The 60,948-nt window shown below is 47.7% G+C and overlaps 1 protein-coding gene and 1 pseudogene across 1 annotated transcript; one reads left to right on the forward strand and one right to left on the reverse strand.

Annotated features, from left to right (window-relative positions):
• The first annotated feature begins 9,224 nt into the window (after nucleotides 1–9,224).
• On the forward strand, nucleotides 9,225–49,192 carry LOC129516896 (putative tetratricopeptide repeat protein 41). Its single transcript, XM_055336451.1, is given in 11 exon segments — nucleotides 9,225–10,023; nucleotides 14,631–14,812; nucleotides 18,334–18,556; nucleotides 27,789–27,949; nucleotides 30,376–30,817; nucleotides 35,340–35,498; nucleotides 35,501–35,537; nucleotides 36,342–36,523; nucleotides 42,972–43,111; nucleotides 48,284–48,462; nucleotides 49,165–49,192. Coding segments are annotated over 11 exon segments (2,532 nt in total).
• A 6,334-nt stretch (nucleotides 49,193–55,526) lies between these two features.
• On the reverse strand, nucleotides 55,527–57,059 carry LOC129516839 (creatine kinase B-type-like; annotated as a pseudogene).
• Between the last annotated feature and the right edge of the window lie 3,889 nt (nucleotides 57,060–60,948).

Consider the following 60,948-nt stretch of genomic DNA (forward strand, 5'->3'; position numbering starts at 1 on the left):
AGTATAGGTCAGAGGTAAAAGTTATAGGTTCTTCCCACCTCACCACTCCTATTCTCTAGAAGTCAATACTCATAGAGCTTCCTTCTAGAGATTTGTTTATATGTGTGCAAAGTATGCATGTGTGGTAAAATTAAAGATGAAATTTTTTTATTTTTTTGGGGGGCGCTTGGGTGGCTCAGATGGTTAAGTGTCTGCCTTCTGCTCAGGTCATGACCTCCAGGTTCTGGGATTGAGCCCCACATCGGGCTCCCTGCTCAGCGTGGAGTCTGCTTCTCCTTCTCCCTCTGCTTCTGCCCCTGCTTGTGCTATCTCTCAAATCACTAAAAAAATCTTAAAACAAGAATTTTTTTATTTTTTAAAAGATAAATGGAACAATACACCTTAGCTAATTCCATTCAATACATCTCTGATGTCTCATTCTTTTTAACTTACTCTCCTATTTCATAGGCATTTGTATTGTCTCCAGTTACTATTCAGCCAGTGCTGCAGAGAATGCTTTAATATGCACGGATTTTTGTATTTGTGCAGGTTTATCTGGAAGATAAATATTTCATTTTGGAATAGATCAAAATGTATGTGCACTCAAAATCCTATGGGTATTTACCAATTCCTCTGAAAAAAAGGCTATACCAGTTTGTCTCCCGTACCAAGCCTCCCCTTCACACACACCCTTTTTAAAAAACAGCTTTGGAAATTTGACGTCATGAGAAATTAAATGATGTTGCAGATCAAAGTAGAACTCCTACTTTAAAAATTTCTTACATTGTCCTAGCCACCACATACCTCTTGACAACTTTAGAGTTTGAAACACTTTAAAAAAAAAAAAAAGAAATTTGATGTTTTTATAATTTCAAAAGTCATGAATGTGTATTATGAAAAAATTTGAAAATTAAAAAAAAAGGTTAAGGAAGGAAATTAAAATAACCTAGAGCCTTAATGAAATATGTCATTATTAGCATCTTGGAGTCTACATTAAAATTTCACATATATATATATTAAAGATTTTATATATTTATTCATGAGAGACACAGAGAGAGAGGCAGAGACACAGGCAGAGGGAGAAGCAGGCTCCATGCACCGGGAGCCTGACGCGGGATTCGATCCCGGGTCTCCAGGATCGCGCCCTGGGCCAAAGGCAGGCTCCAAACCGCTGTGCCACCCAGAGATCCCCCAACACATAAATTTTTAAATTAACATTGGGATCACACAATAATACTGTTTCAAAACTTTTTTTTTCTCTTGTAAACAATGGTAAACATTTTCCCATGTGAATATTTTTACAAGATATCTTTGGTTATGTACTATTTCATGTCATGACTATGCTGTAATTGTACAACGTATTATTGTTAGGCTTTAGGTTATAACCAGTTTTTAAGCCATCATAAATATTTCTGCAGTGAAAATCCTTATAGATAAATCCTTATATACAAAATGAATTTTTAAAATTGGAATTCTTGGTAAAAAATGTGCCTTGATTTAAAAGAGTTTGGGTACCAAAAATTGCCCTCTAGAATAGTTGTACCAATTTACATTCCCACCTATTGACATTTTAAAAAATGCATTAGAAGCTTAAAATCTGGGGCTGTCAGGGGTAAAATTACCAAAGTCAGAACCTGCCTCATTATGGATGGGGAGCAGGGAGTGTGGCATTTGAATATAGACATTTTTTTTTAAAGACCTCATTTATTTATTCATGAGAGACACAGATAGAGGCAGAGACACAGAGGAGAAGCAGGCTCCATCCAGGAAGCCCGACGTGGGACTCGATGCCGGGACTTCAGGATCACGCCCTGGGCCGAAGGCAGGTGCCAAACTGCTGAGCCACCCAGGGATCCCCTGAAAATAGACATTTTTAAAAAAGATTTTATTTATTTGAGAGAGAAACAGAGCAAGCACACAAGCCCGCAGTAGGGGCAGAGGGAGAGGAAGAAGCGGAGTACTTGCTGGGGCTCAGGGAGCCTGATGCGGGGCTCAGTCCAGGACCCTGGGATCATGATCTGAGCTGAAGGTAGACACTTAAGCGACTGAGCCACCCAGACATCCCTGATTCTAAAAATTTCTAAGCCTTAAAATATTAAGAGATGTTTCTGTAAAAGGTCAGAGGAAATTTTGAGCAGTTTATAGATATTCTCAAAACTTATAAAGTACAGTGGTGCATGGAGTAATACTGTTGAGGCTGCTTTATCACAAAATATGAAGGCAAACATTTATAGTAAAGAATATTAACACAACAACAATAGGAATAGCAAACATTGAGGGCCTAGTATGGACTTTGTAGTTTATAAATAAATTAAACAGTGATAACTTGCTTAAGAAATCTTTTGGGAAGGATATTTCCTTATGAGAAGTCCATTTTAGCAGTGTTGAAACAAATTTTTGTTTAAAAAAAGCTTATGAGGTGCTTATTATGCAAAGTCTCATTTAATCGTGTCGCAAGGGTGTGGTGGTCATATCCAGATTTCCAGGTGCAGGAACTAGTATCAGTCAGTTTGAGGCAGGGGGCTCCACCTGTGGGAGTGTACCCACTCTGATGCCCCTTGCTGCTATCAGATGGGCCAGGGGCAGAAGTTAAGTAACTTTGATTCTCTGCTATAAATGTTGCACACTATTTCGGTCTTTTTGGTTAGGCCAAGAGAAAGTTTGGTACAAGTTTGTCTTAAATGTCTCTCTAATAAGTACATGTTAATCTATTCAGTAAAAAGAGAAATGTATTTAGAGATTTTTTTTTCACACTGTTTCCTTTTTAATGCATTTATTTTTATGGCTACTATCTATTTGTGACATATGATAAGGGTTTTCCACTTATGGTAGTTTCCACTTATGGAAGTTTTCTGGTTAAATTTTTTTTTTGCCTTAAATTGTTTTGAAAATTAAATATCATGTCTTTTCTATATTTTGTTTCCACTAAAAAAATAACTCCTTCTATTTAGGTCCCTCTTGCACTCCCTACCTCTTAATCCCCTATTTCTGCAAAAACTGGGAAGGCTCATTATTAGCAGTTATGGAGCAAGCTGTTGAGATTATTACTTTCTATTTTTTAGAAATAGAACCTCTGAGCCACCTGGGCTACCCTGTATTGTTTCTTTTTATCTTTTTTAAAAATATTTTTAAAAAAGATTTTTATTTATTTGAGAGAGAGGAAAATGAATGGAGGGGGGAGGGGCAGAAGGAGAAGGACAAGCAGACTCCCCAATGAGCATGGAACCCCACACAGGGCTTGATCCCAGGACCCTGAGACCTGAGCTGAAGATGGATGTGTAACTGACTGAACCACCAGGCACCCCTAAGATTGTATTTTTATTTTATTTTTAACCCAGCATGGAGCTTGAACCACAACCCCAAGACCAAGAGTCACAACTGAACCATCCAGGCATCTGTGAAAATGATTATTTTTTAATTAAAATTTTTAATTATAAAATAAAGCTAGAATTGTTTTGATTAGAGAAATAGATATGCCTCAATCAGCCATTCTTTTTTTTTTCTTTTTTAAGATTTTACTTATTTATTCATGAGAGACACAGAGAGAGAAGAGGCAGAGAAACAGGCAGAGGGAGAAACAGGCTCCGTGCAGGAAGCCCACTGTGGGACTCCATCCCTGGTCTTCAAAATCACGCCCAGGGCCAAAGGCGGCGCTAAACTGCTGAGCCACCCAGGCTGCCCATCATTAGCCACTCTAACATAGCTACCATATCATTTTTGTTTCCTGTTTTTTTCTCATGTGCATTTTTTCTGATAATGATATATATTTTTGAAGGTTTTATGTATTTGAGAGAGAGAGAGAGATGGTGAGAGAGCTTGAAGTGTGGGGAGAGGGAGAAGCCGGTTCCCCTGCTGAGCAGGGAGCCTGATACAGGGCTTGATCTCAGGACCCTGGGATCATGACTGAGCCAAAGGCAGGTGCTTAATGGACTGGACCACTCAGATGCCCTCTAATAATGATAGTAACATTCACTGAGTATTTGTTATAGGTACTGTTCTTAGCATTTTGCATCTAACAACTTGTTTGATCTTCTCAACTATTTTATGATGTAGTTACTATTATCACTATTTTGCAGGTGAGGAAACTGAAGCATGGTGAAACTAAACTTACTGTAAGAACTTGAATCCAGAGAGTTGGTCTTCTGAGCTTGGGCCTTTCACCTCTATACTGTGCTGTTTCCAATACTTAGCTGTATTTCGTTGACACTGTTGTTATTATATGGCCTTTCCTTTTTTTTTTTTTTTCTTTTCACCTAGCACTTATAAATATTTTCTTCTTGCTAGTTCTCAGACTTTTTAAGAAATAACTTTGTGACAGTATAATTTACATAAAATTTAAATTTATTTTAAATGTTCAGTTGATAAATTTTGATGAATGCCTATACCTAACCACCCCTATAATTAAAATTCCCAAGGCACCTGGGTGGCTCAGTCATTTAAGCATCTGCCTTTAGCTTAGGTCATGATCTCAGGGTCCTGGGATCGAGCCCCGCTTTGGCCTCTCAGTGGGGAATCTCCTTCTTCCTCTGCTTTTGTACCCTGCTTGTGCTCTCTCTCTCTCTTTCAAATAAATAAAAGCTTTAAAAAAAAAATTCTCTTCTCCTAGAGTTCCGTGGTAACCCTTGCAAGTTATTTTCTTCCCCATCCTCCACCAGGCAAGCAGTGATCTACTGTCTATCACTGTTCTAATTTTCCTTTTTTACTTTCTCTTCCACCCATGATTTTAGAAATTTAGAAATGTAATGTTTAATTCCCCCAATTTGTGAAATTTTCAGGTATCTTTCTATTACCAGTTTCTAATTTAATTCCATTATGGTTAGAGAGTATACTTTATATAATTTCACTTCTTTCAGCTTTGCCTAGTTTTCGTTTGTGGCCTAGAATGGAGGTCAGCAAAACATCATCTAAAGAGCCAGATAGAAAATATTTCAGGCTTTGTACTTAAAGCCTGCTCCTAGACTCAACTGCTCAACTCTGCTGTTGTAGCATAAAATACATAATATATGAATGGGAATGTTGAAATCTCTAACTATATTAAGGTTTTGTCTATCTCTCCTTTCATTTCTGCCAGTTTTTGCTTTGTGTATTTTGGAGCTCTCTTGTTAGGTACACACACTCTTAGGGTTGTTATGCCTTCTTGGTGTACTGCTTTATTATTATGTAACATCACTCTGTTTTCCTAGTAATACTCTTTGTTCTGAAATCTTTTTCTGATATACTTCTCTAGTTTACTTTTCTCAGGATTCACACTCCCATACTGCCTGATGTCTAATATCTGATAAAAAAGCTATTTAAAAGATTTTGTCCAGTTTTCCAATTTTCTGAAGAGGATAAGTAAGTCTAGTCCCTATTATTCTACCATGGCTACAGGGAGAAGTCCATAGCTGTCTTTTTTTTTTTCCCTAGCATAGTTATATTTATTTTTTTTTAATTTTTAAATTTTTTATTGGAGTTCAATTTTCCAACATATAGCATAACACTCAGTGCTCATCCCACCAAGTGCCCCCCTCAGTGCCCATCACCCAGTCATCCCCACCCCCCAACCACCTCCCTTCTCACCTCCTCTTGTTTGTTTCCCAGAGTTAGGAATCTCTCATGTTCTGTCTCCCTTTCTGATATTTCCCACTCATTTTTTCTCCTTTCCTCTTTATTCCCTTTCACTATTTTTTATATTCCCCAAATGAATGAGACCATATAATGTTTCTCCTTCTCTGATTGACTTATTTCACTCAGCATAATACCCTCCAATTCCATCCACGTTGAAGCATATGGTGGGTATTTGTCGTTTTTAATGGCTGAGTAATATTCCATTGTATACATAAACCACATCTTCTTTATCCATTCATCTTTCGATGGACACCGAGGCTCCTTCCACAGTTTGGCTATTGTGGACATTGCTGCTATAAACATCGGGGTGCAGGTGTCCTGGTGTTTCACTGCATCTGTATCTTTGGGGTAAATCCCCAGCAGTGCAATTGCTGGGTCGTAGGGCAGGTCTATTTTTAACTCTTTGAGGAACCTCCACACAGTTTTCCAGAGTGGCTGCACCAGTTCACATTCCCACCAACAGTGCAAGAGGGTTCCCCTTTCTCCACATCCTCTCCAACATTTGTGGTTTCCTGCCTTGTTAATTTTCCCCATTCTCACTGGTGTGAGGTGGTATCTCATTGGTTTTTTTTTTTAATTTTTATTTATTTATGATAGTCACACACACACACAGAGAGAGAGAGAGGCAGAGACACAGGCAGAGGGAGAAGCAGGCTCCATGCACCGGGAGCCTGACGTGGGATTCAATCCCGGGTCTCCAGGATCGCGCCCTGGGCCAAAGGCAGGCGCCAAACCGCTGCACCACTCAGGGATCCCTCATTGGGGTTTTGATTTGTATTTCCCTGATGGCAAGTGATGCAGAGCATTTTCTCATGTGCGTGTTGGCCATGTCTATGTCTTCCTCTGTGAGATTTCTGTTCTTGTCTTTTGCCCATTTCATGATTGGATTGTTTGTTTCTTTGCAGTTGAGTTTATAAGTTCTTTATAGATCTTGGATACTAGTCCTTTATCTGATAGATCATTTGCAAATATCTTCTCCCATTCTGTAGGTTGTCTTTGAGTTTTGTTGACTGTTTCTTTTGCTGTGCAAAAGCTTCTTAGCTTGATGAAGTCCCAGTAGTTCATTTTTCATAGCTGTCTTTTTAACAGACATACAGCCTGCCATCTGTGGTTATACTTTTATCCTTTTAGTTATTCCCTTAGCAATGGAAAGACCACATAGTTTGCTTTCTTTCTACCATTTCTGTCATAAACAATGTAATGACTTCTTAATGGCTATCATTTTTTGCTCTTTTGATTAGTTCCTTGGAGTCCCAGAAAGTAGAATCACTGAGTCAAAAGTTATAAACACTTTAATATATCTTGAAATATATTGTCATTTATTTTCTAAATATACCTTCAAAGCCTCACAAAGTTACCAGTTTATAGTTCCGTAGCTATATATGAGTTTCACCAATGTTACATGCTTAAAAATCTATATATCATTGCTTTAAAATATTTTTTGAATTCTAGAAATGTTGTGTGTGCTTTTATATATATTCTTGTATTTTTTTAAGATTTTATTTATTTATTCATGAGAGACACACACAGAGAGAGAGAGAGAGAGAGAGAGAGAGAGGCAGAGACACAGGCAGAGGGAGAAGCAGGCTCCAAGCAGGGAGCCTGACGTGGGACTGGGTCTCCAGGATCACGCCCTGGGCTGAAGGCGGTGGGCTACCCTGTATTGTTTCTTTTTATCTGTTTGTATCTTTTGCTTGTATGTCTTCTAGGATGACACGGTTGTTTTTTAGAATAAAGATAAATTTATTTGTGGCAAATATTTTTTACAGTCTGTTGATTGCCTTTTACAGTCTTTTAAAAATGTAACCATAGCTGCCCATCTTTTATGGTTTCTTCTACAGCTCCTAAGTTTTGGAAGTCCTTGCCAGGTTTGATAAATATTTAATTATATTTTCTTTTCATTTGATAATTAATTTTTTTCATTCAACAAATATTTACCTCTCACTTACTCTTAGCCAGCCAGTCATACCATGTTGAGGACATGGTAGAGACGAAAATAGAAATGACCTCTCTAGGAGAAAGTGGATATTTGCAAGAGCTGATAATCTAATTCTAGGCTCTTACACAGCAGGGAAGAAGTCAACATGTTAATAAAGCAGCTATTCTGTCATTTTTTAGTTGTGTGGGGTTTTTTTATTTTTATTTTTTTGGTGCAGTAGTGTGAGAGTACAGCTTAAACTAATTTCAAATTGCCACCTATTTATTACAATATAGTTTATTGGATAGTTATTTCCCACCATTGATTTATGGTATTTCATTATCTCTGTAATTTGGAGACACTATAATGTATTTGTTCTGGAGTCAGGGTAACCTGTGGTTAGATCCTAGCTCTCCATTCCCTAGCCAAGTGACTTTGGACATGTTGCTTATCCTGTTTGGACTTTTATTTCTTCATCTGTAAGTAGGGTGGCAATATTATCTATTATTGAACGATTGTGACAATTAAAAGCAAAAGGCTTAAAACATTTTTTAAAAGGTATTGAATTATTCTTGTCAGGTGATCTGTATGAAAAATTGCCCTGTACCCAAAAACATGATGTTTCTCTTTAGGTGAAGGCAAAAACATAACCAAAAATTCAATGCTTGGTATGAAAATGAGTTGCATTAAGAAAAAGCTCATAGGGATCCCTGGGTGGTGCAGCGGTTTGGTGCCTGCCTTTGGCCCAGGGCACGATCCTGGAGACCTGGGATCAAATCCCACATAGGGCTCCCAGTGCATGGAGCCTGCTTCTCCCTCTGCCTGTGTCTCTCCCTCTCTCTCTCTCTCTCTCTCTCTCTCTCTCTGACTATCATAAATAAATAAGTTGAAAAAAAAATTAAAAATATTTTTTAAAAAAGAAAAAGCTCATAAAAAGAGATAGTTTTCATTTAATTTTTTGCCTCTGAGCAAGGTGCAAGGATATCTACATGAGTGTTGGAGGGCATGTGTTTTATCATTAGCTCAGTGGAATTGAATTCCCAGTTCATGCAGGTGGATGGAATTTGTATGAGCCTGCTCAACTTAAGATTTAAAAAAAAATCACAGAACTCTATTAAGGCCTTAGATCCCAACTTCTTTGTGTCTCTCAGATGTCAGGAGCAGTACTGGTCTTGGGCCTTGTGACACCTTGATATCTTCTTCTTGTCCTGACCTCAACCTCATCTCTGTTTTCGTTCTTGCCTCTGGTCTTGATCATGAGTCTTGGATAATTCTACTCCTAGAGACATGAGGATCCTTTTCTGGATTTGTCTCCCTTTTCATACTCTCAGGAATTCTTCTTGAATAATTTCCAAATTCATTGGGGGCAGAAGTAGCAGTGGGTGAAAGGAATACTGGGAAGATAGAATGGAGGCTGGGGAAAAGGGGAAGGGCCCTGTGTCCAGTGCCTGCTCACCTTGTGGTTCTCGGCTTTTCAGCAAAGCTTTGGGGAAAACAGAGGAAATATGAACTTCCTTTAATCCTAAAATGATTTTTTTTTCTTTTTCAGTCCTAACTTAAACTAGATTTTCAGCTCTAATCTGTCCGTTGGTTGACACTTCTCCCCTTCATGTGTCAATAAGAAAGAAACCATCTTGGGAAAAGCTTTCAAAGTGGAAGTTTTAGAAGCAGTGGAGATCGGCAGCTATGCCAGGATGAAAATTGTTATGTTTTAAACATGATGTCATCCCCTGAGCAAAGTGAAATAAGCCCAAAGGCAAATGTAGACAGGCATACCCAATTTGTCTTAAAGTGCCGGAAACCCATTCAGCCTTACATCTGCTCAACTCTGAAGGATTTTCAAGAAGAGAGAGACTTTTTGGCCAACTACATCTTCCCTCAACTTAATGAACTCTGCAGTGTCCGGGGCACTTATTTCAAAGCTGGAGACCTCAGGTGGTCAGGGTTAAAGGCCTCACCACCCTTGCCCTCCAGCCTGTTTAGACAGCATTCTTGTCTCCACTCCCAGAACCTGAAGCTCTGTCTTGACTATGTGAATAGCTGCTTCCCCTTTTTCATCGGCATGTTGGGTCAGACATACGGGGACTTTGTCCCTGACCACGTGCTTTTAATGATCTCCAAAGTGACAGACTTGTCCAGTTTATCCACCGTAGAGCAGAATCTCTATGTTGCTGCAAAAAATGGTTACTCTTGGGTCCTGGAGAATCCCAACTACAGTTTGACAGAGTTTGAGATCATCCAAGCAGCATTTCGGAATGAATCTCAGTTTCAGTATTTTTACTTTAGGAGTGGAAGCACGCTGCTGAAGATTTTAGATGAGGAAAAGGAGAGGCTGTCCTCAGGCTCTCTGAATGACGAAGAAAAATTAAAGATTGAAAAGCTGAAGGCCAAGATTATTAGTAAAGGCTTCCCTGTTCGATTTTATAAAGATCTCCATGAGTTGGGTGAGCTGGTTTTTAAGGACTGGTCAGTTGTGATAGCACAACTTTACCCAGACACATTAATGATTGAAAATATAGGTAAGTAACTGTGGAGATAGTCTGTATCAACATAAAGTCAATATGTTTTCCATGTCTTCCTTGTAAGAGGGCTTTTTAAACGATTGAGAATATTCTCTAAGCATTTAAAATTGTTAGCATACATCTGTAATGTGCATTTCTTCATTTGAAAATTTCTGAAACTGGAAATACAAGTAAAAATAAGGGTTATGGAAGATTATTTAGGAAGTTCAGGAGCTGAGAAAAGGCCTAAAATATCCAGCAGTTAATGTGGTAGCTCTAGCGTAGAGCTTCTCAACCAGGGCCAGTTGTCCCCCCACCGGGCATTGGGCCTACTCTGAAGACATTTTTTTTAAAAGGTTTTCATTTATTTATTCGTAGAGACACAGAGAGAGAGAGAGGCAGAGACACAGGCAGAGGGAGAAGCAGGCACCATGCAGAGAGCCCGACGTGGGACTCGATCCAGGGTCTCCAGGATCACGCCCTGGGCTGCAGGCGGTGCTAAACCGCTGCACCACCATGGCTGCCCTGAAGACATTTTTTTTTTTTAAAGGTTTGTTTGTTTATTCATGAGAGACACACAGAGAGGCAGAGACATAGGCAGAGGGAGAAGCAGGCTCCCTGTGGGGAGCCTGATGTGGGACTCGATCTCAGGATCCTGAGGTCACAACCTGAGCCAAAGGCAGACACTCAACTACTGAGCCATCCAGCCATCCTGTCTGAAGATGTTTTGGTGTCAGAATTAGGGTAGTGCTCCTGGCATCTTAATGGGTGGAGGTCAGGAATACTGCTTGACATCTTGCAGAGCAAAAGACAGCCCCCATAATAAGGAGTTTCCAACCAAAATGTCAATAATGCCAAGGTTGAGAAACCCTGATCTAAGGGATCCCTGGGTGGCGCAGTGGTTTGGCGCCTGCCTTTGGCCCAGGGCACGATCCTGGAGACCCGGGATCGAATCCCACGTCGGGCTCCCGGTGCATGGAGCCTGCTTCTCCCTCTGCCTGTGTCTCTGCCTCTCTCTCTCTCTCTCTGACTATCATAAATAAATAAATAAATAAAATATTTAAAAAAAAAAAAAAAGAAAAAAAAGAAACCCTGATCTAAAGGAAAGGGAATTTTTATTAATTTTTGAGTGATTTTTGCATGTTTTTACATTTAATCTTCAAGGTTTATCCCTGCAGGGTTGGTACTATAATTCTGTTTTACAGATGAGCAAATGAAAACTGCTGTATAGCAGTTAAGTGACTTATCTAATGTCACATCATTAGTGAGGGATCATTCCAGATTTTGAATCCAGGTCATTTGGACTCCAAAATCCATGCTTATGTTCTTTCACCCTTACTACTCAGTAATCTGTGGACCAGTCACCTCAACATTATCTAGGACCTTGTTAGAAAGGCATTCCAGATCTACTGAATAAGAGTTTACATTTGAATAAGATGACCAGGTGGGTTGCATACACATTAAAGTCTGAGAAGCACAGCTTGCCATTCTGCCTCTAAATGTCTAAAGACATTAGACTTCTAAATGATTACATTTATTTTTGAGAATAGCATCTCATAGACACATATAGAATAAAAGGGCAGAACAATATTAGAGTATGGCAGAGATTTTTCACCTAGACAGACTTTGGGAGAGATCCTTGATGCCCTTAAAATTATATAAAAAATAGAATGTTTACATGCATATCAGTGTTGGGGGCAGTAGGAAGATGGCCTGTGTCTTTGATCATATTCTCAAAAGGTTCAATGACCCAAAAAAGGTTATGAATTATTCTTGTAAGGGCCCAATTAATGTGAGATTGCAAAGTGATGGCAGGTGGTGCATTCCCACCTGCTTTCAGGGGTCAGGCAAGCAATAGTCCTTATCAAGGGAGTGGATGGATCTATGTGGAACTGAACGAGAAAGAGTTGACTCACCTAAACTCATTTGAATGCAGTGTTGGTGGGGAGGGAGGTGGGTGATAAAATCCTACTAGTGCTGCTCAACTCTCCCTACAAGCCAAATCATTTTGGAGTCCTAGAAAAGACTATTGTGTCAATCATAATTCTTTGGGTTGGGAGGTGACTCAACCTGGCTTTAACAAAAAGGGCATTTATTAGCTTCTATAACTTTAAAGCTCAGGATTAGGTCTGGTTCAGCTCAGGCTTCAACCAGTGGCTCAGTTGACGTTATCTGCCCTGGTTTCTTACTATTTCTCAGCATGGATCTGCTGTCTTGATATTGATTCAATTCCTTGGCTCCTCCATCATGGAAGGTAGGTGGCTGTAGTAGCTCCAAGTTCAAGTCAAGCAGAAGTGGCTCAAAATCCTAGCACTGAGTCTTTCTGTCTCTGATTAGCCTGACTGGAACCATAAGCTTATATCTGACTTAATCACTGGTGCCACTGGGTGTTATGCTACATGTTGGCAAATTGAACTCCAAAAAATAAATAATTAAAAAAAAATCACTGGTGCCAAAAGAATGTGATGCTCTGATTGGCTAATCCTGGGTCATATGCCATGTTTGGAGCTGGAGGTGGAGTCAGACCCACTGGAATAACATGAACTGAGTGTTGAGACAGGGTGGGATATTGGGTGATAATCTGGGGCTGTTACTGAAACCAGAGTAGGGTGATGGGTGTTGAGTGCCCAAAAATATCCTGAATATTTACTACAAGGTTGGAGTTTTAGGTTGTCTAAGAACACGCATGTTCTCAGATCTCAGATTTACAGTTGCCAGCTGGGTGTGACCTTGAGCAAATGATGATCCTGGTAAGCCTTAGTTTCTTCTTCTATATAACAGGTTAACATTAACCATCTTGAGAATAATTGTGTAGAATACCTAAAAACAAAGCTTGTCACATGTTAGGCACAGAGTAAATAGCTGATGAGAATGAATAACAACAAATTAGTCCTGGAAGAACATATGCATTTGGCTAAAGCTTGAAATATGGTTAATAGTGATATTCTGTGATATTCAATCCAAATTGCATATATAGATTAATATTTCCTACTGTGTTCAAGAACCTAGCCTATTTGTATATTTGGACTAGAGACAGGATGCTTCTCCATAATATTCTCCTTAGCCTTTGATTTTAGTTATTATTGAAAAATAGACTTTAGTTTTGAATGTATGATATGTAGATCAAATGTGTGGATTAGAAGTTACAGTATGGATGAATTATAAAAAAGGCTTTAATACCCTCCAGAACTGGAGGGTATTATGCTGAGTGAAGTAAGTCAATCGGAGAAGGACAAACATTATATGGTCTCATTCATTTGGGGAATATAAAAAATAGTGAAAGGGATTATAGGGGAAAGGAGAGAAAATTAGTGGGAAATATCAGAGAGGGTGACAAAACATGAGAGACTCCTAACTCTGGGAAACGAACAAGGGGTAGTAGAAGGGGAGGTGGGGTGGGCAGGGGGATGGGGTGACTGGGTGACGGGCAATGAGGGGGGCACTTGACAGGATGAGCACTGGGTGTTATACTATATGTTGGCAAATTGAACTCCAATAAAAAATATACAAAAATAAAAAAGGCTTTAGAAAGACTTGCTATATTATTTTTTTTTGTATCTTTGATACCCTTTAATCACTCAGGTGGTTCCAAAATCTGATGGGGGTTGGGGGTGGGTAGCAAAAGGCCATTTGGGAAGCCAGTGGGTGTTGTAAGGTGATGTAGAGCTATTGGTTCATACTCTTAACTCTTAGAAACACTTCTGAGGTCCTTGGAGATCCTTGAGATTAGTGGGTGAGGTTCAGGTTTACCTCAAGCGACTCATTAGACTGTGGGGTCATTCCCAATTCTATCTAAGATCTTGAAATTTGAAGCTGACTTTGGCCAGACTGTAGGTCATCCAGGTCTGCTTGGCTCTAACCGGAACCACAGGGCAGCCCAGTTAATATGGAAGTACAAGGTAAGTATTCGGTGAATCTACTAGGTTAATCTACCTGGCATTCATTTTCATGCCTCCATCCTTTAAAACAAAAGCAAAAGCCAAACCTTGGGGGATCTAAGTGTCTTTAGGGACAGAAGGACCTTTTGGCAGTCCAGAACTCCTTGACTTCAATTAAACTATGAGTTTAGAATTAAAGTAAATTGAAACTAGGAGGAATTGCTCAAAGATCCAAGTGTCTGGTTCTGCCCCTTATTTTACCAGAGAGTTTAAGGGGCTTGCCCAGTGGCAGAGCTACATCTGTACCCACCATTGTCATTGTATTAGGGCATCTTGTCCAAAAATATACCCTGTTCTCCCAGCCTCAGCTATGGATAGACATATACACATTTGCCACAAGATTGAATTAGGTCACTTAATACTTAGATAACAACATAAAAAGATGCGTGGATGTATGTAGCAAATTCAGTTTTTAAATTTTATTTTTTTTGCCCTTGTTATTCTGAGGTCAGGATATAACTTGCAATCCTAAGTAGGATCTCATATACAAAGAGCTTTAGAAAGATTAAATGGCTTGTCTGTTGTCTGCTTTCATTATGCAATGGGCTATGAAATATGGTGCCAACATAGAAAGAAGAGGATATGGTTACAGAAGGGGAGATACTTCCTGGGCATTTATAATAACCATATGTAATGGAAAATGTGAAACCAATCTAAGGTACTAAAACTTACTTTTTGTGCACAAAGACTATAAGCACAACTTTGAATGTTACCATCATGAAGACTTTACTGAGAAGTGGAAGCAAGTGTTTGTTATTTCCAAGGAATCAAACAGAACCTTCGAAGTCTTGGAAAGATTTGCCTTAGAGGATGTGGAAGTTGAATTTAGCAATTCTGTGGCAGGTTCCAGTTTAGATTCTATTCTCAGGTAAGATGTCAAGAAATCTCAAGCCTTTCCATTAGGCTTGAGCAAAACAGCCTGACTTTAGTGACTATGATCCCTCAAATTTCAGCTGTTGTCCCCCACCCCCCCTTTCCTGTGCCCATCCTTTCTTGCACTAGAGAGGCCCCATAGAAGCACCCTTAGGTTGGAATTTCCTTATGGGTATCACTCTGCATTTGCAAAGTTTTCCTGGCAAGTTCACTTCCTTTCTTCCAGTCTCCTCAAGAAGATGATAAACTCCCCTGCCACTATAGGTCTAAGTCGATCCAAGTAATTCCTGACAGTGATGGAATGACTTTAAGGAGAAGAAATTAGATCAGGAACTATGAATAATGCATCTGTACAGTGTTGTGTATTTTTATAAGGAGCTTCCACATACATCATCAGTTCATTATTAATGACATTAAGATGTTCAGCTAACACTCATTGAATGTCTACTCCATGGAAATGAGATCGCCAAGGCAAGTGAGGGTCCAAGAACAGATTTTATTGCAGGCACCCTCGGGCGAGGTTCCACGACTCATGGGGGAAAGAGTGAGTCGGGGAAGTCGCGCCAAGACAAGGTGCTAGGGGGTTTACATAACGTTGTAAGGTAGAACGGTTTCCTATTGGTTGGCTCATATGCAAAGGAAGGATTGCAATCCAACCAGTCAGAGTGACCCTCACTATGCAAAGGAAGGATTGTAGTTCGGCCAAAGGTGACTTCCTCCTCTGGGGTTTGAAGGGCATTGGGTTCAGTTGGGGAAGTCCAAAGGGGAGGTGTAAGGGTCTGCGTCAAGCTGTCAGCAGGTCATTAGTCCATTGGCGTCCTAAGTGGAGGAGGTGACAGGAACCTCAGCCATTTTGGGGTATCCGCCATCTTGAGGAGTTTCCTTTCCCGCCTGGCCCCAACACTCCAGGCCACATTATTATTTGTGTTTATGTAGGGCACTGAATTATCTTACCCAACATATGCACTCCCTCTTTGTTTTATCCATTGTCCTCCCCTTAAAATCCCTTTCTCCCTCCCCAAGGGGCATGGTGGTGGCACACTCTGTTCACCAGCCACAGGCAGGAAAAGGCTGGGACATGAAGTGTGACCAGGGTTGTCTACAGTGTCCTTCTCAGTCTCATCTTTAGACATTGGGAGATTTTGGAGATAGTTTCCCTTCTTCCAGCATTGTCGTCCTCTTCTTACCACTGATCTCATTTGTTCCGTGAGTTTCATATTTTGAAAAGAAACCCACCACGTGGCTGGGATGCCCAGCTCCTCCACCCCACCTCACCATCCCCCACCCCAGGCTCTGCACCCACCATCTTAGCCTTGTGAGGTACAGGCAGCACCAACATTTTTGTGGTTCCAGGAACTCGTGCCAAGAGGAAGACAAGTGACTTGGTTAATACAACATGGAGCTCAGGCAAGGTTTTAAAAACTTAACAGGGGTTTGAATATGTAGCTCATGTGTTAAAAACATCTTCGACTTGAATACCCAAATCCATAGAGATGAAAAGCAGGTTAGTGGCTGCCAGGGTAAGAGAAGAGGAGAAACAGGAGATGATTCCCAGTGGGTCTGGGGGTTCTTTTTGGGGTGCTGAAAATTTAGCGGTGATAACTCATACAACCGTGTGAATACAGTGAAAACCGCTGAATTGTACACCGTGAGACGGTGAGGTTCTGGTCCATGAACTATTTCTCACTTAGGTTATCATTTTGAGTATTTCAGAGTAGATGAGAAATCTGATAATTTTTGTTGCAATGAAAGGAGCCCACTGTGCCCGATTAGATACAATGGTGAAACAAGTCCTTTGAAAGTAGCTGTGTGGAAGCAGGACTTTGCATTTGGAAACAATGCTTTGTACTGTAAGTTCCCGAATCACACATACGGTAACAGAAAGGTAACAGAAAGGGATGTTCGGTTGGAGTTTCAAAGTGTTGTCTTAACTGACCGTGTAGAGCAGTTGTAGAGCAGTTGCGCCAGGTTGCTTTGCCAGGTTTTCGTTTTGTTTGTTCCTAAGAAGCAAGCATTCAGACCCTGGCCTCATTGTGGGGATGCATTCTGTTTGTATTTTTCCTTCATTGGTTTTGTCTGCTCAGTGCCAAGGAGTGTTCTGGAACCAGGGGCCATAGCAGCCAAACCAGCAGACAGAGCCCTGTGCGTCCACGGCGCTTACTTCACCCACGTGGTAGACACGCAAAGTACATGACAGCTTGGATGCCTTAGTGCTTTGGGCAGATAGGAGACCTTGAGAGGAATACAAGGTGCGAGGTGGCGCACGGCTGACTAGTGGCAGCCCTTGGGGAGCAGGCTACGCAGACGGGGAGCGGACGAGCATTCCTGATGGAAGGAACAGCAAACTCGGAGGTCCTGGGCTGGAGCAATGTGGGGCGGTTAGACAGCCCGCACCCAGGGAGACAGGACCGCAGGGAGGATAGGGGGCGTGAGGTGGACCTGTCACAGATTGGGGGGTCTTGTCTGTTTTCACGGGTCATTGTCAGGACTGGGGCTTTGCCTCTGTTTAGCACAGAGTCTGCCCTTCAGATGTGACGACCAAGTAACGAGAACACTAGCACACTGACTCCTGAGTCCTGATAATGCAGGCGGAATACTTAGGGAACAATTTCTATTTAATGATCCTAACCTGTTTTAGGTCCTGTTTTAAAGGCTCTGCAGACTGATCCTCTTGCTCCGCTGAACCCAGCTGTCAGGCTTATTTATCTGATTTCGTTCAGTCAGTCAGCAGTTAATGACTGGCACTGTGCCAGTCACGAGTTCCCCAGACACGAGCTGGATAGGCCCGGTGACCTGCATCCATAAACGGTCACCGGATGCGGACTTGTTACATCATCAACATGTAAGGAACAGGGCAGGAGCCTACATGTTCTGATATGGGGGGACCTGGGAATCCTCTGCATCCGGGGAAGTTCTGCAGCATGAGAGTTGAACAGTGGGACCAGTCACACTGTGCTCATGTCGGTCACAGAGGCGCTGCGGGAGCCTGGGCCGAAACACCTGGTAGAGGAGCAGGCTTCCTCGTTCGGAGGCACCAACCATCCTGGCAGTTTCCAGAGTCATGGTAACCGGGACCATGGGAGTCCTTGGCATATGAATGCTCCTATGTTTCAGCCTCTCCTGATACGATGCTGTCCGGAGGACTCACGTGGTGCTGGTGGCTGTGGCCCTGGGAGGGACAAACAGCAGATTCAAGGGCAGTGGATGGATGTGTTTGGGTCTCCCTCCCTAGGCCTCTGGGCAGGGTGGGCCCTGGGTGTACCCCAGGTTGGTACCAACAACCCTAGGGTCTGTGTAACTGGGAGGGCCTTCTAAGGCTACCATCTCTTGACTGTTTTAATTCTACATAGGACAGAGCTAAAGCCCAGAGGGCAGATAACTTACTTGGAGCCAAATAAGGCCAAAGTTGAGACTAGAATTTCCTATCTCTTGGTGAGAGTTGCAGGAAAATTTCTTCTCCCCTGCTCCCTCCTTCCCTTCCTTTGTATATATTCTTGGCTATATTTTACCCCTTTATTATTTCAGAATAAATCCTGTTCCAGTTTACAAGTCCATTTTGCTCTTGTCTGGAGAACGTGGTTGTGGGAAGTCTACTCTGATCGCCAACTGGGTGAATTATTTCAAAAAGAAATATCCCAGCATCTTGATGATCCCTCATTTTGTGGGCAATACTTGTGAAAGCAGTGACATCATGTCTGTGATACATTATTTCATCACAGAGTTACGGTACAAAAACTATGGTACTGGAATCAAGCTTTAACTTTGGAAAATTTGTGTTAGAGATTATATATCCTGTCTTGCTGTTTCTGTGGCTGTTTTCCTCCTGTTGCACTGTAAACCCTGTCCTGTCTCACCAACATGATCTACCCACTGCTTCCCCTCACGGAATTAAATTTCCTTCCTTCTTTTCTTACTTTCTTCTTTCACCGAATATTAATTGAGTGCCTTTATGTGCCAGGGCACTAGCAGTGAGGGTACAAGCATGAACAAAGTGGACAAAAGTCCTTACCCTTACCGTGTGTTTATGTTACTGGAGTGAGGGAAACAAAGAGTTAACCAACTAAAAACGTTGGATGGTAAGTTCTATGAAGAAAAATAAAACAGAACATGAAGGGAGGCAGGGTGTAGTGTATGTCAGAGCTGTTAGGATCTGCAAAGTGGTCTGGGAAAGCCTCGCTGTGAAAGGGACATTTGAATACCTATCTGAAGGAGGGAGCCGAGCTGGTATTGCAGGGACAGCATTCCAGTCAAAGGAAAGAAGGGCCAGGCCTCCAACTGTTGCTCCTATTTGATCCTGTAACTATTTACTGAGCGTGTTCATTTGCTCACTTGCTCATTCATTCACTCATTATTGAATATTTATTGGTTGCTTATCGTGCCCTAGGCACTTCCTTGGGTTCTAGGGATGTACACGTCAGGCAAATAGGGTCATGGCTCTCACAGATGTGATGTTCTAGTTGAGAATGGCAGACAACAAATAAATGAGAAACAAACAGTGATAAATGCCATGCAGAGTGCTGTGATAAGGTGACAGGGTGCTAGTTAGGTTGAGTGGCCAGGGGCCGTGTCTCTGTGCAAGAGGAACTCTAGCTGTGGTGACAAATAAGTCTCATATCAGTGGCTTCTCACATGAAGTCTATTTCTCACTCATGGACCAGCCCAGTAAGGGGTTCCTCATCAGTCACAAGTGGCTTTCTTCCATGTGGTGATGTGGGGACACAGGCCTTTTGCATCTTGAGGCTTAAAGCCCTGGGGCTCCAGAGTCCTCCGCCTTTGGCTGGAGGAAGAGGAAAAAGAGTGGAAGAGGCACAGCTGTTCCTTTGACGCCTAGGCCTGGCAGTGATCCAGATCGTTCCCACTGCCATTCTTTTGGCGAGGACTTGGCCACCCTGGGCCCACATGGCCACCCTTGGAGTCGAGGGAGGACAGAACGCCACAGCCCGGGACAGGGAGGATGGACTTCTGCAGGACAGGCAGCTATCTCTGCTGTACGCTGTGGAGATGGCACAGGCAGTGAGGGGTTAGAACCTTCCAGGCAGAAGGAATAGTTAAGGTAATGTGGGTCCTATGGAGATAAAGTTGAGTTAGAAAGGGAAAGCAGGCCCGTATGGCCAGACGGGGGTCGGGGTGGGGGGGATGTGGGGGCATCAGACCTGATGGGAGGAGGGGAAGGTCGGTACCAGCACCGCAGGTCTGGGTCTTGTTTCAGAGTGTTAGGTTCACACTCTATTGAATGCAGAGGGAGGCTGTGGAGGGGCATCACCAGGGGAGTGGCGTGCTTCCATTGATACTCTGGAAAGATTAAGATCAGCCTAATGGATGTGGGGGAGCAAGGACGGAGGCAGGACGCTGGTTGGAGGACACTGCTGTGGTCCAGGCAGTCACGATGCGGGGGAAACAGAGCGCAGAAGGAGGAGGGCCGGTGGGCCGAGCACCTCCTGGGGAGCTGAATGTGGGGCTCAAAACACGGAGGAGCTGGGCACAGCCTGGGTGGTGAGGGGCCCCATGAGATGCAGTGGAGTACACGGGGAGAGGGCAGCAGGTTGTGAGCGGACCGGAAGGCTGCCGCTTTGGGTGAAGGATCTTCAGGGTACAAGGTGTACATGGGGACAAGGGCCGCTGTGTGGGCTCCGCCTCTGTGCTAGGAGCCACCAGGAGCCTGGCTCTACTTATTAGCTGTGGAGCTTCCTTGAGTTGTTTGAGTTCTGCAGCTCAGTGTGCCTGCTTTGCAAATGTGGATAAGAAAGGAAATGTCTTCAGGCAGTGCAGGAGATGATCACTAAGGTGAGGTATGAATAAATAAAGACCTGTTGCAGTGCTTGGCGTATAGTAAGCCCTAATTAATATCAGCTGTTATTATAATTGGGAGTGTGTTGTGTATTTGCATGTCTGGCTGCTTTTGGGAACTTGTCCCTTCTCATGTGGGCTTGGGCCCAAGCATGCTTTTGGGTATTGAGTGGGGATATGAGACCCCGAATGAGTTTTGATGGACGTGCATCATCTTTATAGGATGGTACAGATATTTGAGCTCCTGTGTGTATGTGTGCGCGCGCTCCTGTGCATGTCTGTAACCAGGGTGAACACGTGGGCATGAGTTCTCTGCGGTACCATTTCTCAGGTGCATAAAGTGGTAAAATCAAAATCAGGAGCAGCAGGTGTGACTGGTTCTGAAGAACAACCACGGATCTGACTCAGCCACAGCCAAGGGACTTGGGTCTGGCTGGGCTGAGGAAAGGAACTCAACCCGAACGTGCCCAATTATGACTTTATTCCCAAAGTGAATTGTGATTTTTATTTATTTATTAAAGATTTTATTTGTTTATTCATGAGAGACAGAGAAAGGCAGAGACACAGGCAGAGGGAGAAGCAGGCTCCATGCAGGGAGCCCGATGCGGAACTCGATCCCAAGACCCCAGGATCACCACCTGAGCTGAAGGCGGCATAAACCGCTGAGCCACCCAGGCTGCCCATGAATTGTGATTTTAATGACTGTTTTTAGGTGCTGAAAGCTCCTAATCAAAACAGCTGCTGTCTTTGAAACACATCTTGAGATTGGCAAAGTAGAATAAAATCAGGGACAGCCTGTCCATAGCAGACAGCTTGTGTCCCTGAAGGAAGACCCCAAGGGAAAAGGCTGTGGTTCAGCTCTCAGCCCACCTGCACGGTCCAGTCCCGCCCTGCTGCTTGCTAGCTGTGTGCTCTGGGCCCTTGGCTGTCAGCAGGGGTGAGCCTATCGGCCTGGACATAAAGTTGCGAGGGGATGAGCAGAAACTACAGGGAAAAGGACTTACAAGAGTTCCTGGCCACAGTTGTTAGTGTTACTGTTGTCCCGATTATTATTAGGATTATTCCTTACTGAGCTAGAGAAACAGGCAGAGAGCGGGGACTGCTGAGGGAAACCAGAGGCTCTATTCATTCACTAGACTAAAGGAGGAGGTGGCAAAGCCGCAGCCTGGGAGGAAGCGGAGGGGAGCCGGCCCCGCGCGGCCTGGGGGAGGGAGCTGGGTACCCCTCACCCCGGTTGGGGTGGGGGTGAGCGAAGGAGGGGCTGCAGCGGCGGTGGGGGCGCAGCCGGGCGGGAGGTCAGGGCGCGGAGCACGTGCAGCTCGGTTGGTGACAGGGGTAGGGGGGGCTCCCTGCCTCCCTCCCTGCGCGCTCAGCCTTGCGCAGCCCCGGCTCCTGCGGGTCCCCCCGCCCAGGGACAGCAAGACGCGCCCCCGTCGGCGTCGGCGCCCCTGCTGCCAGGTTAAGGGGCCGCCGCAGGTGCCCGCGGGTTCAGCGCCCCGGCCGCTGGTGCTGGTGCCCGTCGGTGACCTGCCGCCGACCACGCATCCCGGTGCTCCCCCGGCCCGTGGCCCCGGCAGGACAAGGTGCGGCTGCCGGCCTGCGGGGCTTGCTCAGCACTGCCGCGGGCGCCGTGGACAGAGGGCGCGGGACGCTGGCTCGCACCGCCGCGCGTGCAGAGCAGGGCTCGGCCTCAGGTGTCCGCGGAGCTCCCGGCCCGGCCTACTGTGGCCGGGTCTTGTGTCCTCGAACCCACAGAGGGACGTCCTGCTCTTTAGGATATCTATTAGGGTCCCCTCCTGGCACCAGCCACCAGGAGAGTCTGCGCCCCAGTCTGTGATGTGGAATGGGCGAAAGTGCCCGCGGGACTCCCTGGCAGGCTGCAGGGCTTGGGGAGCCCCGCGCCCGCCGTGGGCTTGGCTGACTGCTCAGGGGTCTCCACCCCGACCCGACCCGCCGCACCACGGGTTGTCCCCCCCCCCCCCCCCCCCCCCGCCCCGTACCACTCCCATCCCGACCCGCGCTCCGTCCCCCAACAGCCAGTCACTTCTGTCCTTGTCTGTCTGCTCCTGTCCCCTTCTACTGGAATGCCCCTCCCTTTCCTCAGGTCAGTGAATACCTTCTCATCCCCCCCCCCAACCTTTTTTATTTAAGATTTTATTTATTATTCATGAGAGACAGAGAAGCAGAGACAGAAGCAGGCTCCCTGTGGGGAGCTCCATGCGGGACTCGATCCCAGGACCCCCGGGGTCACGCCCTGAACCGAAGGCAGGCGTTCCACCACTGAGCCACCCAGGGACCCCTCCTATCCCTCCTTAAGGCCCTATTTAAAGAGCACCTGTTCTGGGGCACCTGGCTGCCTCAGCCAGTGGAACATGCGATTCTTGATCTAGGGGTCATGGGTTCGAGCCCTACATTGGGTGTAGAGATTACTTACTTACTATAAAATCTTTTTTAAAAGTAGTAAAGAGCACCCTCTCAATAAGAGAGCCTATAGGGTGCCTCTCTCCCTCACCTCCAACTTTGACTAAGTGATGAGGATAGCCCCAGTCTCATTGTTTTCTAGTTTATGTGAGTGTCTCCCTGCAAACACTGTGAGCTTGATGTCCTGGTCCCCCATGACTTATACGTGGTGCTGCCACGATGTTTTACTGTATCCCCCTATAGTCTTGAGAGTGCAGGGAGCCGTGTCAATTCTTTCTTTTTTTCCACTGTGGCACAGAGAGGTTTATTTTTCCAAACAAGACCAAAAGCTTAGCTTAAAAATAATAAACCCAATTATACTCACACACATAAACAACATCAGAAATAACATGTGTTTGAGCCATGTCTATTTTGTTAGTGTCACACTCAGTGCCCGATGCAGAGCCTAATATAGAGGGTTCTAAACAAATCCTTATTGAATAATGAGGTAACACTATGCAAAACTGAAAAAAAAAATTGGTCAATCACTAAATCATTTTGTTACAAAGTGTTTTGAAATTGTATCCATTGACCTTTTTCCTTCTACCCCATTAAATTTACCTATCCTGATTGGATCTTTGAACACTTGGGATGTTACCATTTAAATTAGGCAATGGGGGATCCCTGGGTGGCACAGCGGTTTAGCGCCTGCCTTTGGCCCAGGGCGCGATCCTGGAGACCCGGAATCGAATCCCACGTCAAGCTCCCGGTGCATGGAGCCTGCTTCTCCCTCTGCCTGTGTCTCTGCCTCTCTCTCTCTCTCTGTGACTATCATAACTATCATAAATAAAAATAAAATAAAATAAAATAAAATAAAATAAAATAAAATAAAATAAATAAAATAATAAAATAAAATAAAAAAATAAATTAGGCAATGGGCGGCTGTCATTGAGTAGAGACTGTTTGGCTCTAACACAATAAAGAGACATGTTTAGAATCATTTTCCACTGCTCATGATTCTATCTTCAATATTATTTTGAGGAAAAATAATTCTAATCACCCCAAAGGGAATATTAAAAACACTGAACTAATGCTTTCCTTTGCGTATGCAGATAAAAATCCATTAAATATCTTCCTTGAGGTTTCTTTTTCCCTTTCTTTGCCTGGGATTATTTTTTTGCTGATTTTTATGAGTGACGTTATGCTTTACAATGGTCAGGCTGTGTATATTTTCTGAGGTTCCTTCGCCTTCATTTTGTCAATTAGCCTCTTTTTTTTTTTTTTTTTAAAGATTTTATTTATTCATGTGAGACACACAGAGAGGCAGAGACACAGGCAGAGGGAGAAGCAGGCTCCCTACGGGGAGCCCGATGTGGCACTCGATCCCAGGACCCAGGGATCACGCCCTGAGCCAGGCCTTCCTGTCACTTAGCTTCTATATCAGCTTCATGCAAGAGGTGAGTGGTGCATGTCTTCCACATAGGACTGCTGGTGAACCGTACACATGGGTGGTGACCCACACAGCTTGAAACCTCAAATGGAGTAATCTTTAACTGATGACGTGTTGTTTGCAAAATCAGTGTTTCAAAGCTCCCAATGATCCGTGTTCAAGTTTCTTCACCTTCCTAGGTCTGTTTCCTCACCTACTAAATGAGGGTTTGGCTAGACTATGTGATTTCCAGAATTCTTTCTGCTCTCAACTTCAGTTACTTAGGGCCTGAAGTCTCGATATCGCCTGTACTTTAAAGATTTGAAAAAAAAAAAATGCTCCAAAACCTGAAAGGATGAAGCATTGAGATTAATTGTTCTCTTCCCGTTTTTGAAAAATATTTTTTATTGTGTGACACAAGCACAAACTATCTCTAAGATTTTAATTTTTTAAAAGATTTTATTTATTTATTCATCAGAGATAGAGAGAGACAGGCAGAGACATGGGCAGAGGGAGAAGCAAGCTTCCTGTGGGGAGCCTGATGCGGGACTTGATCCCAGGGTCCCGGGATCACGACCTGAGCCAAAGGCAGATGCTCAACCACTGAGCCACCCAGCGCCCCAAGATTTTAATTTTTTAAAGTAATCTCTATACCCAATGTGGGGCTTGAACTCATGACCCTGAGACCAAGAATTGCACAGTCCATCGCAGAGCCAGCTGGATACCCCTATCTTTTTTGATTCCTTCTCCTTTATTCCTCACATTCATATATAACCTTCAAGTCATTGATTTTATGGTCGTTTGCTGATATAAAAATATCTTTAAAAATCAATATGTCGAATTTTATGATAAATAAATCCTGGGGATGTCTTGTATAGGATGGTGACCTTAGTTAACAATACTGTATTGTATATTTGAAAGTGGCTAAGAGTACATCTTAAGAGTTCTTATCACAAGAAAAAAAATTGTTTGATTCTTTTAAAAAATATTTTAAGTAAGCTCCATGCCCAACATTGGGTTTGAACTCACAATCCTGAAATTAAGAGTTGCATGCTCTACGACTGAGCCAGCCAGGCACCCCGAAAAAAATGTTTCTGTATCTGTGTGGTGATGGATGCTAACTAGACTTACAGTGGTGATCATTTAGTAGTGTGTACAAATATCAAATCATTATGTTGTATGCCTGAAACTAATTTATAACTCAATAAAAAGAAAACCAGTGCTACCCTCTACTATAATGTAAAAGAGAAAGATAAAGTAATTTATTATAAAATAATATGTATTTCAATATATAAATGCTCAAACATAATTCCAATAGAGGCCCCAGAAGAGTAGACAGGTGCCTGCCTCTATACAGAAAATGACCACAAAAGCAGTAGCTGTCCATGCAGACTGGCGTGGCCATATATTCAAGGTTCAAACATCACGAACAATATTCCTGCCAGGGTTGTGATTTCCCGAAGTGGTGAACAAATCTTGGTCTCATTTCAGACGAAGCAACATATAATCTTCCATCACTTTATATGGTAGCTGTATTCCTAGGAAATTTAATGTGTTTTAAATCTGTGCAAATTACTTTGTGTTTGCATGAAAATGGAGTTGGTTCCTAGGTAACGTAATTAGTAAGATTCCCTCCTTCATGAGTGTCAGACAGACCTTTGAGTCTGGTAGATCCCAGGATGCAGCTTCATTGATTGCCTCCTGTGTTGTAGGACGTCTAGAAACCCTGGACCTCCTCTGTTGAGTTCACTGCTCTAATCAACTTCCTGTTTTTTGAATGTTCATACACTTTCCTACCTCCATACCTTCACCTGTGCCTTGTCCTGGATGGTAACCCTTGCCCTCATCTCTACCTGTGCACGGACATTTCTTTACCGTGATGGCTCTGCATCAAACTCCAGTAAACTTCAGACTCATATTCTGCCTTCAAAGGTGGTTATTTGTGTCTAGAACCCATTTCACTTCCCTTAATTCCTACACTTTATAATATAGACCATTTTATCTCCTCTTGGCTTCTAGCACGGAGCCTTGTATATAACAGGTAACCAGTAAGTAGCTGTTAAGCAGAGTTACTCTCAAAGCTTCTAACAGAATCTAAATGCATCTGAGAGACTAAATCCATTAAAACTTCTTTTCATGACTTGATTTTCTAGATTCTAATGTGCCTAAATTTCTTTTTTTTTATAATTAATTAATTAATTTATTTATGATAGTCACAGCGAGAGAGAGAGAGGCAGAGACACAGGCAGAGGGAGAAGCAGGCTCCATGCATCGGGAGCCCGACGTGGGATTCGATCCCGGGTCGCCAGGATCGCGCCCTGGGCCAAAGGCAGGCGCCAAACCGCTGCACCACCCAGGAATCCCTGTGCCTAAATTTCTATGGGAAACATTGCTTTTGAAAAATAAAAGCAAGGTCAAGGTTGTATGTAGTAAAATGTCCTTAGAATATTAGGTAGTTGAGGGGCACCTGGGTGGCTCAGTCTGTTGAATGTCAGACTCCTGGTTTCTGCTCAGGTTGTGATCTCAGGGTCATGAGATCAAGCCCAGAGTCAGGCTCTGCACTGTGCATGGAGCATGCTTAAGATTCTCTCTCTCTCTCTCTCTCTCTCTCTCTCTCTCTCTCTCTCTCTCACTGCCCCTCCCCCCTGCACACATGTTCTCTCTCTCTCTTGCTCTAAAATTAATAAGTCTTAGGAAGAGTATTAGGTAGCTGATTATAATTTTGGGTTGCTGCTACTATGTCACTTAATGGGAGTTTGAAAGTTGGTCCTTTTATTATATCCTATATATAGCCTTTACTGGCTCTTTACCTAATTCTCCCTGATAATTTCCAGAATCTAAGGTCTTGGGTCCGATATTGTGAGTAGAGTAACTCAGTATTGGTTATGTCAGGTTTAATGTGGGTGAGGAATGAAGAGCCTGGGGGGAGATGATGCATGTGTGCACTGCTGGACCACCCAGGGTGGTAACTGTGGTCCTGAGACAGCTACTTGGTGTAACAGAGCTGCCGAAACTTCACAGACCATGTAGATTGGCTTCTCCTTCTCCCCAACCAACTCTTTGTAACATGATCTATCTTTGCATTTTGGAGAAAGAGAGTAATGCTTTGGATCATACAAAATGTTTTCTATATAAAATCCTGAAAATGTATAGGAGACATCTGGTGGTAAATATCATTATCCCTTTTGGGTTGAATATTTTTAGGCTGCTAATCACACATATACCTATATGTGTCAGCTGTACAGCTGTGAATAGCACTCATTGTTCCCAACCCCTTCCACCTCCCCATCCCATTAACATATTCTAGCAACGATGGAAACATTTTTGCCTAATCTGAGCAAATTCCTATGCTCTAGGTACTCAGCTTGAAACTGATATTCTTAACGAAGACTCAAATGTCTTGGTCTTTTCGCTTCTTGTGGAAGTGTTCATTGCTTCCATCAGTTTAAAGCCATGTATACTTGTCCTAGATGGAATCGAAGAACTGATTGGCATTTATGGGATTTCAGGACAGAAGGTAATCTCTTTTTAAAATAATACCTATTTTACTGCTGTTTTATAAAAAAAACCCATAATTTAGAATGTATGTAACATCTTTCCATTATGATGCATATCTGTAGCCATAGCCAGCATGGCTTATAGTCACTGCTCTATGTTTTATTGAACAAATCCTTCTGTGGGGACACCTACAGCGGGTCGGGTGCCCTTCTAGGAAGTTGGGGAATATTGATGCATGTAATTCTCTGAAGAACCCTATGAAAGAGAGACCGTGATCATCATCCCTGTTTACACAGAGGGGGCTGAGTGTGGAGATGTTAGGCGACTTACAGAACATCTGAAGATGATGATAGACTTGACATTCAGATGTGGGTAGTCTGGTTCTAGACACTATGGCCTTTACTCCAGCCTGGTTCTGCTTCCCTCCCTATTTTATGCTTTGCTCAAGCATTTATTGAGCCCCTAGTATTTTCTTACTTTGTATATTTTGATTTGCCTCATCTACACTGATTTTGCACCTACCAAACTAGTTGCTCTTTGATCCTGCTTGAGGCTATATTGGATCAATGGAACCTCCAATACAACTTAGTATCAGTCATTACTTTGTGAAGCATTCCCTCTAAAACTTAAAAGCACATGTAATTATAAATTATGTAAGTCATCTATGTTTCTCATAAAGAAAATGATAAAGAAGAAGGAAAAAAATTTGGTATACTCATAGTCTCACCACTGTTCACCATTTTAGAGTCTAGCCTTTTTTCTATGGATATTTATATATGCTCATTGATGCTTATGTAAGTAAGTCACATGCCGTATTGTTTTATAACCTGCTTTTTAACTTAATACACAGCAAGCACCATAAATTCAACAATTGTTGACCACTCATTATGGGAAAAGCATGTAAGCAAAGTCAGACATGGTCCGGCAAACAGAGCTTTCACTCTAGCAGGGGATGGCAGCTGTTAATGAGGCTATTACACAATAAGCATAAAATTGCAGCTGTGACAAGTGCTACCAAGGATCAGTATGTAGTTTGGTGAGAGCCTCTAATGAAGAGATTTGGACTTTGGAGGAGGCTCCCTGGAAGAAGGACTCCAGGCAGAGCACTGCATGGGGAGGAGGGACTGTCCAGGCTGTTACCTACACCCGTAGAGTGCAGTGGTTCAGAGCCTGCCTGGGGAGCCAGACCCTTGGTGTCAATCCAGGCTCCGCTGCTTGCTATCAGAATGGATTAGATATGATGATTAGCCCCTCCTCTGCCTTTCTAGAGTATGTATGAAGTAGAGAATGTAGAATCTAGAGGGTTGTGCAGAGGACTGAGTGACGATATGGAGAAGCCAGTACCATTGAAAGAATACATTATAACTTACATTTCCCAAGAGAAGGAGACATGCCATGTCATACAGGGCCCCAGGGGGAAGTATTGGATAGCCAAGAGGCAGGAGACAAGAGCCAAGAGAAGGCCAAGGCCAAAGCCTTCATGGGGTCTCCCATGGGAAAGGCAGAGTAAACCATTCAGGATTGACTCGTTTGTATAATTCTGGCAGCTGTAGTGGCAGAGGGGCTGTCCCTGGTTGTCTGGTCACCCAGCCCTGGCCTGATATGGGTCGGAGTGGATGAGAGTCAGGTGGGAGTGTGGCCTTGGATTGGCTGCTCTGCACGGGACAGGCACGTTCCAATAAGCTGTCCACCGCCCCCAGGAATTAACGTGTCTCAGGAAGAGCAATGTCTCCGGGGTCTGTAAGGCTCCTGAGAGATGTCAAACTATCAGAAGACACACAAAATAGAAATCTCTAACTAGAACAGCTAGTACCTGAAGGCATACCCAACACAGGGCCTGGCTCGGAGTAAGCAGTAAGCATTTGATAGTTGCTCTTTTGATTATTATAATAGTTGATATTATTAATCAAAGAGGGGTGGGAAAGGCTGTTAAAGGAATGTAGAAAGATCTGATTAGGTGTTTATTTCATTCCTAAATAAAGCCATATAACTTATGATAGCATTGCTATGTAGAGCAACTCCTCAGCATAAAACAATATTCTCTTTATCAACCAAATGGTTCAGTTTGCACTCTTAGGTTTCCTTTGGTCATCACTGTAGGTCCTAAGTGATGGGATTTGTCCCATCATTCTTAGGAATTGGGACAAATTCTGATTTGGATTACAAATCAGATTGTATTTGGGATTTGTCTGATTACTTGCTTGCAAGAACCTCTTTTTGGAGGTTGCACATGTACTATCAAATTCATAACAGATGGGTGATGCAGTCAAATATAGTTACGTGGAACGTGCATGGTATTTTCTTATCACTGTATTGCTTATTACCCTTAACCCCAGCCTAGCCCTCACCCTCTACTTACTCCCTATATTCCAGCTTCTCTAAGTTTAAAAACCATCAGAAAAATAGTCTTTAATGATTTCAAATGTTGTTGACTTTCTCCATCAGGCACAGAATTTTTCTTGGCTGCCAGGCTCACTGCCTCCTCATTGCAAATTTATCATGAGCACCGTCTCCTCCAGCCTGTCCTACAAGTCGCTGTGTGCCCGCCTGGATGTGAAGACAGTGGAGCTCCTTAGTGTAGGAGATGAAGAAGTGAAACTAAACATCTTTAGACAGCATCTCTTTGTTCCCAACAAAGACCCCCTCTGACAGAGCAAATACACTTTGAGGAAGAAACCAAACCTGAATCCTTTAAAACTCACAATCCTGGCAAACGAACTGAGAGAATGTAGAATCTACTGAAATGAGTATCAGTGTCTGAAGGAGTACTTGGAGGTGGTCTCCATTCAGGAGCTCTGGGAATTGATTCTGAAACGCTGGATTGAAGACTATAGCTGGACTTTTACGCCAAAAAGGGCCAATTCAGACATGGCGGCTTCAGGAGAAGGTAAGCCTTGGCCAGTATTGACAGCCTGCTGGAGTCCACAGGGAGAAAGATGTATGGTAGACCACCCAGAGGAGGGGGGGGCTTAAGGGTAAGGTTATCAGAGAAAATACAGGATATCCAGCTAAGCTGTGATTTCAGATAAAGAACAAATAATCTTTTAGTGAAAGTATGCCTCAGTTATTGCATGGGAGATACTTATACTAAAAATTAGTTGATAAATAATTTTATTAGAAGTGTATCCCAAATTCTTGCATGGGCTATACTTATACCAAAAATTAATTTGTTGTTTACCTGAAATTCAAATTTAACTGCATACTCTGTGTTTTTATTTGCTAAATCCAACAACCCTGTCTAGGGAGCTCTGTGTTGACTGTAAAGAGAACAGTATGAGGCACATTTTTCAGGGGCCAAGAGATGGACCTTCATTACTTCTTCTTTTTTAAAGTTTTTTTTTTAAAAAGATTTTATTTAAAAAAAAGATTTTATTTATTCATGAGAGATACAGAGAGAGAGGCACAGGCACAGGCGGAGGGAGAAGCAGGCTCCCTGTGGGGAGCCCAATGTGGGACTCGATCCCAGGACCCCAGGATTACGCCCTGAGCCAAAGGCGGACGCTCAACCATTGAGTCCCCCAGGTGCCCCTTTTTAAAAGATTTTATTTATTTATGAGCAAGACAGAGAACGAGAGAGGGGGAGGAACAGAAGGAGAGGGGCCAGCAGACTCTGCACTGGGCCCAGATCCCCACACAGGGCTAGATCTCAAGGCTGAGATCATGACTTGCGCAGGAACCAAGAGTTGGACGCCTAACTGACTGAGCCACCCAGGCGCCCCTGCTTTTATTATTTCTATAACTCAATTCTTTTGAGCCTATAGTTCAAGTGATGGCAGAAGCTAATTCAGTTAATCTAGGTTTATTTCATCAATTTAGCTTGTTTTCAGACAACTCAGGGTGTTTTTCAGGCAAGGGAGGACTTGTGTCCTTCTTGTGTCTCTTCTGGGTTGAGCTCAAATCTAAGGGCCTTGATGTTGGGTGTCCTTGGTTGTCACTGTCCCTGCTGTCTTCCGCCGAGGTGATTATGGCCCCAGATGGTCCACAAATACGATATGCCTCCCTCCAGTTTTGGCATCCACTAGGACGCCCCCGTGTTCCCATCTGGTCCTGGGTTGTTCTGTCTCTGCTGCCACCTGCCGCCACTTTCCCTCATCCTAGTGAGGAGGCTCTCCTCTGCTAACGTTTGTACCCTCTGGAGCCTACAGTCTCGGGGGCACACAGTGTTCCTGACAGAGAGCATCGGTTGCCCACTGCACCCTTGGAGATCCTGGCCCTTGGGGCTCCCCACAGCGATTTCTACTGCCTGGTCCTGGGGGCCTCAGGAGAGCTGCAGAGCTGCTAGCTTCCAGGCTCCCAATGGAAGCAGAGTGAAGGCCTCTGTCTGTTTGGTGCCAGGTGCATCCGTGCGGTGGGTGCTCTGTGCCCACTCACAGCCGGGGTTCAGGGACGGGCATGGCCCCTCCATAGAAACCCTTCTGAGCAGCTTTGTTGCTCTCTCGCCTCCCTGTCCCTCCCTCCTCTCTTGCTTCTGTCTTCCTCAGCTCATCCTCTGTCTGAGTCTGTTGTTTGTGGTTAAGAGATTTATTCCACTGGTGGTGAGGAGTCCATCCTTTGATATTCAAAAGCCCATCTTTTGAGAAGGAAAGTTTGTTCTCAAAGCCATTGTCTCTGCAATGAGCTTCAAAAGGCTTGTATGCCCAGGGTCACTTCATGTTCCTGACTGCTGGAAGCAGCATGGCTGCCAGAGCTCCAGCCATTGCATTTCAGGCAAGAGGAAGGATGAAGAGAAAAAGAAGGGCTTGCATTTTCTTTTAAGGAGCTTCCCCAGGTTTCCACCAACGTCTCCACTATGTCCCCATAACTTTGTCATTTGGCCACAGCTAGACACAAAGGAAGCTGACAAATAGAGGTTTCAACAGGTGTGTTGCTACCATATGGGCATGAATGAAACGCATGGCTACCCCTGGCAGTTGGTTTTTTGGCCCTGCCATTTCTAGAAGCCTCCATCTTCATTGTTTTGAGAGCCAGTGCCGAATGAATCTCAGTGTCTCGTGTTTGCCTGCAGTGGAATCGGGATCTGGAGGGCACAGCACAGGGCAGGAGGTCTGAGATGCCCACAGGTGAACTGAGGTCATGGTAGGAGAGTGACCTCACCGCATCCTGTCCTTACCTCACTCCCAGGCCTGTGTGCTGTTTGACGGAGTCTACCTTTCCCTCTGGCCATCGCCATGACTTCTGTTAAAAACAGTTTCTCATTCAGAGCAAGGACTTTAGAATCTGACAGAACTGGCATGACCTTGTCAAAGGGGCTTAACTTTCTAAGACTCAAGTTTCTTACCTGCAAGCTGGTGATGGTCACAAGTGCTGACCTCGAGGGTATTAGGAATGCTAAGTGTGCCTGATGGAGGGTGCTTCATAAGCACTGTGGTGTGTGGTGGCCATGACAGCCCTGTGCCACAATTTCCAGCCTATTCAGCTCCATGGGAAGCATATGCTGTCCCTTTGGTGGTGGTACCCTGTGAGCCATTGTCTGTGGCTCTGGCAGGGTTCAAGATGGTGGCCGGCCTGTCAGTCCCATAGTGAGTGGCCTGGACCGGAAGGTCCGGCCAACCTGTGACAGCATCAGAACCCTTGCTACTTTAAGCCACTGAAACTTTGGGGTCACCTGTCCATGCAGCATAATCTGTCCTGTCCTTACAGAGACTAGCACTGTAGAATGTCAGCCAGTAAGTCTGCCTGTAAGAACTGTGTGCACAGAGGAGGCTGCAGTCCAGCCCTTCCTCACGTTCTCACAATTGGAGGACCAGTGGGACTGAGTCAGAAGGTTTGAGTCCTGCTTTCTCAATCACATGCTAGCCAGAGGCCAGCCACTGGGTCGCTCTGGTTTTAAATCATTTTGTTTGTCACTTGGGGATTGTATCAAGTATGGTCTACAGACAACAGGACCAACAGGATTATATCTCTGTGCATCTGTGTGTGTGTGTTTATATCTCTCTAAAGATCTCTGGGAAAAGGTCATGAGGGCTTTGCTTACATGATTATGAAGATTGGGAAGTCCCAGGATCTTTCTAGAAGCTGGAGACCCAGGAAAACTATTGGTAGAGTTCTGGTCCAAGTCCAAAGACCTGAGAGCTGGGGGGGGGGGGGGGGCGGCAGGGGCGATGCTCCAAGTTCTAGTATGAGTCTGAGGGTCTGAGACTCAGAAGTGCTGAGAAGTCAGGGACTCAGCTCCAGCACAGAGAAAATTCACCTTCTCTGCCTTTTCTCTGTTCTGGTCCTGGGCAGATTGGGTGATGTCCATGTGCATCGGTGAGGGTGATCGTTACTCAGTCCACCCATTCAAATGCTAGTCTCTTCAGAGATACCCTCACAGACACACCCTGAAATACTACTTAACCAGCTCTCTGGGCATCCCTCAGCCCAGTACAGCTGACCTGTAAAATCACGTGGGAAAAATCACAGATCTTCATATCTCACGAGGTTATTTTGTAAAAAGATAAACTCTGTTTTCCATGACAATTTTTTATGTACTTTAAGCTTTGTGTTTAATACTCTAAATCTTGGAGGCAGGATAATATTTGTTCCAGTTCTTTTCTCTCCCATTCCCCAACCCCCTTCCCTATTTATGGCCTACAAAAATGCCCTCACTGTACCCGGTGGAAGAGGGGAGTCTCCTCCTTCCGTGGGTTTTCAAAGTGCTCCACTGCCACCTGCATGAGGCTGCACATTGTAGGTCAGCTAGCACGAAGTCTCTACAGCCTGGAAAGCATTTCAGTGGAAATACAGGATGGTTATGTGAACAACAGGCTCCCATTTTATTACAGCTCCTGTGACCAGCTGGGCTTGGTGGGGCATCCCACAGAGCGTACCATTCATCTTGCAAGAAAAAGCATCAAGCAGAAATTTAAGAATACTTCTATTTTACCTTTCAAGAGCAGGTATCTCTAAGCATTTAATGCAATAAAACCCCTTTGCTTTTAAGAAGCTCATTTCTGGTGGTATGATCTGTTGGAATCACTTCTCTGGCAGTGAAAACATAGTAATCTTGACCATAGCATTCAATTTGTCATTAGTCTGCTCAGCTTCCCCTTGGCCTATGTGAGACCCAAGTGCAAACTAACTTCTCCCAAATGTGTTCCCTCAAATATTTGAAAGTGCTTATTTAAGTGGTAACCACGAGGCGTATTTAAAATAGAAAAAAAGTAGGTTACAAATACTTCTTTGGGGGCTGGGGAGATGGCAAGAAAAATGAGTGGGCTCCCTAGCTTTTCAAAATCTGGGCCAGTGGTCGTAACTGTAACAAATTCTTTGGTAAACTCCAAGGACTTACAAGAAGATACATTTTTAATATTCCAGGGTCTTTTCCAAGCTGCCTTTTTATCGTGTCTAATTATGGCCACAGATATGATCTGCTATCATGTTTTCATCCTAAAGTCAGACGCATTCCACTGTCCTTGATTATTCAATAGGTGTGATCACTCCTGTCAGAGAAAGTAGTCCATACATCTTTGAGAATCCAACAAACCACAGGAAAACACATTTCCACCGAATCTTAGTCCGATACTTTCAACGGCAAACCACTTTCTGGAGAGTGTACGAGGAACTGCCCTGGCATATGAAGATGAGCGGCTCCTGGGGGACTTGTGCAGCTTTCTCTCAAGTCCTAGGTAAGGCTCGTCCTTCTTATGTGGAGTTGGGGCCAATTTTGTTCTTCCCCTCCTAAGCGCTGTGTTTATACCCACGAATCCCTTAAGCCATGAGTATTCGTTCCTTTACTCCTTCCACCACCTGCCAGTTTGTAGGCAGGGGCCCCTTATGTGGCTCCACTCCTGTGGCTCATGGGTTCTCAGTATTGTCCCATTTGACCTTCCGACTGCAGTGTTCTTTTCCTTCTTGACTTTGCATGGATTCCTTTCAAAGTGAGGAGGATTCCAGAGACAGGAGGACTCGTAGCTGGGGAGGATAAAGAACAGCTCCATGTTCTCCGGCTAGACCCTCTCAATTTCCTTCCTTCCTTTTTTTTCTTCTCCTCTCCGTACCCACCCCTGCTTCCTTCCTGTCCTCTTGTGCCTGCTCAGCGAATGTGTGTCATCGACTCACCCTGAATCCCAGCTCGTGTGGGCTCCGGGGGTGCAAGAGTGAATGAGGTACAGCTGGCTCTAGCAGGGAGCGCAGGTGGAGCCAGAGACAGCTGCACACGGGGTCAGGGCTTCCCCAGAGTAGAGATGTGCAGCTGCCAAGCCTGGCAGGTTTGGGGATCCTGCCAGAGGAGGGGGACTCCTGGCAGAGGAGTGGCAATGGCTTTGATGGCTTAACAGTGACAGTCTGACATTTGCCTGGTGACCTACCAAAGAAAGATGTGGTGGTTAAGGTGTTTCTGAATAGGCTGATGGAATGGGGTGAATAGAAGAATAGCTTCCTTCAAGGCACAAAACTCTGAAATGACTCACGTTAATACATTGCATTGCAAGCATCACAGACTTCATATCAAAGATCCAAAACTCAAGCTTCTGGACAAGGCTGCACCTCATCCACTACTGGAACATGTTATCAGAAGTTGGCTATGATGCTGCTGGGGCTTATGTGTTCACAGTGTCTAAGATTAAAGCCGACAGGTGCCATAAGGCGAGGAGGAGGAGATGTTCGCTCTCAGGTACAGTGAATCACTATGCGTTGATGGTCCACTTTGCTGGGATGTACTGTGGCTAAGAGTCCCTGTTCTCCTGTTTCCCCACGGGGTTCTGGTCTTTCCCTTAGACCTCCCCGAGGTCCCCTCCCACAGCTTAGGGCCATAATTTCTGAAGATAAGGAAGGAGAATAAGTGTTAGTTTTGAGGTGGCTCCTCTTTCTCTCCTGCTGCATCTGTTGCCTGAGGCCCTGTCCTTAGCCACACTCCCGACATCATTCTCCTTGATCTGTATGTCTGGCCTTGACCTCCTTTTGGAGCATCGGAGCACGTGCTCCGCACTTCAGTACCAGCAGGACTGTCACTCCATCAGCGACTTTCCCGAGTGACCAGTTGACACTTCAAATGAAATAGATGCAAAACCTGAATTATTTCAGATATTCCCTCCAAATGAGTTTCCTTCTGTGTTCCCTCTATCCTAAGACCCCCCCCCCCCCTGGGGCCCCTCACTCAGTCCTGGAAACATGCACTTACTGTCAAGGGTGGCCCCCATCTGAACTGCCACATCTGCTTGCTGGCTTGGGTTTGGACAGCACTTTGGTCAGTACTTCTCCTCTGAGTTCTCCATAGCAGGCCTCCTTGCTGTCTATCCTGCTCCCCATATTTCCTGGCTTATTAGGCAGTAATAACATTCATTAATTCTTTCAGCAAATAGTAACTGTGCACCTTCCCGGGCCTATGGACTCACTGGTTGCTGCCCACATACCAGTGAACTAAGCAAACTAATTCAAAACCAGTTCAAGGGGATCCCTGGGTGGCGCAGCGGTTTAGCACCTGCCTTTGGCCCAGGGCACGATCCTGGAGACCCGGGATCGAATCCCACGTCGGGATCCTGGTGCATGGAGCCTGCTTCTCCCTCTGCCTGTGTCTCTGCCTCTCTCTCTCTGTGTGTGACTATCATAAATAAATAAAAATAAAAAAATTAAAAAAAAACAGTTCAAAAATGAATCCCTGCCCTCACATTTTACCATGTAATGATCATAATAACAGATTCTGAGCATTTGGCATGTGCCAGGCTCTAACTTCAGAACTTTATATGTATGTATTTTGTTTAATTCTAATAAAATCTCTATAAGATGACTAATATCTTCGTTGAAATGAGGGAAACTGAGTGTTGGAAAGGTGAAGTAAGTTGCCCAAGATCTCCCACATAGTTAGGAATGGATTTGGGCTATGTCAGTCCTGTATCCCTTTTGGTCCTTAACCATGTAGTCTTTACCTGTATTGTGTGTTTGTTTGTTTTTAAAAGATTTTATTTATTTGAGAGAGAAAAAGGGAGTGCACACAGGAGAAGAGGGCAGGGCAGAGGGAGAGGGAGAAAGAATCTCCAGCAGACTCCACGCTGAGCGCAGAGCCCGATGTGGGCCTCAGTTTCCCGAGCCAAGATCAGGAGTCGGACACTTAGCTGACTGAACCCCCCAGGCACCCGCTTTTACCTGTATCCTTCTTGCCATGTATGAATTATGTAATTTTGGAGTTTCCCTGATCCACTCATCAACCAATGTAGGAGGACCCAGTGCATCCTTAATTGTATCAGCGCTTAGGGACGTGGGGTGTGGGCAGGTGCGGGGGAGGCGTGGGGTCTACCCCCAGGGATTGGGGTGTGGGCAGGTGGGGGAGGCGTGGGGTCTGTTCTTAGGGACGCAAGACATGGGCAGGTGGGGGGAGGCGTGGGGTCTGTGTTTAGGGACATGGGGCGTGGGCAGGTTGGGGGAGGCATGAGGTCTACGCTTAGGGACATGGGTTCTGCGCTTAGGGATGTGGGGTGTGGGCAGGTGGGGGGAGGTGTGGGGTCCATGCTTAGGGACTGGGGCTTGGGCAGGTTGTGGGGGGGCTGGGGGAAGCACCATTTGTCATAGGAAGGGGGAAGCCAACCACAGATGAGCCTTCTAGGGTGGGGCGAATGTCCCTCCTGGTGATGTGTGCTGCTTGTCATACGTGGTTGTTGTGGCGATGAAAGGGGCTGGGGGCTGGGGTGGGCAGGGGGAAAGCACCTAACAACACAGCGTGTGAGGGTTTTTTGGCTGCAAGTGAGCCTAGTCAGAATGTGGCCCCTTGAATGGGCCGGAGACATGTGTAGACCTCTGTGCTGACTTGCAAGCCTGCTGCGGTCTGAGTGTCTGCGGGCTGGTCGCTGCCCACTCTGGGCCCTGGGGGCTCCTCATCAGGGAGTCCTGGCCCCCAGCCGTGGTTTGACAGCTTCCATCCTCCTCACGTCCAGTCATGGGCACGTCCTGCAGATCTTATTTCCATGCAGCCTCGCACATCATCTCCATCAGAGCCAGCAGGCTCTTGTGGCCTGTTGTCTTATCTCTACCTTGGCTGGCAGAGTCACCCTATGGCCATCTGGGGGTGGGGGCTCCCTGGAGTCCTCCCGGGGGCTGTGTAGGTTCACTGCCCCCGCCCCCCCCCCCGCCTTAGGGTTGCTGAAACGTAGAAGTCACAAAGTCACAAGACAGACTGCTTGTCACCAAAGCAATAGAAGATTCATTGGAACAGGTTTGATTTCGGCAGGATCCTGTGTGACAATCCTGGGAGGCATCCCAGTGGCCTGGCTGGCTGTTAGGCCAAGTGTGTGGTCACATTGTCACGAGACAGGCTGTGCTCCTAGGGTGCTGCCCCAGGGCAAGGCCCACAGACTGGAACGTGCTTTCATAGGAATTGTTTTTTTTTTTTTATAAATTAATTTTTATTGGTGTTCAATTTACCAACATACAGAATAACACCCAGTGCTCATCCCGTCAAGTGTCCCCCTCAGTGCCCGTCACCCATTCACCCCCACCCCCCGCCCTCCTCCCCTTCCACCACCCCAAGTTCGTTTCCCAGAGTTAGGAGTCTTTATGTTCTGTCTCCCTTTCTGATATTTCCCACACATTTCTTCTCCCTTCCCTTCTATTCCCTTTCACTATTATTCATATTCCCCAAATGAATGAGAACATACACTGCCTGTCCTTCTCCGATTGACTTACTTCCCTCAGCATAGTACCCTCCAGTTCCATCCACATTGAAGCAAATGGTGGGTATTTGTCGTTTCTAATGGCTTAGTAATATTCCATTGTATACATAAACCACATCTTCTTTATCCATTCATCCTTCGATGGACACCGAGGCTCCCTCCACAGTTTGGCTATTGTGGACATGGCTGCTAGAAACATCGGGGTGCAGGTGTCCCGGCGTTTCATTGCATCTGAATCTTTGGGGTAAATCCCTAACAGTGCAATTGCTGGGTCGTAGGGCAGGTCTATTTTTAACTCTTTGAGGAACCTCCACACAGTTTTCCAGAGTGGCTGCACCAGTTCACATTCCCACCAACAGTGCAAGAGGGTTCCCTTTTCTCCGCATCCTCTCCAACATTTGTGGTTTCCTGCCTTGTTAATTCTCCCCATTCTCACTGGTGTGAGGTGGTATCTCATTGTGGTCTTGACCTGCATTTCCCTGATGGCAAGTGATGCAGAGCATTTTCTCATGTGCATGTTGGCCATGTCTATGTCTTCCTGTATGAGATTTCTCTTCATGTCTTTTGCCCATTTCATGATTGGATTGTTTGTTTCTTTGCTGTTGAGTTTAATAAGTTCTTTATAGATTTTGGAAACTAGCCCTTTATCTGATATGTTATTTGCAAATATCTTCTCCCATTCTGTAGGTTGTCTTTGAGTTTTGTTGACTGTATCCTTTGCTGTGTAAAAGCTTCTTATCTTGATGAAGTCCCAATAGTTCATTTTTGCTTTTGTTTCTTTTGCCTTCGTGGATGTATCTTGCAAGAAGTTACTGTGGCCAAGTTCAAAAAGGGTGTTGCCTGAGTTCTCCTCTAGGATTTTGATGGAATCTTGTCTCACATTTAGATCTTTCATCCATTTTGAGTTTATCTTTGTGTATGGTGCAAGAGAGTGGTCTAGTTTCATTCTTCTGCATGTGGATGACCAATTTTCCCAGCACCATTTATTGAAGAGACTGTCTTTCTTCCAGTGGATAATCTTTCCTCCTTTATCGAATATTAGTTGACCATAAAGTTCAGGGTCCACTTCTGGGTTCTCTATTCTGTTCCATTGATCTATGTGTCCCCAGGAATTGTTTTGCAGACTGCGATCTCGGGGGTGCTTGCTAGCTCACCCCTGTTCCTTCCTAATAAACAGGTGTGAGCAGGCAGGCTTGCCCTGGTACCTTCTGACCGTGCTTCCTGAGTGCCTGCACTGTGCTGTGGAGGACAGGGTGGGTAGGCTCCCTGCTGGGTGGAGCTCATGCTGGGGTGCAAGCCCAGGCGTGAGACTGTAACTGCGCAGCTCAAGGCTGGGAGCTCAGAGCCAGGTCAGGTCCCCGCAGAGCCTGGGGTTTGGCCCCCCCTGGTGGCAATGACGAGAACCGGAGCCCTAACTCATTAGGTCGGTGGAGAAGATGCCGCTTCTCCTGCAGATGCCTGCTTGCGGGCCTGCCTGCGCACCTGCCGCCTGGGTCTGTCCCCTTGCGGGATGCGTCCAGGCCGGGTACATCTCCCTGTGATGGCCAGTAGGAGGTCTCTGAGCCTGGGCAACCTCAATGGTCGGGCCAGTTTTTATAGATCATCTGGGACTTGATAAACTTGTTTTTGGTTGGAGTCCTGGATCACATCAAAGTGGAGAAAATCCATTTCTGGCTGCAGTTGCATTTTTAGAGGAAGTCAAACATCAAAAGAGACAGGCTGAAAACCTGCATGTCCCCATCCTGACCGATGGTAGGCTACCCTTCAGGTGGCAGGTGTGGCAGGTTGTGGACAATCATTTCTCTTTTAAAGGCAGAGGGTAAATGCACTGCAGTACAGGATGTCTGGAGACTGTGGCAAACAGGACAACATCAGCTTTTCATGACTAATCTGATGTGTTACCCTTGATACCTTTGGAAACTTCTCAATATTTTAGATAGATGAAACAAAATTGTTTATTAAAAACAATTTTTAAAATAGCTCTACAGAAAAATTAAAAGAACAAAAGATGCAATTTACAATGGCCACAGAAAGTATGAAGTATCTAAGAATAGGTGTAACAAGAAATGTGTAAGATATCTGTTTTTTTAAAAAGCTTTAGAATTATAGAAAATAAAATTTTAGTATATAGGGAGATGTACCATATTCTTGGATGGGGCAACTCAAGGTTGTAAAGCTTATCAGTTCTTCCTCAATTGACTTATATACATAAGACAATTCTAATTGAGATCCCAATGGGATTAAAACATTTCAAAATGATTTTAAAATTCTTGGAGAAAGAAATATGTGAGAATGAGAGTTTAAATAATGAGAGCAATTTTAGAAAAAAAATTTATTTATTTATTCATGAGAGACACACAGAAAGAGAGAGAGAGAGGGGGGCAGAGACACAGGCAGAATAAGAAGCGGACTCCCTGCAGGGAGCCCCACGTGGGACTCCATCAGGATCCCAGGATCATGACCTGCACCAAAGGCAGGTGCTTCACCGGCCGAGCCCCCCAGACACCCTCTACCCCCTCAGTTCTCATGCCTACCTTAGGTGCCTTTGCCTGGATGGCCGCTGAGGACAAGAGTCTTGGACTCTGGCCCTTAGCGCACTCTCTCCCTTGGCCCTGACTTAGTTTTTGCTTTTGGACTCCAAGCACTGTATGTGTCAGAGCCCTCTGGCCTCTCTGCTGTGCTGAGGGCTGCAGCCTCATCTACTATGCTTGGTGTTGAGAGCCAACAATGCTGCCTGATGGGCAGCAAGTGCTCAATAAGTGTTTATTCTGTGCACAAATGGCGATCCCTGGAGAAGCTGGCAGAAAGAAGGCAGGAGTGTATTCCGTGTCCAGAACAGCAGAGGGAGAACAAGGGATGTCCTTGTGTCAAATACATTAGATGCAATGCTTTGAGATGAGGCAATAGTGAAATGTCAGATGCTGGAATATTGGGGAAGAAAAAGTCTGAAAGTGATGGCTTTGCAGTACCATGTATGGAATCTTCAAGTTCTAGAATTTTGTATAACACACACACACACACACACACACACACACACCCTGTATGTTCCTTATTCGTTTTTTTTTTTTTTTTTTAACATTTTATTCTTTCTGTTAAAGCCAGTAATTCAAGATAGTTACAACAGAGGGCAGAACTGTGCAAGTTATTTTAAACGCCTGTTTACTCTTGCCTGAAAATCATCCCCAATACAAACTCCTGAAGTATATGGACTGTGCTATAGAAAGAACTCTTTTGTACTCTAGTTTTCAACATTTACCTGTCAAGATTATTTAAAAGCATTATTTTTCATGTCATTGTGTGAAATACCTGGTGATACATGTAGGCACTAATAAAAGCCAAGTGCTAATCTTTGAGGAACACTGAAATGTGGCTGATGTCTTTATAAGTCCTATGTCAAGATTAGGTGATGGCTGTTCTTTATTCCTTCCCAAATATGCTTCACCTTTCTTTCCTATCTAGTGCTGGAATGCAGGCTTTTTGAGGTCACCACCATTAACAAATGCCGATTAATGTTCTTTATCGGGAAATTTCTGAAGCTTAGAGGCAAGACCAAGGAAGCAGAAGGGCTATTCTTGAGCATCAAGAACATGCTAGCACAGGTAAAGTGGAAAATCATTTTAAATCCTTCAAGTGCCCTTCCTTTTGTGTTAGATATTTTCAGATATCATTTACCTTTGTTCCTTTATAATCTCATCCACAAAGAGAGGAGTTAATGATAAATAACAAATGATAAATCAATTATGTTAATCAGAGAGGAAGCCGACTTTAATCCATACCCTGAACCGTAGATTAGTGTTGACAAGTAGTAGATAGATGGGATCCAAGAGGTGAAATTTTTTGGGGAAAAAAAGGGAATGTTGATAAAGCAACCCCCCCCCCCCAGAAAAAAAAGAATAGAACAGTGGGTTGAAAGAACTAACAAAAGACTGGTTAAGGCCTTGGTTATGGTTTTAATTGGTTGTAATTTTCACAAAAATGTTGGGAAAAGTTGATTATCTTGTCTCAATAGTGATTGACTTTTTCTGAAATATTACGTTTTGGCTTTGCTGAATACAATGAAAATTTTGCTCATAATACATAACTAACTACGCATACGAGGACATTTAACTGGCCTTTAAAAAATATAAATTTTCCTTATTTCAGTAGCATGTGTAGACCAAGAGTAGTATAACTAACCAGAGACAAAGCTGTTTTTATTTTAAAACAAAGACCTTCAAATTTTTCTGAAACATTGCCTCTGCCCCAGAAAGCATTCTATCTAAAGAGGTTAATAAGACTTAACATGGCAAGTCTCCTTGTGGCAGAGATCATGCTTGGTCACCAATGTTTATGTCCTCCGTGGCATATTACAACCTACAGGTGCCTAATAAGTGAATTGGTGGATCATTTTGAATTTGCAGATACTCCGCGTCCTTAGAAGGCAGCACAGAGGTGTGAGCAGGGCACTGCGTGTTTTCTGGCAGGCCAGGTTTGAAGTGCTTTGGCCCTTGCTGCTGTGTGAGCTCGGCAAGGGTTCTGACCTCTCTGAGTGTTGAGGATCCCAGACCTGGCTCCAGGGGTTGTTAACAGGCTCAGGAAAGAAAGGACGTAGAGCACCCCTCAGCCCGTGTGGCACACAGTGAGGTGCAAGACCTGGAGGCTGTTTGTTACTGCTGGCTGTGGGGGCAAGGTACCTGGGGCCTTGCTTCCTCACAGTAGGGCAGCTTGATTTCAGCGACCCTGAGCTCTTCCATCTTCCCAGGAGTGGAGTCCAGCGGTTCTCTGTTATCCTACTGTAATTCTGGAAGTTCCCCTGAGCCCCCAGTTTTTTTCTTGTGAGGTCCAGGTGTTCATCCCTGACAAGTGTCTGCATGGGGGGAGCACCAGTTATTTTCTGAGACTGTCACTGAATTCACGTAGTCATTCACTCATTCACCCACCCCGTGGACGCTGACTGAGGGCCTTGCCTGCCCGAGCGCTGTGCCAGGAGTTGGGATGCTGGCAGGAGTGAGGCAGGCATGCTCTCTGTCTGAAAGGAGCTCCCTGTGTGGCCAGAAGCCGCTGAGAACATGCAGAGCAGCAAGGGAGCGTGGCCCGTGCGATACACGGTCACGGTCGTGGAAGGTTCGACGGCTTTGCAGGAGGCGCGCCAGAGCTGGACACTTGAGGGGAATTTCTGTCCCTGAGGCTCCTTTAGGAGTCTTCAGTCTCAGGTTCTGTTCTCAAAGTATTTTGCATCAGTGGTTCGGGACTAGCCACCATGGGGACTGGTCTGGGAGTATCCTGGGGCCCTGGAGGTACTTCCCAAAGACACTTCTGAAGCTACTTTGGCGATAACGGCTTCTCTGAAACAGGTGCCTGTGGCTCTTGACCTGGTTACTCGTGACATACGCGTCTGGCATGTGCAGCACATTCAGCTCGGGTTGTTGCAGGAGTTGCAGGCCGTAGTTTTCTGCAGGGAGGCAGTTGTGCTCCCCAGGAGGCCGTGGCCACAGGGGACACAGTCGGATGCTCACGACCCGGGGACAGGGGTACCGCCGCACACCCTGTGTGGGGAGGACCCCTCTCCATCCAGTGGCATGGTGCTCAGGCTGGGGAGCTGATTGCGCCCAAGCGCTTGTTGGGAGCATGGGTGTCGCTGCCTGCCACACGGGTGGGGTGCTGAAGGCAGATGATTTTGCGAAAGGGCCTGTGGTTACGAGTCAGAAACCTCCTCATGAAGGACAAGGCCCAGAGCAGAGCCCTAGAGGCGGGGCACCCCCGGCCTCCCCCATGCAAGTCACGCAGGCTTTGGACACTGATTGAACCTGGGGAGCCTTAGTTTCCCCACCTGCAGTGGAGGAGCAGTGGCCCCTTGTTTTGTGGCACGTCTGTAAAGACCCAAGACGTCACGTGCAGCAAGCACGCAGCTCCGTACGCGGCAGCTGGTGCGACTGCGGACAGTGACCAAGGAAGACCCCTTCCTGTCCTGAGCACTGCTGACCAAGCCCGTGAAGCTCTACTTGGGTGCGGGGTCCTGCTGCAGCAGGGAACAGCAGGGGACAGCCCGGAGGCAGCAGGGGACAGTCCAAAATTCCAGGGATGACAGCTGTGCCCTGGGGGGAAGCTTGACAATGTGCCTGCATGCCCAGCTGTGTACCCCTGGCCCCAGGGCAGTGACACCCAGGCTGCAGGGCGGTGCGGGGCTAGGGTGCTAGCTTTCCTCCCTCCGGGCTTCTGCCCTCCTTGGCCTGGCTGGGGATACGGCCCGGCTGCACCTGAGTCTGACAGGTGTGGGGAATCCGGAGGGGAACAGGAGGGACCCTGAACGTTCTCTGTCCTGAGTCAGCAGGTGGGAAAGGAGGTGCGGGCGGCACCGTCAGCTGCTGGGGGCCTGGAAGCCCATGGGGAGCACACCCCTGAGTGACACGGGGGCTTGTTCACACTTGGAGGGATCCAGGGAGGAGGGGCATGTGAGTGCATGAGGGACAGAAGATTCCCCCCTGAACCAAGGAGGGTGTGCTACTCAGGGGGCTGCACAGACAAAGACTGCTGAGTGGAGGTCAGTGGTGACCCCCAGACATGGAAGGGGTGGATGCGGGGGTGCTGAACTGTGGGGCATTTGGAGTTGACTGTGTGATGCTGACAGGGAGGACAGCACGTACTGAGACTAGTCTGAGAAGCTTGTTGGTGATAACATGGCTTCAGGTGAGGTTTGATCCAGGACATGTATGTATGTGTGGAACAGGAAAGGAGCTGGGAAGATGGGCAGACTGGAGATGCCAGCGGGGACTCTGTGAGGGGGACAGGACTTGGAAGGCCTAGGGAGGGACGGGTCCTTGAAAAGGAGGCTGGGCATCCCTTCCACTGAGACACGCAGGAGGAAAGAAAATGGGTGAAAACACTGTGAACTTGAAATTCAAAAGAAAAGTGTGAATGAGGTATACCAGACTGTAATCTCCTAGGATCCATCCCCCCTTTCATGGTAAGTGATGTGCCCCTCTCCCGAATGGTTAGCTCAGTGAATGGTTGGAAAAAAGCCCACATTTCTCAGCTTTCCTTGGAACTGGAAATGAGCACGTGCCTAAGTGTGGGCTGGCCAGGGTAAGTGGGAATGGTGTGGACAGCTTCTAAAGGGTTTTCATGAAGCGAAGAGTCTGATCCCCTTCTCTTTCCTCCTTTCTGCTGGTGGGATTGTGGATATCATGGCCAGAGATGGAACAGTCATTTTGCAACAGGAAGTATCCTTGGGAATGGAGGTCAGGCAAGGTCAAGCCACAAGGTAAAAGGAATCTGAGTCTCTGACATTGTGGTGTGTCTGCAACTCTGGGCCACCCATTTCCTGACTGCTGCATAAGAGAGAAATCAAGTCACTGTTTTTGTTTTGTTCTATTTTAAATATTTTGTTATTTAGTAGAGAGAGAAGAGAGAAAGCAGCAAGGGTGGTGGCGAGGGCCAGAGGGAGAAGCAGGCTCCAGAAGGGACCAGAAGTGGGGCTGGATCCCAGGAGCCCAGGACCATGACCTGAGCTGAAGGCTGACCCTTAACAGACCCAGCCACCCAGGGACCCCTCAAATCATTATTAACCTGGGTTTTCTGTGACTTGCAGCCCATCATGATGCGGGCCAGTATCTGGGGGCAGTCTTTCAGGGGTTTGTCATGCAGTCAGCCTGGAGTCTGTCTCTGAAGTGGGGTGGGAAGGATGAGGCCTGGGCCAGCTGCTGAGAAGGGTCACCTTTATAGGTCCATATGAGGGGTGCACGATGGAGCGAGAGGCCTATGGCCCCGGGACCCCTAGCACAGCTGGTTGCCTCCAGGGCTGCAAGCTGACCTTTTTCCCAGTCCCTTCCTGGGCTGTGCCTGCACCAAGCTGCGGGGGTCAGTGTGGCTTGGGGAAGCACTTTGAGCAGGTGCAGGGGAGCGGAATTCACACCCAGGAGCCTGGCGCAGTCAGGCCTCTGCTGGGCAGGCACCAGGCTGTGGAGGAGCCAGCGAGGATGATCGCTCATTCGAGTAGGGCCAAACCCATGCACAGATGTTTTTGTTGATGTCATGTTTTCTTTTTAGTTTTAGAATTTATTTATTTATATGAGAGAAAGAGAGGGAGAGAGAGAGAAAGCACGAGGGGGCAGAGGCAGAGGGACGAGCAGACTCCGCTGAGCATGAAACCCCACCTGGGACTCAATCCCAGGACCACCTGAGCCAAAGGCAGATGCCTAACTGGCTGAGCCTCCCGGGAGCCCCAATATCACGTTTTCTGACATGAGATGCTAGCAGTAAGATAACTCATCACTGACTCTCATGTCTTATACTGGACTTTTAGAAGATTATACCCAACGGATGTGTTCCCATGTGCTGAAAATGTTTTGGGAGAGGAGTGATTTGGAGTCACGGAGTGTAAGTGCCACCGAACGAAATATGCTGCAGCGGCAAATCCCTAAACAAGTTGTGTACTGTGCTAACAGATGTCTGGTCACCCTTGGATTAAGGGCCACATGGATGGTATTGTTGGGTGTGCATGTGAGCTCTAGAGAGTATATCCCCTGGGAACTTCCACATGTGCACAATGTTGTGTTGTTCTTCAAAAATGTTTACTGCTATGAACTATAGCCTCTGAAAACATTCTCCCCAATTTATTTTTGGTTTACACTGTTTCCCCATAAACGTCTCACAGCATCTTATAAATATTTAAATTCCCTAAGAGAAGAAGGGGTGCAGGCGTGGCTGCTTCTGCGAGGAGGTTGCTGGTGGGCATTGGGCGGCGGTGCCAGCCTGGGGCTGTGTCCCCTCAGGAGGGCATCCTTTCTTTGCAGAGCCAGGCCCTGACACAGGTGCTTCCCACTGTGCAGAATGCCACTGGAGAGCTCTACCTTGAGGTCGGGCTGACCCACGAGGGATTCCAGTGTTTCCAGAAAGCCTGGTCCAACCTCATGGAGTTTTCACCTGGCGACATCAAAGACAATCAAGACGTCGTGAGGCAGAAAGGTTGGCAGTTGGGGCGGGGGCCTGTGTGTGTCAGAGCCGGGCTAGGTGGGTCCCCAGCAGCCCTCATGGGGGCTCTGTGCCCTGCGTCCTGTGGGGGGCATGGGGGTGACCCGTGAGCATCCTCGGGACAGCCCAGCCTCTGGGGACCTTGAAGCAGACTGGGAGGCAGGGAGGCTGGGGCAGGGCAGGCACCTCAGGATGGTGGGAAGGGGGCTGGGGTCTCAGGGTGGGGGGGTGGGAGGGGTGGGGGCCTTCCCACCACTGAGGCCTGCCCCAGGGCTGGATCTCCCCTCCCCGAACTGCATGTCCTCTAGACGCTCCTGAGCCTCCCAGGTCATGTCCTTCATGTCACGAGAGGGAGAAGGAGGGGACAGCTGAGGCCTCCATGGTGAGGGGCTGTGGGAGTGCCCGGCCCCACCGTGCTGCTCAGAGACAGACACAAAGAGTGTTTGATGAGTGAAGCTATTAGGTATTTTTGAAGCACTGACTCACGGTCACACCAAAGCAAAGGATGTGAGACTGACACCATATTTAAATGGCTGCGTTAATTAGCTGCTGTTGCATTGAACAAACCACCCAGAATGCAGCCGCCTGACAATGGCTCCCTGCTCACAGGCCCGCAGAGGGGGGGTCCAGGCCCAGGGGAGCTCAGAGTCAGGCTGGATGGGGCATGGGTCTGAGATGACCCGGTCTCTGGGGCTTCCCGCAGATGTCTGGTGGTCATCCGGCCAAGGTGATGGGGTGCCTGGGCACACATCTGTCACCTCAGGAGGACAGCCTGGCTGATTCCCTCGGCGGGCATGGACTCCAAAGGAGGGCAAGCAGAAGCCTGTACAGGGCACTCACCTAGGCTCACAAGCGGCACAAACCCTCTCGTGTTTCAGTCGGTGGTCACAGCGCATCACCACACTTCGTCCTTGGGCAGAGCAAGGGGCTCCACCCCTTGGTGGAGGAGGTGCAGGCTGGTGGGAGGGGGAGGTTGCTACTGCCAGCTACAGGATCCAAGGCCACCAGCAAGCTCCCCACCCTCCCTAGATCTTATCTGTGAACCCATTTGGATAGTAGCAGTTGTCATTGCTGGATGCATGTTATGTGTAAGGTGCTTTGTACTCAGGAGCTTCCACTCTCAGACTCACCTCACAAAGTGTGGGCGGCCATCTCCACTTTATAGCTGAGAGTCCAGCTGGGCTGCTTGGGCCCTGCAGCCTGTGTGTAACAGCTCCTCAGTGCACAGAAGCCCTGGTGGTTGACATTCCTGGAGCTGTGGTCCTCGGGGCAGCTCCCGTATAGCTGCTGCTGATTCTTCTTTTTAAAGATTTTATCTATTTATTTGAGAGACACAGAGAAAGAGGCAGAGACACAGGCAGAGGGAGAGGCAAGCTCCCTGCAGGGAGCCCAATGCGGGACTCGATCCTGGGACACGAGGGTCACGCCCTGAGCTGAAGGCAGACACTCACCCACTGAGCCCCAAGGTGCCCCTACAGTGTAGCTTCTGAGGCACAGCTGTCATGGGCATTCTGGGGCATCTGTGAGCTGAGGAACCCAGGGTGGGAACCAGGAGGCCTTCAGGAGGGTTTGGGGACTGGCCTTCCAAAGCCAGCAGGACCGTCTAAAGGGCAGAGCTCCAAGGAGCTGGGCAGCCCTTTGCCTGGTACAGACACATGTGACCCTCTACGGAAGTCCAATCAGCGGAAGTGGTGGGGCCCTGCTGGAAAGGGGTGCTTGGGAGTAGACCAGCATCTTTAGTAGCGACCTTGGTGGGAAACTCATGTAGTTTCAGTCTTCAACAAGGGTCAGGCCAGGATTCAGGACCCAGTAAGCAGGTGAAGGCGAAGGGGTGAGGGCTCCCAGATGCCAGAGCTCACACACTTGAGAACTGTTCATTGAGCCGCTGCATACCAGGTGCTGTCCTGGACAGTCATCGGCTCTGTCCTCTAAGGGAGGCAACACATGACACACAATCATTGCAGGTTGGAGTAAATGCAATGAAAGACACAAAGGAGATGCAGGTAGAGCATATGCAGGGGGAGAGTCTGCTTCTGAAAGGTTTGAAGGCTTCTCTGGCTGAGCTGTATGGTCCTGGAGGGGGAACAGCACATGCAGGGCCCTGAGGTGGGAGGGGCAGTGCCTGTGGTAGCCATGGAAAGAGCCTTCCTGAGCAAATGGCAGGAGGCCCCTGGGCCCAGATTGTGTAGGGCATTTGGCCTTGGGCCTTGGGCCTCGGGCCAGCATTTGGATTTTGTCCTCTGTGAGAGGAAGCCTTACAGGGGGTTAGGTGGGTATGATATCACTTGATCTCTGTTTTGGGATTACTTTTGTTGCTTTGCAGAGAATGGGCCCCATGGGGACTGAGAAGGGACGCGGGAGATGGGGTACACGGCTGTCCATCCTGATGCCCACGTATCAGGTGTGAGGCCCTGGGTGGGGCTGGGGGTGGAGAGCAGTGGGCTTGGGGCAATGAGTGAGGTAGTGTTGACGGTGGGAAGGCCCATCCTGACCGGGAGATGGTACGCCTCTGTCATTACAACTGAAATCTCGATCTGCTTCTTTTTGCTGCTACCAAGGCAGTTCTAACACCTTCCGGGAACATCGTTAACGACTTCTTCTCTTCCTAATGGAGTGTGGCTTAGAGAGCACTTTCCAGCATTCTAGGAGTCAGAATATACAATACTCAATAAAGGAACCAAACGGGGGGCCTTGTGGATGGTGGTGTGTCTCTAAGAAAGCTCCTTATTACTTGGGTTTATGGGGCTTATTCCTGTGCCTCTTGCTGTAAGGCTGGATGATGATGATGATTATTATTATTTTTTAAAGATTTTATTTATTTATTCATGAGAATACACAGAGAGGAGAGAGAGAGAGGCAGAGACACAGGCAGAGGGAGAAGCAGGCTCCATGCAGGGAGCCTGACGTGGGACTCGATCCCGGGTCTCCAGGATCACACCCTGAGCTGCAGGCAGCGCTAAACCGCTGAGCCACCGGGGCTGCCCCATTATTATTTTTTACTACAAGACCGTTCTGGGTCCTTCGGGAGGACTTGGGCACCGCAGTGACAGCTGGTTTCACTACATCCGTAGTCTTACTTAATTTCTGATCTACTCATTTGCAAAACAGCCTCAGAATTCAGGTTCAATGCATTGCCTCAGCTCCTCAGCCTAGTTACTGTTGCGCAGGCACATCGTGGCCTGGCCTGAAAGCCGATCCCGCTGCAGTCCAGGCCAGTAATTGATCTATTAAGGAAAAACGGCAGCTTTGCCGTGGGCAGTGATGAAGCAGTGCTGTTAGGTGCCCCGCCTATTGACATCTCAACTCTCTCGCAGAGCAACACACCCCAAGCATCCTCTCCTTTGCCGAAACGTATTCCCCACAGGCAGAGTACTGCTGGAGACTACTTGAAAGAACATCACATCTGGGAATGTGCTACTGAAATTTCCAGCCTGCTGTACAACAACCCCCGAGACCAGGTGACCATGAAATACACCAAAGGTGTTCTCATGTAAACATGTGTGTTTTTTTCTTGAACAATCATTCTTTCCTGTGCTAGTTTTCCCCATCAAGGTCAATGTTCTCAACCCACACTTGTGAGTCCATTTCCTGCCTGACAGGGTGAAGAATGTGGAACATTAGCATTTCTGCCCTCAACTTCGGGGATTCTCCAGCGGCCTGACTCTGCCCCTCAGGGGCTCTCTGGCAAGGTCTGGGGACACTTCAGGTTGTCAGGACTGTTGCTGACGTTGGGTGGGTGGAGGCCAGGTGGTATGAGCTGGTACAGGACACAGGATGGCCCCCATCGTGCCACCTGCCTGACGCCAGCTGGGGTTCAGATTAGTGCCTAGCCTCTAGTAAAGGAGGCCTTTTTTTTTTTTTTAAGATTTACTTATTTATGATAGACAGAGAGAGAGAGAGAGAGGCAGAGACACAGGAGGAGGGAGAAGCAGGCTCCATGAAGGGAGCCCGATGTGGGACTCAAACCCAGGACTCCAGGATCACGCCCTGGGCCAAAGGCAGGCACTAAACCGCTGAGCCACCCAGGGATCCCTACAGGAGGCCTTCTTACGTGTTGCTCTGAAGGTCTTGAGTCTCTACCACCGTAAACTGCCCTGCTATTCTTCCATATCTTCCTGTATAAAACAAAGGATGTTTCTAAGAATTACTTTTGGGACGAATACCTACCATTTACATCAACATGGATGCAACTGGAGGAGGGTATTATGCTGAGTAAAATACATCAGTTGGAGAAGGACTGTTGTCATGTGGTGCCACTCATACGTGGAATATAAGTAGTGAGAGGGACGCTGAGGGAAGGAGGGAAACTGAGTGGGGAATATTAGAGAGGGAGACGAACCATGAGAGACTCCTGACTGGGAAACAAAGGATAGGGGCCTGGGGGACTAGGTGATAGGCACTGAAGAGGGAATGTGATGGGATGAGTACGGGGTGTGATACTATATGCTGGCAAATTGAATTTAAATTAAAAAGAAAAAGGAATTACTTTTGATGGCACACAGAAATAGCCAACATTATTGTGCTCATGTATCATTAAATACACACAAGCATTTTATTTTCAGGTGTGCAGCTGGGAATACTTCTCTTGCAAAAATGAGATTTCAAAGATGCTTAAATATCAGGAGAAGTTTGGTAAGAAAAACATCCTAGTTGGAGAAATTATGGAATTTTTAGCAGATTTACTGTTTTTTCTACCAGGAGATAGTGAAAGGCAAGTTTTTAAAAAAGATTTTAAAAAGTTATTTGAGAGAGAGAGTGAGAAAGCGAGCAAGAGAGAGAGAGAACGAGCATGAGTGTGCTGGGGAGGGGGCTAGGGGACAGAGAGAATCTTAAGCAGACACTGAGCTGAGCATGGAGCCTGACATGGGGCTTGATCTCACAACCCAGGATTGTGACCTGAGCCAAACCAAGAGTCCAATGCTCAACTGACTGAGCCCCCAGGTGCCCCAGGGCAAGTCTAATAAAATGTCTCAAGTAGCGTGTCTTTCTCCCAGCAAAACACCATGGCGGGGAGGTCTGGGGTTGAACTGTTGGGGGTGTCTCACTGCTTGTGCCCTTCCCCCTGTAGTTGTGAGGATTTGCTCAGCTCCCCCCTCCACCCCAGGCATTGTTGGAGCTGCTCAAGAAAAAATCATCTGTAATGATGTAGGCAGGTGGGGGCCAGGGACCCAGGGGGGCCTGTGGGACCAGCTGAGAGGGTCCTTGGCTTCAGGCAGGATGGAAGGCAAACATGAGCCAGCAGGAGGTGAAGGTGGGGTTTATTGCCCATGTGTACGGACAGGGTGGGGGGTACAGACAGAGTGTCCAGGAGACACAGGGAGGAAAGAACACGAGTCTCATTTTCGCTTGGGATCCGGGGGTCTTACTGAGGGCAGTGGTCTGGTGTACTTGACCCCTGAGGCATCCAGGACCTGGTTAGACCAAGGCGAGGCCCCAGGTGCTGCTCCTCGGGGCCCGGGGGCCTTGGCATCGAGACATCTGGCACAGGCAGTCTGGAGTCCGCGCGTCATGGCTTTATCCTGGTCATTTCTCACCTGCTCCTTTCTTAGGTGTTCTCTGCTCTAGAGAAGTCTTTACTTCCTTGACCTCACAAGGAGGACATAAGATCTTTGCGTGTAGAGCCTACAAGGCCTATGTAGAGTGGGGGGGGGGGGCATGGGTCCTAGAAGCACTAAGCAGGAGAAGATGCGGAATAAAAAACGTTTTATCTCCTGGAGTCCTCCTTCGCTTTCTCGGTCTCAACAACATCTGTTACAAGGTAAAGTGGATTCACTCAGGTCCTGCACTGGGGTTCTCCAGAGGGGAAAAGATCGGATCTAAGCCCAGACACAAAGAGAGGTGGGGCAAGGGCTGTGGGTGGGTGGAGAACTGCCCAGAGGAAGCATTGGAGGGAGGGGCCCCAGCTCAACATTGGGGGTTCTCCCCACGGAAGGGCAGGCCACGGTGATGGGCCTCACCTGGGCTGCAACTGGGAATGAGGACCACAGTCTGACACTAAGGGCAGTCAGACATCAGGGGTGGGGGCCACCTTGAACTGACTTAGCAGGAAGCTTGCTAGGATGGGAGATGCAGAGGTGAGCACAGAGGTCCAGAGTGAGGCCTACTTGAGGAGGACTGACAAGAGCCCACATAGCATCCCCCACGAGGAGACAGTCCCTGCTGGTCTCTGCGTATAGCGGAGGCTTGTGGGTGTTATCCTGTGGCTGTGACTGGGGCCGGCCTCCGAGGGCCTGAGCATGTCCCTGGGCATGTTGGTGTGAGGGAAGCGTTGTGTGTCTGCAGACGCCAACACCCACACCCTTGCCTGGCCCAGTCAGCTGGCGGAGGGCCGGGACGTTCCAGGCTAAGTCATGAAGCTGTGCAGTTCTGTCCCTCTGCTCTCTGCTACCTGGCTGGCCATCACTTCCACATCCCACCTACCTGGACATGTCCCCCTTGCCTCTCCCGGGACAGCCACCTGCCAGTGCTTGCCCCTGGGATGGACATGCTGTTGCTGTTTTCCAGAGCCTGAGTGCAAATCCGTACGTAGCCTTCCTAGGAGCAGGAGTCCAAGTAAGGGAGTGTGCAGGTGAGACTGCAGGTGCTCCATGGTGGTGGCTCCGTGCCCTGGGTGCCCGGGCTCAAGTCCATGACAGTAACAACATCACATCTTGGGATCTCATCCATTTCTTCATTAGTAAAAGGAGAGCGGGGACAGTGTCTTCCTCTCAGGACAACTGTGAGGATCAAGCCATCCCGTGGGACGTGCTCTGTAGAATGCCCAGTGTGAACCACAAGAGCCCATTGCACCGAGCGCGGCCTGCTACTGTCTTGCCTCCCAGGAGATGTCATGGGTGTTGGGCACTGATTAAGTCCCCTTTGTTCCTCCTGAGACCAGCCCAGTGAGCAGAGGCAGGAGTGTTCTCAGCAGCAGGAGGCCTCATAGTGGAGCCATGGCCTTGTAGAGGAGAAGTCCAGATGCGCGGCCCTCCGGGCAGAGTCACCCCCACACACCCCCCAACCCCCACCGGCCCGGCCCAGGGCGGCTGGGGCAGGCAGCTCGGGCGCCTCCTGTCCTCCTCCTGTCCTCGTGCAGCGCACAGGGCGTGGCCTCTGGGACCACACGACGTCAGGTGGAGCCTCCAGCCTAGCGCTTGGGGCCTTGCCGACCTTCGGAAACAGGAGAGCGCGTCCCCTTAGGGAGACTGCCCCTGGGCCACCGCCCCTTCCTTTTTTTTTTTTTTTTTTGCAGGTCGAAACCCTAGTTTATTTCAGCATCAGCAACATCTTAGCCATCACAAAAATAAACTCTACCAAGGGCGACAGAAGTCTCTACAGGGAGGCTACGGGCTCAGCCGCCAAGTGGCGAACATCAGAGGGGGGCATGGCGGGCACTGCCTGGGCAATAAGTTAGGAAGCAGCGGGGCTGGTGGCGGTGGCAGATGCGGGCTGAGGCCTCACTTCTGGGCAGGCACGAGGTCATCGATGGCCTGGCCCTGCTCCAGCCGCTGCTCCATCTGGATGAGCAGCTTCACGCCATCCACCACCATCTGTACCAGCTCCACCTCTGAGAAGCCCAGGCAGTCTGCGTTGGAGACATCAAAGATGCCACCCACAGCGGCTGTGTCCACGCCACCTGTGCCTTGTTTCTGAAGCCGCAGCCGTTTGAGCACCTCTGGGAACTTCTCATGCTTGCCCAGGTGGGGCAGCTTGATGTGCACACCTGCCCGCAGGCCTGTGCCCAGGTTGGATGGGCAGGTGAGGACGTAGCCCAGGTGAGGGTTCCACATGAATTTGTAATTCTTTGACTTGAAAAGTGTTTCAATCTGGGGGAGGCCGTTGCAGAACCGAGTGAACACCTCCTTCACGTTGCCCCCTATCTGAATGGAGATAACCCGCGGGTGGTCTTCCTCGTTGATCCACACCAGGAAGGTCTTATTGTCATTGCGCCAGATGCCTCGGGCGTCCGGCCAGTCGCGGGCCATGCCCGAGGCCAGGAGCAGGGGCGACAGGGGCTTATAGAAGAGGAAGTGGTCGTCGATGAGCTGCTGCTGCTCGGCCTCGGTCCTGCTCTTGAGCGCGTAGTACCGGGGCCAGGCCGCCGTCCAGGCTCGACGGGGCTTCCACGGAGAGCTGCTGGATCGGAAGGCAGCGGCCGCAGTGCGGGGGCAGGCAGAAGCGCGGATGCTGCGACCCGTGCGCACCCGCGAGCTCAGCACATAGTTGGGTCCGGGTGGTCGCCGCCCTGCAGGCTGTCGGGGTTGAGGTCGGTCTGGTGCTCGTCCTGGGCTTGTAGCGCCGTGCCGGTCCTCGAGGATGGGGTCAAAGAGCTCCTTGCACACGTCACAGGACTCTTCGTCGCCTGCCACGCAGCCCACGGTCATGAGGTGGGGTGGCCCGGGTTGTCCACGCGGGTCTGGATGACGTGGTCCGGCGGGAAGCCGCTCGGCGAGCTCTTGGGGCGCCGCTCCGCGGAGAGCTCGGGGGTCCGCGCCTCGGCCATGTGGTCGTTGTGGCCGCTGAGGTCGGGGAGCTCATCCTCCGCCGGGAAACGGAGCTTCCACGTGTTGGGGCTGTTGGAGGAGGGCGCGGCGGCGGCGGGGTGGCCGGGAGGGTGGCGGGGCCCGGGGGCGCCCCCGCGTTCGCGCTGCGCTGCGCCGGGAGGGGGTGCGCGGGGGGAGGGGAGGGCCGGGCAGGCCCGGGAAGCGCGGTCACGGCAACACGGCAACCACGGTAACCACGGCAACCACGGCAACCACGGCAACCACGGCGACCACGGTAACCACGGCAACCGCGGCCGGTCGCCGCGCGCAGGACCGAGTGGAGGCTCCGCGGGCGTTCCCAGGAGAAGCGCCGCCGCCGCCTTCCCGACTGCGCCCTGGCGCCTGCGCCCCGCCCGCGGGCTCCCGCCTCGCTCCCGCTGACTGTGGGCTGACTCCGCCCCGCCCAGCTCCGTGTCGCCGCGTCCCTCGGCACCTCGGGGCCCTGCCGCCGCCTCCCGCTGACGCGGGGCAGCGCTGGTCCCCGGCACAGCCCTTTCCTGCCTGCAGACGGCCCCCGACGACCCCTGCTCGGTCTGAACGGAGGCGGTGGCCTCAGGCGCAGGTCACCAGGTCACGGCCCGCCGCGGCCCGGGCTCGGCTCCGCGCCTCACCTCACCTGGCCCTCGCCCTCGCCTCGGCCTTCAACCCCAAGGTGTCGGTGTCTTGTCGCCATGCCCGCCCCAGACCTGGGTCCTCGGCCGGGTGTCTCCCTTACAGCATCTGGCACCTCTGAGTCCACGATCTCAAGCCTGAGGACGCGCCCGCCCTCTTCTGACGATGTCCTATTCTCCTGTCTCATCCCCCTCTTCCTGATGACGTCACCTTCTACCATCTCAAACCCCCTCTTCCTGATGACGTCAGGTTTTCCTGTCTTATCCTCCCTCTTCCTGATGATGTCAGGTCCGCTCGTGTTCCCCGCGCGGCCGCTCTGGCATCACCTCGTTGTGTTTGTGATTAGTCGCTGGGCTGAGGACAGCACCTGCTGGCTTGTCACGCGTCCTCACAGTGGTTGGTTATCGTCCTGAGGCTGGAACCCACTGAGGCTCAGAGGATTAGAGCACCTGGCAGCCGGCGGGTGGCAGAGCCCGTCAGCTCCGGAGCGGGATCGGGGCGCATCTGGGCCTTGCGGAGCGCCATCCCGCCAGGCCGTCCTGCCTGCCCTGAGCACTCTCTGGGGCGTGAGGGTGCCCAGGGTACCTGCCGAGGCCATCACATGCAGCCCGGGCCTGCCAGCCTCACGGCCTGTTGCATCCCGGCCCACAGCCAGGGCACAGACCCTCACACTTCCCATGGACTAAACTGGCCTCCCTGCCTTAGTTTCTCCTCCACACTTCTGATTTTATACATAGAACATAAGACTCGGTGCCTCATCCCTGGCCCCGAGATTTGAAGGCACCTTCTGCTTAAAAGTAAAAATTCAAAACCTGAAATGAAGTGAAGGTTAAAAATTGAAATAAAAAATTTGGTCTTAAACGTGATTGGGAGGGGAGGGGTTGGGTGCATTCACTCCTCTTGCTACTTGTTGTTCAAGTTAAATCCTTTTTTAAAAGATTTTATTTATTCATGAGAGACACAGAGAGAGGCAGAGACACAGGCAGAGGGAGAAGCAGGCTCCCCGCAGGGAGCCCGATGCAGGACTCGATCCCTGGACCCTGGGGTCACGCCCTGAACCGAAGGCAGATGGTCCACCACTGAGCCCCCAGACACCCCTGTGGTTCCCAGTATTACTCTTTTGCTTCCCTGCATGGGAGCGGTTCTGAGTCTTTGAGTTTTTCCACCAGAACGTTATTATAGCCTGTGGTGTGTAGTGGATGCTGACTTTCCTCGTCAATGGCTCTACTGTGACTGAGCCCTCAGGCCCATTTTGTGTCTGATGCCTGGTGGCTGATGTCTGAGCCTGGGGCCTGGAAGCCCAGGAAGCTTTCTTATCAGAAGGGAGCCCAAGGGGAAGGCAGGGAATTGTGTGGGACCTGCCTGGTCTCTGCTGGGTCTCCAGCGAGTTGACGAGGTCCCCAAGGTGTGTGGGGTTAGGGTGGCAACTGGAGGGGCCTTGAGTCTTCACAAGAGGAAGCTCCAAACTTCCTGGAAGTGGCACTATAGGGCCCCCCAGCTGCACCCACTGCCTTGGGCCTTACCTGTTGGCCTGGTGTCTATGGGGCAGGGGTTGTCAGGCTGCGTCCCTCCTTGGCTCCTGAAGTGAGTGCTGGGAGAGAGAAATGGGGGGCGAGGCTCAGGATTCTCGCAGGGCTTCAGGGAATGTGCTTCTGTGCAGGTTCTGGGTGGGGGCGGAGGCTCCGGGACCCCGGGACCCCTTACTCACATGAGGCAGCACTGCGGGGTCACCCCCTCCAGGGCCTCGGGACAGGGGTCCTCCCTCCCACTGGGTTCCGCTGTAGCTAGGGACCCGGCAGCTGCCTACCCTCCCTGCCCCATCCTGTGCTGGCCCTAGGCCCGTGGGCATGTCCTGCAGGTAGTGCCCACAGTGGGTGGTGGCCCTTCCAGCCGTGTTGCCACATACGGGGACTCGGGGAGTGCATGGGGCTGCAGAGCACACCCCAGATGGGGGCTGGAGGACAGCAGGCTGGAGGGGGTGCAGGCAGTTGGGGCCAGGATCCCTCCTGCAAGGTGCTCCCAGCCTTGGTGTCTCCCGTGGGTGCCTTTATTTCTTCCAGTCACTTAGACCAGAAACCTCGTTTTCCGGGCGTGCCGTGGCTAGAGCGATATTGGTCAGGGTCATGAAGTCTCCCGGCCACAGGGCGTGGTCAACTTAGACCTAAACTTCAGCGGGGGTGTGGAGTGTGGCTTTGTCCCTCAGGACAGAAGTCTGGAGAGACCATGATGTCATGAGCCAGGCGGGCACGGGGGCAGCACTGTCCTTTCGTGCTAGAGGCCTGACAGTGCTCAGGATGTCTCCCCAAGAGCAAAAAATCATCCAGGACAAATGTCAAAGTGCCAAGATTGAGAAACCCCGAGTTCATCAGCCACCTTGCGCATTTGTTGTCCGTTTTATGTAAAACGTGATTGCTTTCAGCCTTGTCAGTTGCCAAGGGGGAGGGAGACTGAATCACTGTGTACCTCCAAGGGAAAGTGTATTTTCAATCCATAGATTGAGGAGCATGTGCACAGTGTTTTCTCAGTAAGGGTTTTCAGGCTGAGTACACGAAGGATTTTGTTTGCAGCCAGAAAATACAGATGCAAATCTCTGCAAAAGGAACTCTACACCTAATCTGGTTGCTTCAAATTAATAGTTTGTTACCCATTTTGGCGTCTGGTCTAAGACAGAAATATAATATATTCATTTACTGTCAGGTAGGAAGTTTATCAGCGGGTGCGTCTGACTTACATGTGGAAGCAGTGAGTTGTGCCGAGGGGTGGTTAGGACCTGGAGTCTGTGTACCTAACTTAGCGGGGAGGGGGGCATCGGAGGGAGAAGGGACACTTAAGGGAAAAGCAAATTATTTTTTGTATAGATACACAGAGCCTTAGGAGAATAAATGATGTGTAGCTTGTAGTGATGTCTGTCCAGGTGTGGTACCTGCATCCTGTGTCCCGGAAGAGGAGTAGCCCTGGGGAGGGGTTCATGATGCTGGAGTCCTGCCGTGGGGCTCTGTTTTTAGGCACGAATGACATTCCAAGAACTCAGATGTCTTTGGCTCAGAGTAATTCTACATCGTTAAGAATGAGGTATGCTGTGGGGTCACAGGTCCGGTCCCCTCTGCCTGACCTGTGATTGAGGGAACGTGCTTACATGGGCTCTGTAGGACAAGAGGTAGGCCAGAGCTGCAGCAGTCGGGACTCTTCCTTGTTCGCCACTCTAAAAGTCGTGGGGCCTCTAGTGTAAGTGTCACTGAGCACCCATCGTCAGAGCACTTGCGATGCTGTGTATTTTTGCATCGAAGAATAAAGGGAACCACGGTAGGCTGATGATCGCCAGGCATTCGTTCAGCACCCATTTAGTTCAGTCA

This window comes from Nyctereutes procyonoides, unplaced genomic scaffold (genome assembly GCF_905146905.1).
Source record: "Nyctereutes procyonoides isolate TBG_1078 unplaced genomic scaffold, NYPRO_anot_genome, whole genome shotgun sequence".
Taxonomy (NCBI): Eukaryota; Metazoa; Chordata; class Mammalia; order Carnivora; family Canidae; genus Nyctereutes; species Nyctereutes procyonoides.